A 71,885-nucleotide genomic window follows, 5' to 3' on the forward strand; every position below is an offset into this window, starting at 1 on the left:
AATTGTGATCAGATCTTATAAGTGTAAACGGAGAAAATGAGGATGAAGGATGCATGTTAACTGCAGATATAAACAGGGCTTCTGTGGAGCCTAGAGACGGTATGTGAAGTGAAGGTTGGTGGTTGTCGGAAGGCCTGTGAAACTACAGTGTGTACGCCACGTTGTTGAATGTTAACTTCAGTCGCACTAGACATGGTGCGCCGGTATAGATGGACACTGAAATCCAGATTATATATATATCTCACTCTCACTCACAGTGGTACAGTGGGGAAAAAAGTATTTAGTCAGCCACCAATTGTGCAAGTTCTCCCACTTAAAAAGATGAGAGAGGCCTGTAATTTTCATCATAGGTACACGTCAACTATGACAGACAAAATGAGAAAAAAAAATCCTGAAAATCACATTGTAGGATTTTTAATGAATTTATTTGCAAATTATGGTGGAAAATAAGTATTTGGTCAATAACAAAAGTTTCTCAATACTTTGTTATATACCCTTTGTTGGCAATGACACAGGTCAAATGTTTTCTGTAAGTCTTCACAAGGTTTTCACACACTGTTGCTGGTATTTTGGCCCATTCCTCCATGTAAATCTCCTCTAGAGCAGTGATGTTTTGGGGCTGTCGCTGGGCAACACGGACTTTCAACTCCCTCCAAAGATTTTCTATGGGGTTGAGATCTGGAGACTGGCTAGGCCACTCCAGGACCTTGAAATTCTTCTTACGAAGCCACTCCTTCGTTGCCCGGGCGGTGTGTTTGGGATCATTGTCATGCTGAAAGACCCAGCCACGTTTCATCTTCAATGCCCTTGCTGATGGAAGGAGGTTTTCACTCAAAATCTCACGATACATGGCCCCATTCATTCTTTCCTTTACACGGATCAGTCGTCCTGGTCCCTTTGCAGAAAAACAGCCCCAAAGCATGATGTTTCCACCCCCATGCTTCACAGTAGGTATGGTGTTCTTTGGATGCAACTCAGCATTCTTTGTCCTCCAAACACGACGAGTTGAGTTTTTACCAAAAAGTAATATTTTGGTTTCATCTGACCATATGACATTCTCCCAATCCTCTTCTGGATCATCTAAATGCACTCTAGCAAACTTCAGACGGGCCTGGACATGTACTGGCTTAAGCAGGGGGACACGTCTGGCACTGCAGGATTTGAGTCCCTGGCGGCGTAGTGTGTTACTGATGGTAGGCTTTGTTACTTTGGTCCCAGCTCTCTGCAGGTCATTCACTAGGTCCCCCCGTGTGGTTCTGGGATTTTTGCTCACCGTTCTTGTGATCATTTTGACCCCACGGGGTGTGATCTTGCGTAGAGCCCCAGATCGAGGGAGATTATCAGTGGTCTTGTATGTCTTCCATTTCCTAATAATTGCTCCCACAGTTGATTTCTTCAAACCAAGCTGCTTACCTATTGCAGATTCAGTCTTCCCAGCCTGGTGAAGGTCTACAATTTTGTTTCTGGTGTCCTTTGACAGCTCTTTGGTCTTGGCCATAGTGGAGTTTGGAGTGTGACTGTTTGAGGTTGTGAACAGGTGCCTTTTATACTGATAACAAGTTCAAACAGGTGCCATTAATACAGGTAACGAGTGGAGGACAGAGGAGCCTCTTAAAGAAGAAGTTACAGGTCTGTGAGAGCCAGAAATCTTGCTTGTTTGTAGGTGACCAAATACTTATTTTCCACCATAATTTGCAAATAAATTCATAAAAAATCCTACAATGTGATTTTTCTCATTTTGTCTGTCATAGTTGACGTGTACCTATGATGAAAATTACAGGCCTCTCTCATCTTTTTAAGTGGGAGAACTTGCACAATTGGTGGCTGACTAAATACATTTTTCCCCACTGTATATGACCTGAACAGAGCTCCTTATGGGTGAAAATAACCACTTATAATACGTCTCAATAAGTGACATATAACTACAATAGTTAAATGTCACTATTTTCACATATTGAAATGAGACCATGTTGGACAGAAATAGGCTGATGGATTAGGGACCAAGAGAGCATGCCCTTCCTTCTCTTAGACCCCCTTCGTCCCAGAGGAAGTGGCCAATAGAACGGCCCTGAAGCTCAGGGCCAGGAAGCCGGTCCCCAACAGATCCCCCAGAGCCGTGAGGTACGGGATGGAGTAGTTGTCCGGGTCCAGCCCCTGCCGCCACATCCAGCACACCATCAGGTCAGCCACGTACAGCAGAATCACAACCTGTGAATCAGTCGACAGCACGATAAGTAACCCACTAGTGCAGGTAACTGAGGGAAGTTGGACAGTGCAGAAGCTGTAATAAAATGTCCTTTCACCCTGTGTAAGATGTATACGTCATGTTCAATAACTCCTCCTTTATACTGTCTAGTAACATTCCATTAGTGTGTAGATTACTACCACATTGTAAAAATAAGTTGAGGTAATGTGAACAATAAACATTAAGGGCAAAAATGTATACATGGTTCACACTGCTAGTATACATTTATTTTTCATTTTCAAGTATCTACAAAGTTGCTAATGACACCACAGGTCATATCAACTCTACTGAAAAATATTGTTTCATCTGATAAGTAGCAGGACTAAAACACTGGGCTGGTGTTCTACAGACGTATCAGTCTATTGGTCTGCATTTTTCAGCGATGTGTGGTTTGAATTACAGCGCTGGAGTTTGACAAGAGGGCTGAAAACAGTCGATATTTTATTAACATTTCTACTAAGGCCGTTGTTTATATCGGCAACGTGATAAGGTCGTCCAAATGGCTCTCGTAGTGTAAAACTATGATTTACTCGACCCAAACCCTCAATGTGTGAGATCCAAACAAAAGAGAGGCATAGTGAAAAGGAACATCCATCCATGAAATTTACATGAACTTTCACTTCATTTTTCACAAGGTTCACAGGTTTATGGCAATACAGACTTCCTACTTTCTTTTTGCAGTGTGCCACTATGGAATAACTAGGTTAAATGAAATTCTATAGAATAAAATACTATAGCATAGAAGTGTCAAACTCATTTTTCCCCAGGAGCCACATTCGGTCTTCACCGAGGTCAATAATTTTTTACAAATTAATGTTTCACTATTTGTCACCTTTTACAGTAGTAGCGGTACAGAGTGACATGTCTGTGGTACATATACATTTGACCTCTGACCTGTAGCAGGGCGGCACACAGGTAAAGGCAGACAAAGGCAGGCGTGAGGGCGCCATGGCCGCCATTCAGTAAGTGGATGGTGTAGAGGAAGAACAGGTGACCCGGAACCACCAGGAAGACCAGAACCCTCGCTGACTTGGAGTTGACCCCTGTTGATGTAAACAGGAGACTTAGAGGACATCTTAACACTAAGTAAGTCGAAAATAAGCTTCCAAAAGTGAACCACCCTTTTAATGTCTAGGAGGAAAAGTACAAGAGAGGGCAGGGTAATGTCGACTGGCGACTCCAAGGGTTAGTAATATTATGTGTAGATGTGTGCAGTGTTCATTTGACCCCTCTGCTTGTTTTTGTTTCTTTTAAGTTTGTTTGACTGGTTAGCTGAGGAGCTGAAGGTCAGGCAGGGGTCAGGGCAGTGTTGTGAAGAACAGGCAAGGGTCAGGGCAGTGTTGTGAAAGTCAGGCAAAGACAGTGTTGTGAGCTGAAGGTCAGGCAAGGGTCAGGGCAGTGTTGTGAGCTGAAGGTCAGGCAAGGGTCAGGGCAGTGTTGTGAGTTGAAGGTCAGGCAAGGGTCAGGGCAGTGTTGTGAGCTGAAGGTCAGGCAAGGGTCAGGGCAGTGTTGTAAGCTGAAGGTCAGGCAAGGGTCAGGGCAGTGTTGTGAAGAACAGGCAAGGGTCAGGGCAGTGTTGTGAAGGTCAGGCAAAGACAGTGTTGTGAGCTGAAGGTCAGGCAAGGGTCAGGGCAGTGTTGTGAAGTTCAGGCAAAGACAGTGTTGTGAGCTGAAGGTCAGGCAGGGGTCAGGGCAGTGTTGTGAGCTGAAGTTCAGGCAGGGGTCAGGGCAGTGTTGTGAGCTGAAGTTCAGGCAAGGGCAGTGTTGTGTCATCTTGTGTGTTTGTGTGCGTTTGAAGTTTAAGTGTGTTTTGACTGCTGACCTGAGGAGCAGAAGGTCAGGCAGGGGCCATGCCAGTGTTGTGTCATCTGGAAGGGCAGGGTCCCCGGCATACTCCAGTAGTGTAGGTAGGTGGAGATGCGGCTGGCCTGGATGGCTACCAGGTTACCTCCCACACCTGGTTGAAGGGAAGGAGCCGAACAATTGTTGAAATACCAGTAGGCATTTTTATAATCTTATTTTGTTGAAATTGTCTGTTGGTCCTCTGTAGCTCAGTTGGTAGAGCATGGTGCTTATAACACCAGGATAGTGGCTTTCTTTCCCGGGACCACCCATATGTAAAATGTATGCACACGACTGTAAGTCACTTTGGATAAAAGCGTCTGCTATATGGAATATTATATTTATTTATATATTTAGGCTTGAGCTTTGGGTTTTGTAAATTATAGGTATTTTCAAGGTTATGATGAAGCATCTTCAAGGTAATTTTAGTTAATTCTGTTTTTCTGCAACTCTTTATAGTTGATTATGTAGGGATTATTCTGCTGTGAATGTAAGGGCATATCTTTAAAGTGAGTTTGTGCACAGAGATAGCATGATCTTGTGTCCATTATTGGATGGAGGGAGAGCGAGAGGTAGAGAGGGACAGAAAGATTGATAGGCAGAAGGAAAGAGGGAAGAAGAGAGAACAACATTGAAAGGGAAGCAGAGGGAGAAAGTTAGGAGAAGAATAAACAAGGAGGGAGGGAAAAGAGAGCGTGCGTAAGAGAGAGAAAGAGAGAGAGAAAAACACAAATGAATGGCAATGCAAATGTACTTCCTGTCTTGAAATGCCGATTAAATGCGAAAAGCTTTGCTAGCGCTAGCTGAGGCTGGCAAAGATATAGAGGAAATCCTCCAAAGCAGACAGTACATAGTTGTCATTCTAAAGAGGTTTATGTAAACCTTATTGTTAGTCTTCTCCAGCGATGGTGGCTAGCAGTGGGTAACAAACATCCCTATACTAGTCTTAGGCTGCGTTTACACAGCCAGCCCAATTCTGATCTTTTTTTCACTAATTGGTCTTTTGACCAATCAGATCAGCTCTGAAAACGATCTGATGTGAAAATATCTGATGTGATTGGTCAAAAGACCAATTAGTGGAAAAAAAAGAACTGAATTGGGATACTTAGTCAGTTGCACAACTGAATGCATTCAACTGAAATGTGTCTTCCACATTTAACCCAACCCCTCTGAATCAGACATGTGCGGGGGGGCAGCCTTAATTGATGTCATCAGCGGCCAGTTGTTGTTGGGGGTTAACTGCCTTACTCAAGGGCAGAATGGCAGATTTCTTTCACCTTGGCAGCTCAGGGATTCAAACCAGCAATCTTTCAGTTACTGGCCCAACGCTCTTAACCGCTAGGCTACCTGCCGCCCTTGGGCTGCCTGTGTAAACGCAGCCATATTTACTGGAGATGTGGGAACTTCATTACATTCCTCTTTCCCCTCTGATGTTCTGACAAGGCTGCTGAGTGGTTTGAATTAGTGTCCCTTTATTTCTTAAGTTATAAACATCTCAGGAGGCTTCATCATCCTGGCTTTCAAGACTCTTGATGCATTTATAAGTGATGTTCTTCAACAATCAATGGGTATACATTTCAGTAGGCTGCTGAGGGGAGTACAGCTCATAAGAATGTCTGGAACGGAGCAAATGGAATGGCATTAAATAAATGGAAACCATGTGTTAGATGTATTTTATACCATCCCACTATTCCGCTCCAGCCATTACCACGAGCCCATCTTCCCCAATTAAGGTGCCACCAACCTCCCGGGGTATATATATCACTCATTTAAATTATTTAAAAATGGCTGGAAATCACAGACTAGTCCCCTCAAACTCAACTCTGGACCTTTTTTCATTGTTCCCCTCTAATCAGGGACTGATTTAGACCTGGGACACCAGGTGGGTGCAATTAATGATCAGGTAGAACAGAAACCCAACAGGCTCCTCTTAGGGTAAAAGTTCAATACCCCTGGACTAGGCCTTTAGTAACGTGTCACTGATGCAACATGTTTGGAGTCGACTTATGAAATTAATTTTGATGCCATTTAAAAACTTTCAAATGACATTAATTACATGAAGCCACTGTGCTATTGTAAACAGTCACACAAGTTATTGTAATTTACTGTCATACTTCAAAGACTGTTTAAATGTAACAGGACAAGATAACCACGCCTGTCTATTATTTTGTCAAACATGCCATCTATCTTTCCACCAAGACAACCAGATGTTGTCTTCTACAGAAAGGAGTACCAGATTTTACATTTAAGCTGACATCATGTTACAGTAGTGGACAGGCTAGGGATGAGAGGAACTTAATGCTCTTTTCATAACCACTTGAGACTAATAAAGCTATGGCTTCTCGACTCGTACCCATGTCCAAATGAGATTTCATGGTGGTTTTACAAGAGATATATTTAGCAATGGTAAGCAGCATTGGGGTACCCCTGTTTGTAGTTTTGTCCATTCAGCTGTTTCTCAGGTGGCTTCTTGAGGATATTTGTTAGTAAGGAGGAAGTAAGAACTCTTCAACATTTAAATAATATTGAGACAAAACTGAAATCTGAGCATTGAACTACACTCTTTGATCTGAGGAGTTAGGTTCGGTCCACTCACCGTTGATTACGGGGGTGAACACCGCCATGCCCTCAAAGTTCGGGTCGCTCACGGTCCTATCCAGTATCAGGCCCCCGATACTGTGGTTTACAAGGATACAATGGGACACAAACGTCACATAACATGTTCAAAGCTGTAGATTGTCTAAGGGGCATGTGATAAGTTCCACTATTTGTGTCCTCTCCATCTGCATTGATCTGAAAGGAGGATAGGTGAAAGTGATATGGTGCATGGAAGCCTGCTGAGCAGTAGCTGGCACCAGTCCAGTTCTGTCAAATCAGTTTGGATAAAGGTGACAAAAGGCCTTCAAGTTGCACTCTTAACTGTAAGTCAATATACTGCATATTTGTTTCTTCGAAATCTAGTTGGAAGCTCATGGATTGAACATTGATAGAATGTTGATAGCCCCAGGCCTTTACCTGCTGATGGACATGGCCACGATGACGGGCTGCCACCCAGACCTCAGCACCTCTCTGATTGGAGGAGAGCGCCGGGCGATGACCACCCACAGCGGAATGAGAACCAGGAAGAAGCCACACACCAGAGCAGGCAGGTACCACATCTCTGGAAGTCAGGAAAGGTAGGGAGTGTGTGTGAGAAAGTGGACACATTCCACATACACGTTTTCTATGCAGGTAGAAAAAATGTGTTACAACTGCAAGACATACTGTATATCACTGTGTTGTACTGTGTTGGACATTTATTAAGCAGACCTGAAATAACTGGTAGTGAAAGAGACTGTGCTTCCCTCTACCTATGACACAATTGAATTTTCTATGAATGTTCTTTCGAGATTTGAGGATATTTCATTTGGAAACTAATTAGATTTTTTGACTACAAAGGTCAATAAGATTTTTTAATGCCTGGAAAGAAAATGTAATGTAAAATGAAATGAAATAACGGTGAAGTTATGTAATCTATCTTGTTGGTGCTCATATTCTAGTCCAGTTGGAAATAATGAGAGATTAGTTTCAAACCAACCCCTTCTACAGATTCTCTACCCTTCTCGTCAAAGAGTGCTTCATGGATTTAAATGGAACAGATTGGTGTAAGCCCATACACACACCAATCCAAAACTTTTAAATCCATGAGGGGAGTGAACAAGTGGCCATTTTGGGGAGAAGTGTAGGGAATCAGAACCTAGGCATAATGAAAATAGCTCCACCAAGGCTTTACTCAATATTGCATCCAGTCCTAGGAATCATCAAGATGTGCCTAGACAGTGGTAGGGGTTAAGGTTCAGATAACATTTGGACCTATTAGACTTCAAACATCCTTTCGTACTTGTACAGTTTTTTCGACAGGACAGGAAGTCAAGGGGACAGACAATGACGGGGACAGACAATGACGGGTAGGAAGGGGACAGACAATGACGGGTAGGAAGGGGACAGACAGTGACGGGTAGGAAGGGGACAGACAGCGGCTGTGTGGTCTAGGAGTCGAGTGTTACCGCTCGACCAGACTCCGGCACATTCCATTTATTCTGCGGTGAGTGTTCTGACCTTTAAACCGGAAGAGGAAGCTGCTGACCCCAGCCAGCAGAGAGAGGGTGATGAGGTCACCCAGGCTGGCAGCGATGGGCGTAGCCACGTTGTCAGGATTGATTCCCACCTTCCTGGAGCCAATGATCACTCCCACCATCACCAGGCCTACAGACACAGAGTGGACACACATACGATAGTCGACTTTAAATCTAGAATCATCTCATTGTAGATACATTTGTTGGATAAAAACCATATTGTCAAAAACAAAACTCAGGAATCCATAATAAATGGCAAAAATGCCCCAATTTAAAACATTCTTTGACATGCCCACTGATATTGCCATTTTAGTTTTGTACTCTTGGGCCATTTCAATAGATCTCTTTCAATATCTGATTTAGTTATGCTAAGAAACACTAACTTAATTAACATCTTAACGATGGAAGTGACACTACCTAACACTATTTACATTTGAGTCATTTAGCCGACACTCTTATCCAGAGCGACTTACAGTAGTGAGTGCATACATTTCACACTTTTCCCCCCTCCTCCATACTGGTCCCCCGTGGGAATCGAACCCACAACCCTGGCATTGCATGCGCCATGCTCTACAAATGAGCCACATGGGACTATCACTGGCTAGTGGCATGACAGCTATTATGGTTTTGTCTGGTTGACTTACCCAAGGACAGGGCAGCTACAAAGGCTGTGGTGACGCTGCTGGCACATAAAACAGCAGCCTGCAGCAGGTCTACATGACCCCTGGTCAATGCGCCCAACCCCACTGCAGCTACTGCAGCCAGGAAACCCACCACTGTGGCCTGGACCTATAGAGGGAGGGAGAGGGAGTAGGGGGAGGGAGAGGGAGCAGGGGGAGAGAGGGAGCAGGAGGAGAGAGGGAGCAGAGCCAGAGGGAGCAGGTAGAGAGATGTAGAGGGAGGGAGATGTAGGGGGAGGGAGATGTAGGGGGAGGGAGATGTAGGGGGAGGGAGATGTAGAGAGAGGGAGATGTAGGGGGGAGGGAGATGTAGAGGGAGGGAGATGTAGAGGGAGGGAGATGTAGGGGGAGGGAGATGTAGAGGGAGGGAGATGTAGAGGGAGGGAGATGTAGGGGGAGGGAGATGTAGGGGGGAGGGAGATGTAGGGGGAGGGAGATGTAGAGGGAGGGAGATGTAGGGGGAGGGAGATGTAGAGGGAGGGAGATGTAGAGGGAGGGAGATGTAGGGGGAGGGAGATGTAGGGGGGAGGGAGATGTAGGGGGAGGGAGATGTAGAGGGAGGGAGATGTAGGGGGAGGGAGATGTAGAGGGAGGGAGATGTAGAGGGAGGGAGATGTAGGGGGAGGGAGATGTAGAGGGAGGGAGATGTAGAGGGAGGGAGATGTAGGGGGAGGGATATGTAGGGGGAGGGAGTGTAGGGGGAGGGAGTGTAGGGGGAGGGAGATGTAGAGGGAGGGAGATGTAGAGGGAGGGAGATGTAGAGGGAGGGAGATGTAGGGGGAGGAGATGTAGGGGGAGGGAGATGTAGAGGGAGGGAGATGTAGGGGGGAGGGAGATGTAGAGGGAGGGAGATGTAGAGGGAGGGAGGTGTAGAGGGAGGGAGATGTAGAGGGAGGGAGATGTAGAGGGAGGGAGATGTAGGGGGAGGGATATGTAGGGGGAGGGAGTGTAGGGGGAGGGAGTGTAGGGGGAGGGAGATGTAGGGGGAGGGAGATGTAGAGGGAGGGAGATGTAGAGGGAGGGAGATGTAGAGGGAGGAGATGTAGGGGGGAGGGAGATGTAGAGGGAGGGAGATGTAGAGGGAGGGAGATGTAGGGGGAGGGAGATGTAGAGGGAGGGAGATGTAGAGGGAGGGAGATGTAGAGGAGGGAGATGTAGGGGGAGGGAGATGTAGAGGAGGGAGATGTAGAGGGAGGGAGATGTAGGGGGAGGGATATGTAGGGGGAGGGAGTGTAGGGGGAGGGAGTGTAGGGGGAGGGAGATGTAGAGGGAGGGAGATGTAGAGGGAGGGAGATGTAGAGGGAGGGAGATGTAGAGGGAGGGAGATGTAGAGGGGAGGGAGATGTAGAGGGAGGGAGATGTAGGGGGAGGAGATGTAGGGGGGAGGGAGATGTAGAGGGAGGGATGTAGGGGGAGGGAGATGTAGGGGGGAGGGAGATGTAGAGGGAGGGAGATGTAGAGGGAGGGAGATGTAGAGGGAGGGAGATGTAGAGGGAGGGAGATGTAGGGGAGGGAGATGTAGAGGGAGGGAGATGTAGGGGGAGGGAGGGAGGGAGGGAGGGAGGGAGGGAGGGAGGGGCATAGCACTGAGACATGTCATTGCCTTGATACAGTGAAACCCTCTTGTGCCCTCTGTTGGATTCACAGATAAACATACTTTATAATAAAGTGTGGTTGACATTACAGGCTAGCCAAAGTGACAGTATTGGTTTGATAAAATGCCATTGGCTGTGTTTGCTGAAGGAGAGGTCAGTGTCACCTGAATGAGAGCCAGGTTGCTACACACCATCCTCCACTGCTGCTTTGGATCATCCAGCTGCCCAGTGTTCGCCTGATAGGAGCATAGACCATATATAAAGGAACGGGAGAAATATTTAACATTTAAATGGTGAGTGCATGTGCATGTGCGTGTGTGTGCGTGTGAGTTTGTATGTAAAATCACGTTTTAGTTTTAAATGTAAACATGTTGTGGCAGCGTTGTGTGTGTGTGTGTGTGTGTGTGTGTGTGCATGCATGCGTGTGTGTGTGTGTGTGTACACTTACTGCTGTAGACAGTCTGGATGCCAGTGTCATCTCCAGGTTGCCTTTCAGTCCCACCAGGGCTGGCACCAAGATAAACACCTCTGTGATCTCCTTAAACACCTCCCAATGCTGAAACATACGCAATGACCTCTTTAAACATGTCCCAGTTCTAAAACACTAATAATGATCTCCCTAAAAAGTTCCCAGGGCTGAAACGTACACAATCCCTCCCAACACTGCCAGCCTGGTTGCCAGATATAAAGTACTCATACTTTAGCCAACTGCTTGGTCGTTGTCATGCCAAAACTGAAAGGAGTTGTCTCAAGCACAAACAGATCTGTCAACCAGAATAATTCACTGTACACTGTTATTCTGTCTCTCACTGTTCAAATAAACCTACCATTAAAATTATAGACTGATCATTTCTTTGTCAGTGGGCAAACATACAAAATCAGCAGGGGATCAAATACTTTTTTCCCTCACTGTAACAGGACATGACTATTACCAGTATTACATAATTTCTTTATTCAGATTAAAACCATAATCTGTTGCTGTTGTCATCCCATTATAATCTAATAACAATCATCTGAATATTGAAATTATAGTGACACTAAAATAAGTCTTACTGTAACTTAGTGGCATACAGTAACTCTTGTTGGTTACAGGTGAATGTTTTGAATCCAACCAGTGTTCAAGGTTGATGTATTTCTTTTTTTCTGCACATGTTTTCATTTCCAATTCAAAAGGAACAATATCCCTGAGCTTTCAAGGCTGACTTCAGTCAAAGTGACTACCCAACCCACCGACCTATTCCATTATTCAGGGGTCAGTCACGCCATGCGACTGCTGGGATCTTTCCAAAAGGTGAACCAGGGAAAGAGCTATTTTGCTGCTCCATTCTTATTTTCCTATATGTCATTTGTGCTCCTCTACTATCTATACACTATGCCTATCTGCATGTCTTATAGAATACACTTTGAAGGGCAAGCTACTGTCCTTATCAGTCAAGTGGGTCATCCATCTACAAAATGTTCCACAGAGTATAGCCACAAGTTAGCCTGAGTCCCAGTTCTATTTGTGCTGTCTTGCCAACTCCTATCGAAAATGACATAGGAGTTTGCAAGACAGCACAAGCAGATCTGGGACTCGGGCTAAGCCTCAAGTGCATGATCTATTAGATATTGACACACATTTCAATTGGCTGCAGCACTCTCGTGTCGTGGATGCTCTTTCTAGCTGTCATTTACAGCCACTGTCAAGGGTATTCTGACTGCCCTTTGAAACGGCTTTGAAGTCCCCAGATAGATCCTGTCGTCTGTTTATCAGTCTCTCCTATAATTTTCCATACGATGCATCTCAAAGCACCTCCTACATTTAAATAGGCCTCTGTATCATTTCATGCTACATTTCCCACAGTTCTCAATGCTTTCTTGATAGTTTCTTCTTACATTTTCCATAGCAAACAGCTCGGCTCCTCTCGTGACACAAGCGTCATGTTGCCAGAGATGACTAATCAGCGATCACATCCCAAATGGCACCCTAGTCCCTATATAGTACACTACTTTTGACCAGAGTCCCTGGTCAAAAGTAGTGCACTATAAAGGGAATAGGGTGCCATTTTGGACGCATCCAACGTGCCCTTTGCTAACCCTCCCAGTCCCACCACTGGTTAGTTATCTACCAGGGAATGTGGGCAATCGCTGATACAAAGCAATCTGCCAATGTAGACACCTAAACCTCTGTGGCGCCACATCTCTCTCACCTGGTTTTTGCTTAGATTGAAGGGGATTTACTCAACACATCACAACATGCCCTGATAAATACAACACACACACACACAAATGCTATATGTACTTTACAATACACACAAACAAACACACACTCAAAGTTAGCCCATACTTGAACCACATCCATGACTATGCCCGCTGCCACCATGCCCAGGCCGGCCACCAGGTAGGGCAGTAGGATCTGAACCGCGATGAGCCAGGCACTCTCAGGCAGGTAGCCATGGTGGGAGCGGGTCAGTTTACAGGTGAAGCCCCTCAGCTTCTTCCCCTGGTAGCACAGCTCCAGCTCCAAATGGGTGACCACCATGGTCTCCGCAGGTCCCAGTTACCCCATCCCCACCTGGAAAGTCACGAGTGGGGGGTTAAGGGAGTGACAGCTGCCCCGTTTCACACCAACCTCCACCACTAATGTCTCATCTATGGTATGGTCTCCTCTTTGATAGTTTAGTTTAGCGAATGGAAGTTTATTCCGAGGAGGGAAGCCTGGTTTTGACGAAAAGGGGAGAGATTCCTTCGAGTCGACAGCAGCATGTCCCCAAACGTTCTTCAACCAATCCACTGAGCTCGACGTATTTCAGAGCCTTTACAATGACAGTTTGTTTGTCCTTCTGAATGAGAATGACATTAGAATGACAGCTTGTCCTTCTGTCTTTAGCCAACGTTGCTAAGATAACACAACAAAGAAATTATGCCACTGGTTGAGGAGGCTGAAGAACGGCATGGACTGCCTTTGTCCTCTCTCGCGTGGAGGTCTCACACACTCACTCACACACACACACACACACACACACACACACACACACACACACACACACAGACAGAGACACAGAGAGAGAGATACGGGTCCTCCAGATAGGGGTGTCTGCCAGGACTCTTCTGACACTCACCCGCCGCTGACAGACAGGCACACACACTCCTCACGCTTCGCTCTTCAGTAGGCGAGCTGCCGATGGCCTCCGCTGGAAGCAGCCGGTGCGTTTGCCGCCGCCGAGCCTGAAAAACGCCCACGTCCTCTGGGACAAGGACAACCAGAAGGCTGCTAACTTTTTCTCTGCCTTCCCCAGCCGCTGCTCGTGATGCCTCTCTTCCTTCCTCTGCTCGTCCCACTGCCCTGTGTGAACGGCCTGGCTGGCCTGGAGTCCCTTCCTCATGTTGGGCCGTAGTCGTGATGTGGGGCGTTTGTTGGTGTGTCGCAGATGAGAAACGAGGTGATAATAGATGGTGACGGTCCGTGGTTCTAAGGCTCGTAAGGCGAAGGACTGCAGGGTGACATTGAGTGAGGATGATGTGTCCCGAGGCAAAGCGTTAAGAGTACCTGTCCCGCCGCTGGTAGGGGTTTCCTCTCCTGTGTGACGCAAACAGATTGGGTCGTGTTGGTGTTTCTGTGCGAGAGGGAGAGAAGGAGAGGATGCTGCTGCCGTCTGTGCGAGCAGGGCTATCAGACTGAAACGGGTCTCTCTTTTTTTTATATCTCTCTTTTTGCTCTCTTTCTATTTTCTTTCTTTCTACCTTTCTCTCTGTCTCATGATAACTATCTTGTTCCTCTATCTCCTCATCCTCAATGCCAGCACGTGTTGTACCTGACACACACACGTGGGACTAGCCTGGTCCCCTCTAATGGACATCTGTTCACCTTTCTGATTGGTGGGTCGACTGTCTCCCTCCATTTGCGTAGCATCTCCTGGATGTATGGGGTTTGGGCTCTTTCTACCTGTTAGTATTATTAGCCAGTCCCCCAAAATATTTGCCAAACACTGGAAGTGAAGTAAAAATCTATTGGTTCTTAATAATTCATGACCATGACATACATTTGAGACCTGCATGCTGTTAAGGAAAGGAGAGAGGGAACCAAACTCAGCTCTTTAATGCTCCTTGTCCAATAGCCCCCACCCCTCCACACACACTATTTTTATCTATCCCTTCCAAGGGATTAGGTATGCACAATAACACACTGACCATGACTCAGCTGAAAGGCGTCCCTGAGACGTGATGTGAACAGTCTGTTCCTCCCTGCTCCCCCCACTGACACCATGTTGGAATTCAGAAGCCCCATTTATACCTGCTTCTAACTTGCGTCCTTTGTCCTGATCTTGTCAACATTCTGATTGTCTACACCCGTCTAAAAATGTGGACACAATCAAAATACACATTGTGATCAGATCATCCCTGCCCACCTCCAGAGGTAGTCAGACACGCATTGTGTCTGGATATCTTACAAGTGTAGACAGATCTGGACAGAGAAACCATTTAAATCATCATCATTCCACTCTCTAAAATCATTGACATGTGGCATTATTGAATAGTTACATCAATAAGTGTCTTACAATAAATAAATATTACTTTCCAAGAATAGTTGTGAAATAATTTGCATAAAGGAAGGAAGGAGGAAATCTGGTCACAATGCAGACACAATGGATGGATAACAGACACATTTTAATACCATTAGTAGCAGTGGAGGCTGCTGAGGGGAGGACGGCTCATAATAACGGCTGGAAAGGAGCTAATGGAATGGCATCAAACGCATGGAACCCTTGTGTTTGATGTATTTGATACCATTCCATCTATTCCACTCCAGCCATTACCACGAGACTGTCCTCCCCAATTAAGGTGCCACCAACCTCCTGTGATGAGTAGACATTTCTGGGAATGTGGGCACAATCAGAATGTAGACAAGATCAGGACATAGGACCCATGTTAGCACCAGGTATAAACGAAGCTAGACTGTAAATTCAGGGTTTAGAGGACTATGGGACACAGTTATAATTGAGGGATTATTTGTTGCTTATACCCACAAGATAATGGCAATAAAAATACATTACTTAATTAATAATTATATTTATATGATAATGCCTGCTCTGATTAGCCTGGAAAATTTAAAAAGTTTTCCAATTGTTGACCTGAAATGCCAGAATTCCTTCCTCTATGGCCCTGTACACACACAGGTTGTACAATTAATGTACAGCGCATTTGACACAATGATTGTGGTACAACTGCTATTTTTGTGATACATGGAAAGCTTGTCGGCACATAAATGTATACACACAACCATTGTGCAGTCTCCACTATGCTTGTGTAATTATTTTTGTGAAAATAAACTATCAAAACCACTGTCAAATGTGCTCTACAACAGTTGTACAACTTGAGTGTGAACCCAGCCTATATGAGCCATATAATCCTCAGTGTGTGTGCAGTGAAAACAAAGTTTAGTCAAACTTACAAGCTATAAATGTAGAAGTCCACACTGACGTATTTATAGGAATGGCCTTTCGGGGTTTGTTGTTAGATGGCAAGTCTATGGGACTGTATATCACAGGCAAGACACCCCATTACAAACACCTTGAGTTGGATCCAGGATTGCATAACGAAATCCAAGGAAAGACTGTCTGGAACTTGCTATGCAGAGCTTGCCTTTGGACTGAGGTTGTTGTTATGAACTGTACAGACAGACGAATGTGATGCATTTGTGTATGTTATACTGTACTACCTTCTGTCGGACTGTGGTCTGTCAAAAGTTTAATGCTTTGACATATGCAAACTCTTCATTAAGATGGACAACAATGCTGAGTAAAAACACGGATAGCCGGTTTGTCATCTCCAACCTGAAACGGACTGGCCAAAGGGTAGTTCGGGCAAATACCCGAAGGGGGGAAGTGAGAGAGAAATGTAGCTGTCCACACTAACAGACCTCTGTCATCCTGTTGTGACAAGACTGACATGTTCCTTGTGAAGGCGTGCCATTGAGGTCACTATGACCCCCTCAATGTCCCAACATCTCTCTTTTGCTGTTCAGTCACAGCTCGATCACAGCTCAGTAAACGCTGCATGTCAGCTCAATCCGAAATTACCTTTTAGTTTTAACGTGGATCTTCCGCGATACAGATTGAATCCAGCCCTTAGAATCCCTTCACCCACCTGTACACCATCCAGAACCATGCCTGCAGTTATCATCCTCAGCCCAACCACAAGGTAAGGCGCCACCTCCTGTAGACAGATCCTCCTGGAGCTCTCTGTTGGACTTGTCTTTCTCCTCACTCATCTTATTATTAGTCCAGGACAGGGCAGGAGACCTCCACTGAAGATCATTCTTGGTGTGTGAGACAAACTGTCTAACACACGCAAGTATGCACAAACAAACACCCACACATTTGCTGCCAACCAGGATTCCTCCATGACCGTTTAAAAAAATGTTCTTTAAACAGCCTGCCCTCTCCCTTGGATACAGTCCACCAAATACATTTGCATTAGCAATTTAACAATTGGAATATGTAAGAGGCAAAGACCGTAGACCAGACAAGTCATATTATAAACCTTTGTGATTTTAATACTTCTGGAAAACAAGTCAAACGGTATATTTACTAACTTGTTCCAGCTGTGATATGGAAATCATTCATAAAGTTCCATTGAATTGTCATCGAGTATTGTCCATGAAACCAACCTATTGTGTAGACCATTTCAAACAGTGTTGGTAGATTTACCAGTGTCGACCAACTGCTATAACGTAACGTGAATATTTGTTATTTCTAAGAGGGGATATAATTGTATTTCTCATCCATAAAAAAAAAGAAGAAATATTAGCGGGTTAATGAAATTTCAGAAGAACAATTCTACTTCTAATTCAGTCTAGTAGGGCATGTGCATTTCTGCCTCGTCTATCATTCACATTTAGTTGAGGAATTGGCTTAATCAGAAAGTAATCTCTCTCTCTCTCTCTCTCGTTCTCTCGTGTGTGTTTAGTACTCTATAGTGACAGCCTTGGTCTTCAGGTATTCGTTAAGAGCCTCTTGTCCTGTTGGAGAAAGCCAATGACGTTGAGACCGATATAAATTTAATTTACATTCCTACAAAATACATTGCTGTGGTCTTTGGGCTTTTCACATTCTAGTAATTCTACTCCCACATGAAAAACTACTATAGTATAAATACTATATAGTATTTACTGTAGTGTTTTTGCAGACCAAAGTTAACTATAGTATAAATACTGTAGTAAAATAAGACTGTAGTATATACTATAGTAATTACTGTAGTGTTTTTGCACACTGTAGTAAACTATAATATTTTTGCAGATATTACTGTAGTATTTACTATAGTGTTTTAGTTTTATTATCTTTAACATAGAAGTGGAGGCTTTCTCCTTGAGGAAACCTACTGGAGAAATACTAAGAGTACATTTTCCATAACCTGTAGGTAGGTAAAACTGGGGTCTGAACGGCGAATTCAGAGCTTCTGCTCTTTTCTATAATGTGTAGGGAACACAATATGGTCTATACTTAGCATGTAGGTTTCTCACTTATGGGTGGCACAAATTGGGATATGGGGAGGGGAATCAGCAGGGTATATGCAAATTAAATACTGTAGTATTTACTATAGTTTAAAAAAGTGTAGTGTTTTTGCGGACTGTAGTGTTTTGCCGACATTACTGTAGTATTTACTACAGTTTTTTGGGGGGGGATAATACTGCAGTATTTACTTTAGTATTCTACAGTTTACTACAGAATTCTATAGTAAGTACTGTTGTATTCTATAGTAAACTGTAGTATTTTTCCATGTGGGCTTCTATGATTAATGTAATGTAACCTGCTTGGAAACAATATGTCACAGAATCAGCAGGTCTTACCCAGGTCTTTGCCGAAGCCGGACTGCTTGAAGCCGCCGAAGGGAGCAGCTACGTCCGTCTTGTTGTAGGTGTTGACAAAGACGGTGCCGGCGTTGAGCTTCTCGCTGACGTACAGCGCCTTGCTGATGTCACGGGTGAACACGCCTGATGCCAGGCCATACTCAGTAGCATTGGCCCTCCGCAGAACCTCGTCCACATCCCTAAGAGAGAGAGAGAGGGATGAACAGAGAGGTTGAGAATGGTCGGAGGAGAGCTAGTCATAGGAGAAATGCGCGAGATGCCGACTCTGGTATGTACACTACCGGTCAAAAGTTTTAGAACACCTACTCATTCAAGGGTTTTTCTTTATTTTTACTATTTTCTACATTGTAGGATAATAGTGAAGACACCAAAACTATGAAATAACACATATGGAATCATGTAGTAACCAAAAAAGTGTTAAACAAATCAAAATATATTTTATATTTGAGATTCTTCAAATAGCCACCCTTTGCCTTGATGACAGCTTTGCACACTTGGCATTCTCTCAACCAGCTTCACCTGGAATGCTTTTCCAACAGTCTTGAAGGAGTTCCCACATATGCTGAGCACTTGTTGGCTGCTTTTCCTTCACTCTGCCATTCGACTCATCCCAAACCATCTCAATTTGGTTGAGGTTTGTGGAAGCCAGGTCATCTGATGCAGCACTCCATCACTCTCCTTCTTGGTCAAATAGACCTTACACAGCCTGGAGGTGTGTTGGGTCATTGACCTGTTGAACAACAAATTATAGTCCCACTAAGCCCAAACCAGATGGGATGGCGTATCGCTGCAGAATGCTGTGGTAGCCATGCTGGTTAAGTGTGCCTTGAATTCTAAATAAATCACAGACAGTGTCACCAGCAAAGCAACACAACTGATTGGCTCAAACACATTAAGAAGGAAATAAATTCCACAAATTAACTTTTAAGAAGGCACACCTGTTAATTTAAATGCACTCCAGGTGACTACCTCATGAAGCTGGTTGAGAGAATGCCAAGAGTCTGTAAAGCTGTCATCAAGGCAAAGGGCGGCTATTTGAAGAATCTCAAATATAAAATATATTTTCATTTGTTTAACACTTTTTTGGTTACTACATGATTCCATATGTGTTATTTCATAGTTCTGATTTCTTCACTATTATTCTACAATGTAGAAAATAGTAAAAATAAAGAAAAACCCTTGAATAATTAGGTGTTCTAAAACTTTTGACCGGTAGTGTATGTGTGCTGGGATCAGCTGAACCACACAGGCCACCCATCTGGCCATGCCATACACTGACCCGCTCTTGAACTTGGAGAGGATCATGACGGGGCCAAACGACTCCTCTATAGCGATGAACATGTGGTCCTGGACGTCGGTGAAGATGGTGGGCTCAAAGAAGAAACCTGGAGAGAGGTACCGCAGGGAAAGATATAGTAAACAACATCATTTTGTAGCTGATAGTCATCCCTTGAACTGAGAAATATTAACAACACAAATGGTCACTGTATGACATCCAATTCCATTTCTGAATGGACTGGAATTGGAGTGACATTTGCCCCTAACTCTGCCTCACAGCTAATATTAGTAAAATCTACAGAGCTATGAACTGAAAAAAGGTTAATGAGTCTAACCTGGGCGGGCGACCTGTTTGCCCCCACACACCAGAGTGGCGCCTTCCCTCACGCCTGTCTGGCAGTACTCCACCAGCTTGTCCAGGTGGGCCTTGTGGTTCTGGGGTCCGTGGTCTGTGGAGCGGTCCAGAGGATCTCCGATCTTCATCTTCTTAACCTCCTCCACCTGAGATAAGGTAGTTAGCGGATGGCTATGTTAGCACAACACTGTGAGATAAGGAAGTGGATGGCCAAGTTAGCATAGCACTGTGAGATAAGGAAGAGGATGGCTAAGTTAGCAGAGCACTGTAAGATAAGGTAGCGAGCGGTGGCTAAGTTAGCATAGCACTGTGAGATAAGGTAGCGAGCGGTGGCTAAGTTAGTATAGCGCTGTGAGATAAGGTAGCGACCGGGTGGCTAAGTTAGCATAGCGCTGTGAGATAAGGTAGCAAGCGGGTGGCTAAGTTAGCATTGAGACACGTACCACTCTCTTGACATACTGGTCATGGATGTTCTCTTCCACAAAGAGTCTGCCTGCTGCAATGCAGTTCTCTCCCTTGTTGAAGAATACAGAGCTCATGCCCTAAAATACACAAATAAATACAGTGAAATTGACACCGTACAATATTCTGAAAAATGTATATCAAATATTAACATTTTGGTATTAGTGTTATGTAGTGACCAGCATTGAATTGAAGGCCCACTGACCATGCGCACGGCCTTGTCCATGTCACAGTCACTGAAGATGATGAGTGGAGATTTACCCCCCAGTTCTAGGGACACCTTCTTCACATTACTGACCGCACAGCTGGGATAGGGGCACACACAAACAGACACATACTGTACTACAGTGGTCACCAACCAGTCGATCGCAATAGACTGGTCCATCTCCAAGCCATTCCTAGTCGATCACAAAACATTTCTGTTAAAGCCTTGCATTCCTATTTTTTTTATTTGTTGACGGTAGGTGCACTTGAGTCAGCAGCCCTAACGCCGGGAAGGCAAAGTGTTCCCATTTAGGGATTTTTTTATTATGCTAATTAGATTTCCACGGGGGCGCGGACATCGACCTTAGGTGGTTTTAAGTTACGTTAAAAAACAACATCTGAGCGGCTTAGAAAAGGTTGGTGACCACTGTTGTACTACATACACATAAAAACAGTATGCTATTATCGGCCAAAGTCATGGCCAACTACCCAGAGCCTAAAGTCATTACCTCTCTGGACTGAGGTTACCACATTTTTTACATTTTAGTCATTTAGCAGACGCTCTTATCCAGAGCGACTTACAGTTAGTGAGTGCATACATTTTTTTAATTAAAAAATTAAAAATAATAATACTGGCCCCCCGTGGGAATCGAACCCACAACCCTGGCGTTGCAAGCGCCATGCTCTACCAACTGAGCTACACGGGACACAACAGTGACCGCTCACCTCTTCATGATGTGTTTCCCTATCTCAGTGGAGCCGGTAAAGCCAAGCTTCCGGACGTCCGGGTGGTCGGACAGACGCTGGCCCACCAGAGCACCTGACAGACAGCAGAAGAGGAACCAGCACACCGTCAGCGTCACAACAAAACCTTGCATCTCCTATAAGTCAACTTTTCAGGCATCCGGGAAAAAATGGTGCGCCTTCCCAGGTTCTCTATTGCAGGCAGTGAGAGGACAACCGAGATGCAGACAAAAACCAGGTGTGTTAATAAAAGATTGGCGCAACTCTTTCAATATGAATGTTTGTATGAAACAACGATCAAAAACAGAAAAGCATGTTTACCTGATCCAGGGAGGATGTTGATCACTCCCTTGGGGAATCCTGCCCTCGCTGCCAATTCAGCAAACTTCACCGCTGTCAATGGAGTCACCTAGGGACCATAGGAATATACACGCAACCAAAATGATTGAACATGCTAGCCTTTACGCAATTCATATACCTTGACAAATACAGGTATCTCATCCATACTGTATCAAATGGATTGAGATCAGTTGTACCCCTGTAAAAGACTGCTTCTGTAACGTTATTGAAAGACACGCTAACAATCGTCAGAGAAGTTGGCTAAATCCCATAGGCCAATCAATCAAATGTATTATATGAAGCCCATTTTACATTAGCAGTTGTCACAAAGTGCTTTACAGATACCCAGCCTAAAACCCCAAAGAGCAAGCACCGCAGAGGGAAACGCAAGGTGACTAGGAAAAACTCCCTAGAAGGCTGGAATCTATGAAGAACCCTAGAGAGGAACTAGGCTCTGAGGGGTGGCCAGTCCTCTTCTGGCTGTACCGAGAACAGATTTAATAGTACATGTGGCCAGATCGCTTTTCAAGACATTCAAGTGGACCATGCTACCTAAATGCCCCATTGGAGAAGGGGTTGAAACCAGTGGAGGCTGCTGAGGGGAAGACGGCTCATAATAATGGCTGGAACGGAGCAAATGGAAAGACATCATACACATGGAAACCATGTGTTTGATGTATTTGATCCCATTCCACGAGTCAGTCCTCCCCAATTAAGGTGCCACCAACCTCCTCTGGTTGAAACATTTTCTGTACAGTACTAGTGTCTGGACACCAGTGCACTGCCCCCTTGTGCACAGCACAGTACAGTATAGCACAGTACAGTACATTTTACAATATCACTTTGTGCCCTTCTTTAGTGAAAACAGATGAATGGGAGTGTGATGGTTAGCGGTACTGGGGTGCTCCTTACCTGGGCAGGTTTGAGGACCACAGTGTTACCAGCAGCCAGACAGGCAGCTGTTTTCCAGGCCAACATCATGAGAGGGTAGTTCCAGGGAATCACGATAGCACACACTCTGAGAGTTAAAATGACGAACATACTTATTCTCAAAATCTTGTTTTGACAAAAACATTTATTGGCTGTGTATTTGCATGTGGCTGGTGTATCTCACCCGATTGGTTCTTTCTTGGTGAAAGTAAGGTTGCGATTGGGCCGGGCCTGGTTGATGGGGATGGTGCAGCCCTGTAGAAGGAGATAGTCTCTGATCATAAACAAACTTAATCATCAAACAAATCAAATCTAAGTTTATTGTTTGCATACAAAGTTAAGCGGCTGTTATAGCGAGTGCAGCGAAATGCTTGAGTTGCCAGTTCCTCAACAATGCAGTAGCATGTCAAACAAATCATTCAAAAGTCAAGAAAAATCTAGAAATATCAGAACGAATCCAAATGACAATCCAAATAACCCAGAAGAATAATTAGAAGCACCTTATAAAGTGAGTGTTATATTGCCTTATGAACATCTACACTGACTGTACAAAACATTAGGAATACCTGCTCTTTCCATGACATAGACTGACCAGGTGAATCCAGGTGAAAGCTATGATCCCTTATTGATGTCACTTGTTAAATCCACTTCAAATCAGTGTAGATGAAGGGAAGGAGACAGGTTAAAGAAGGATTTTTCAGCCTTGAGACATGGATTGTGTATGTGTGCCATTCAGAGGGTGAATGGGCAAGACAAAGGATTTAAGTGCCTTTGAACGGGGTATGGTAGTAGGTGCCAGGCGCACCGGTTTGTGTCAAGAACTGCAACGCTGCTGGGTTTTTCACGCTCAACAGTTTCCCCGTGTGTAGCAAGAATGGTCCACCACCCAAAGGACATCCAGCCGACTTAACACAACTGTAGGAAGCATTGGAGTCAACATGGGCCAGCATCCCTGTGGAACGCTTTCGACTCTTTGTAGAGTCCATGCCCTGACGAATTGAGGGGGGGGTGCAACTCAGTATTAGGAAGGTGCCCTTCATTTTTTTGTACACTCAGTGTATATAGCACCTTATAGATGCAGTCAGAGCATTATGAAACTATAATAAAGCAATTAGGAATGACTGGCCCCTTACCTGTGATATTCAGAGTAGGTAATACAAGTCTTTACTTAAAGGCCCAATGCAGTCAAAAACATGATTTTCCTGTGTTTTATATATATTTCCACAGTATGAGGTTGTTGGAATAATACTGTGAAATTGTGAAAATTATGATAATGCCATTTTAGTGTAAGAGCTGATTCAAAAGACCGCCTGAAATGTCAGCCTGTTTTGGTGGGATGGCATTTTGGCCTTCCATGGTGACATCACCATGTGGTAAATTAGTTAATAGACCAATAAGAAAGAGTTTCAAACTTCTCTGCCAATAACAGCACATTTTCAGTTTCCCCCTCCCCACTCACACCACTCCCAGACAGTCCTAGCAAAATTCTTGCTTGAAAAATTGCCCCTTTGTTAAGAAGCTATTTTTGTTTCTTTTTGACCATTTAACAATTAAGGTACTATATTGTTACCCAGAAATGATGTGATATTCAGATAAAAACAGCTGCATTGGATCTTTAAAGCAATTGCTTCTTTGTTGCACAAAATGAAAAACAGTGGGCAATATGGGCAATATTGTTATATCCCTCACTCTCTCACCTGGATCTTGTCACACCAGCCAGCGAAGTAGCGGAAGGTCTGGATGGACATGCCCACATGGGTCTTCAGGGCCAGGGTGTATACGGCCCCGGAGTCCATGGACTCTATGGTGGCTAACTCCTCTTGGTGCTCCTCCATCAGGTCAGCCAGCCTGGAGGGGGCAGTGAAGGATTCAATCGTTTCCTTTAAACAGCTCAATACAGCAACGGGTTATTAATTTAACACTGAAAATGCACCTTAACGGAAAATATTACACAAATCAAAAAGTGCACAACGGTGAAGTGTGACCTCATGTATGTGTGACCTCACGTATGTCTTCAAAAAACATCCCCCTATATATGATCCTGTATCTTATAGACCCAGCGGTACATGGTTGAATGCCTTGTATAGTTGCCTGCATATGGGTGTTTCAAAGACCACCTGTATTATTATATGTGCCTGGGTCTTAGTCTTGTGTTGCATCCAAAATGCCCTATTCCCTATGGACCAAATGGGCTCAGGTCAAAAGTAATGCGCTATAATAGGATGCTATTTTACATGCAGCTTAGTTTGTTTCTAATAGACTGACTTATATAGGAGTCTGCCTCTGTCTCTGGGGTTTATCTTTCCCCACTCTCCCTCCTCGAACGCCTCCTTGGCGGCCGCTACAGCTCGGTCCACGTCACTGGCTTGAGCGAAAGACACATCACAGATCGCCTAAAGAGACAGCGAGAGAGATGGGAAACTCACAAACTGGAAGAGTGATAAAGTCTCTTCATTTGTCATCGTCTGAGACAAACCAAATTGGTGCGAGCAGATCAAGTTATTAATAACTTTATGAAAACCATGGGTCAGACATGAATGGACGGGTGAAAGCTAGCTAGCTCCCTACCGTTCCGTCTGTGGGGTTGATGGTCTTGTAGGTCTTCCCACCCTCTGCGTCCACAAACTCCCCGTTGATGAAGAGCTGGTGGGGCATCCGGATGGTCATGTTGTTGATGTTCTTCTCCACCTGGTTACAGGACATTTACGTTACGCTACCTAATCAAAGGCCTTTCAAAGCTTGTTGTGATCTTCCTTAGTGATCATGTTACTAACGCAGGAGACCGAAATACGAACTCGAACGCCCTCCAAAGTTTCACTCCTGTTACTAACGGCCTACATTAGATTAGAGCATTGAGGATAATGCTGATTCTGGTGGTAATGATGATGATGATGGTTAAGATAATGTTGAAGATATTGAGGATCATGGTAATAATGACGATGACGATGACTCTTACGTAGTCGACGACCAGCTCCTCCTCGCCGTCCTCCCCTCGGAGCTTCCTCACACACATCTGGATGAAGTCCTGGAAGGTGGTGTTCATGTACACGTCCTCGTTCTGCAGCTGACACCCACTGGCCCTCAGCTTCACCTCCTCCACCAACCTGACAACATAAGATAGGATAGGATTAACTGGATTGTACCAGAGGGAAAATATCATACTTTTTCATTAACGTCTAATATTATGTATGCTTTGGAGTTATTTACTTCCTGCAGAGAGAGGGGGAGATGGAGGGGGAGTGGGGGATGTGGCTAGGGTGAGGTGGGGGGATAATGATACGGTGTGGAGAGGGAGAGGGAGGGAGTGAAGCAAAGGAGGTGGTAGGGATGAAAGAGGTGGTAGGGGTGAGGTAGGGGTGAAGTAGGGATGAAGGAGGTTGTAGGGGTGAGGTAAGGATGAAGGAGGTGGTAGGGGTGAGGTAGGGATGTAGGGGTGATGTAGGGATGTAGGAGGTGGTAGGGGTGAGGTAGGGATGAAGGAGGTGATAGGGGTGAGGTAGGGATGTAGGGGTGAGGTTAGGGATGAAGGAGGTTGTAGGGGTGAGGTAGGGATGAAGGAGGGATAAAGGAGGTGGTAGGGGTGCGGTAGGGATGTAGGGGTGAGGTAGGGATGAAGGAGGGATAAAGGAGGTGGTAGGGGTGCGGTAGGGATGTAGGGGTGAGGTAGGGATAAAGGAGGTGGTGGATGGGGAAGAAGCGGTGTTCAACTCACTTCAAGTCAGTGTTCAACTAGAAAAAACATGTCCTACTTGGTTTACTGTCTAAAACCCATTGACTTGCACCCTTTTATCTTTTAGATGTTCATGCTGGTGTGTTGCTTACCTGACCACGTCCATAGAACCAGCCCCAGACTTGAAGAAGTCAGTGGATTCCTCGATGGCAGCCACGTTAGTCAGGATGCTCTTCCAAACACCCTGTCAATGGGACAAGACAACACTGTAAACACTGGTCTGGAGTCAGTTTATCGAGGGTTAAGGTGAGAGATCGACATTTACAGTTGAAGTCGGATGTTTACATACACCTTAGCCAAATACATTTAAACTCAGTTTTTCACAATTCCTGACATTTAACCCTAGTAGAAAATCCCTGTCTTAGGTCAGTTAGGATCACCACTTTATTTTAAGAATGTGAAATGTCAGAATAATAGTAGAGATTTATTTTAGCTTTTATTTCTTTCATCACATTCCCAGTGGGTCAGAAGTTTACATACACTCAATTAGTATTTGGTAGCATTGCCTTTAAATTGTTTAACTTGGGTCAAACGTTTCTGGTAGCCCATTCCTCCTGACAGAGCTGGTGTAACTGAGTCAGGTTTGTAGGCCTCCTTGCTCACACACGCTTTTTCAGTTCTGCCCACAAATGTTCTATAGGATTGAGGTCAGGGCTTTGTGATGGCCACTCCAATACCTTGACTTTGTTGTCCTTAAGCCATTTTGCCACAACTTTGGAAGTATGCTTGGGGTCATTGTCCATTTGGAAGACCCATTTGTGACCAAGCTTTAACTTCCTGACTGATGTCTTGAGATGTTGCTTCAATATATCCACATCATTTTCCTTCCTCATGATGCCATCTATTTTGTGAAGTGCACCTGTCCCTCCTGCAGCAAAGCACCCCCACAGCATGATGCTGCCACCCCCGTGCTTCACGGTTGGGATGGTGTTCTTCGGCTTGCAAGCTACCCCCTTTTTCCTCCAAACATAACGATGGTCATTATGGCCAAACAGTTCTATTTTTGTTTCATCAGACCGGAGGATATTTCTCCTAAAAGTACGATCTTTGTCCCCGTAGTCTGGCTTTTTTATGGCGGTTTTGTAGCAGCGGCTTCTTCCTTGCTGAGCGGCCTTTCGGGTTACGTCGATATAGGACTCGGTTTACTGTGGATATAGATACTTTTGTATCTGTTTCCTCCAGCATCTTCGCAAGGTCCTTTGCTGTTGTTCTGGGATTGATTTGCACTTTTCGCACCAAAGTACGTTCATCTCTAGGAGACAAAATGCATCTCCTTCCTGAGCGGTATGACGGCTGCGTGGTCCCATGGTGTTTATACTTGCGTACAATTGTTTGTACAGATGAACGTGGTACCTTCAGGCGTTTGGAAATTGCTCCCAAGGATGAACCAGACTTGTGGAGGTCTACAATTTTTTTTCTGAGGTCTTGGCTGATTTCTTTTGAGTTTCCCATGATGTCAAGCAAAGAGTCACTAAGTTTGAAGGTAGGCCTTGAAATACATCCACAGGTACACCTCCAATTGACTCAAATGATGTAAATTAGCCTATCAGAAGCTTCTAAAGCCATGACATCATTTTCTGGAATTTTCTAAGCTGTTTAAAGGCACAGTCAACTTAGTGTATGTAAACTTCTGACCCACTGGAATTGTGATACAGTGAATTATAATGAAATAATCTGTCTGTAAACAATTGTTGGAAAAATTACTTGTGTCATGCACAAAGTAGATGTCCTAACCGACTTTCCAAAACTATAGTTCGTTAACAAGACATTTGTGGAGTGGTTGAAAAACAAGTTTTAATGACTCCAACCTAAGTGGATGTAAACTTCCGACTTCAACTGTACATTTAAAACCTCGTTTAAATTAGCCGCAAAATCAGTGTAAGAAAGACAGGTACAATAGTAAAGTGTTAGTCCTTTTTTATTTTATTTTTTCTTACCCTCATTTGCTCAGCGAAGGCTTTCTCCTCCTCAGTGAGCTCCACAGAAGCGCTGCTCCCCGAGCTGAAGTACCTTGCCGCCGCAATCATCTTCCCATCCTCAAACTGCAGGTTCTTCACTAGCAACTGGACAGACAGACAGACATCATGCTGTTCAACATTTCTGCATGCACTGGTTTAGTTTGTTCCAAACAGTCCAAAGTCATGCCATTATAATACACTGAATCAGGATTCAACTGTCTATTCAAAAGTCTTCATATTATGCAGTACTAGGACAGCGACCAGAGAGGTTCTTACTGTCTTTGGAGCTACCAAAATCTTAACCAATAGCCAGCGTGCAGCACAAGTTCCTGTCTGGGTAGTGGGTTTGGAAGAAATAGCCATTTGAGAGTATGTCTGTGCTGAACAGTTGAACCAAAAATAAAATATATGGGTGGGGGGGGAGGGGTACGGATTTTGTTTCCAAGTTTGAACTGAAAGGAGGGCTGGAGCGAGTGGGGAATGGCGTCCCTTAAGAGGGCCAGAATGAGATGTACTGTATGTCAGGAGATGTGCAGTATTATCACAAGGAGGCGTATAGTTGGATTACGAAGGAGGAATGGAGGGAAAAAGAGAGGCAGAGGGGGTCGAAGAGAGAGAGGGAGGAAGAGGGTGAGCTTGAATTGGTTAAAAATTGAGGGAAAAAGCGAGATGGTTTAGTTGAAGAAGAATGGTAGAAAGTGTAAGCAGAGTGAGCTGTACGCAGGATCTAAGACAGGAGGAGAAATGGAAGTGAATGAGGGCGAAGTATCGGAGGTGGTGGGTGTGGTGAAGTTCTCGGAGCCCGAGGCTTGCACTGAGGGTCAGGATAAAGATGAGTCTGTGACAATAGGAGTGACATTTTTTGAAAAAGTGGACCCTTGCCTTTTGGTTGATCCATTTGTGTTTTCAGGGTGGGTGAAAACTGAGTTAGGTGCTGTGGAATCGGTGAAGGTAACCTGAAGTGGTCTTGTGATAATTGTTTGTGTTTCTGCTGGTCAGCGGGAGCAGGCGCTCCGCGTCAAACAACTGGGGACAAGAGGTTTGAATTGTTTTGCTCTCAAGAAAAGGGCGCCATTGAAAGGAGTGATTACTGGGGTAGTGGTAAATGTGAAAGTGGACCAACTGAAGGGGAAGATTCCCGGTGTTTGTGATGCTCGTCGTTTGGTGCGACGCAGACAGGGTGGCGTGAGTGGAGAAACAGAGGAGTCGGTCTGTTCTTTTCACTTCTGATTTGGAGTCTTTGTCCGACAAATTGATGTTAGGATGTATTAGTTATCCCGTACACGCTTTTGTACCGAATACGTTACGTTGTTACAGGTGTTAAGCTTATGGGCATGTGGCAGCAGTGTGTAGGAGGGAGGTTCCTAGGTGTGAGAAGTGTGAAGAAGGGCATGAGACAATGGTATGTGTAGCATTGGGGAAAGAAGCGGTATATTTTAATTGTAGGGGTGCACATGCAGCTGCGGATCAGAAATATCGGATGTGAGAGAGGCTGGTTGAGGTTACCAGGGTTAGAGTAGTGCAGAAGTTGTCGTATGTTGAGGCAGTGAAGAAAGTAGATGAAGATGGGTCAAGGGGGAGGGATCCTAAGAGGAGTGGTGTGAGTAGTAGATCGGTACCAGTACAGAGGGGTTGGCCAACAAGTGATATATGCTTCAGTAAGATTGGATTATTAGCGTTTATAGCAATAGTTATCAACTGTACTAGAGGGATGGAACGTATGTCGCAGAAAATTGAGGTTGTGGTGGCAGCTGCTGAGAAGTATTTGGGTGTACGAAATTTGACATCAGAAGAGTTACAGGGTGTGTTGAGTTGTGGTGTTCTGTCCTTTCAGGCTGTTGGCCTGAGGTACGACTAGATAGATTTAGTGGTGTAGGGTGTTTTTTTTTATATTTGTATATATATTTTTTTTATTCACCTTTATTTAACCAGGTAAGCTAGTTGAGAACAAGTTCTGCGACCTGGCCAAGATAAAGCAAAGCAGTGCGATAAAAACAACAACACAGAGTTACATATGGGGTAAACAAAACATGAAGTCAAAAATACAACAGAAAATATATATACAGCGTGTGCGAATGTAGTAAGTTATGGAGGTAAGGCAATAAATAGGCCATAGTGCAAAATAGTTACAATTTCGTATTAACACTGGAATGATAGATGTGCAAAAGATGATGTGCAAATAGAGATACTGGGGTGCAAATTAGCAAAATAAATAACAATATGGGGATGAGGTAGTTGGGTGGGCTAATTTCAGAATGGCTGTGTACAGGTGCAGTGATCGGTAAGCTGCTCTGACAACTGAAGCTTAAAGTTAGTGAGGGAGATAAGTCTCCAGCTTCAGAGATTTTTGCAGTTCGTTCCAGTCATTGGCAGCAGAGAACTGGAAGGAATGGCGGCCAAAGGAGGTGTTGGCTTTGGGGATGACCAGTGAGATATACCTGCTGGAGCGCAGACTACGGGTGGGTGTTGCTATGGTGACCAGTGAGCTAAGATAAGACGGGGATTTGCCTAGCAGTGATTTATAGATGACCTGGAGCCAGTGGGTTTGGCGACGAATATGTTGGTGTATGGTGGGTTTTTAATGAGTGTAGGGTTAGATGGTAGAGTATTTGTTGATAAAAAAAAAAAAAAAAATCTAGCAAAGTATAACGGAGTCATACTCCAGTCTAGTTGGCGGCGATAATGCAACATTTATTGGATGCAAACCGCCGTTAAACCTCGTCGAAGAAGAAGAAGACTGTTTCCACTCTGGACAACAGGTGGCGATATAGTGCGGAATTGGGTTGCCGTGCACGCACTGTAAAAGGGTAGAGTTAGCAGTGTTTACTTCCGGGGTTTCTGGCAGGCACATTTCACAAAAAAAAAAAGAAAAAAAAAGCTTTCAATTGATCTACCTTGCTAATAAAATACAAGCAACAGTGCATCCACAATATGTCAAAAATGCAATTGCTCAATATGTTTCTGCGCGAGCGATTGACAGCGGCTGCTGTAGAGATTTTTGGAGTAGTGGAAAAGACGATAGTGGAGTATCAAGAAGAAATCACCCGTTCGAAAGAGGAGAACGAACGTTTACATAAAATGTTGGATATGGTCATTAAACCTCAAGTCAAGTTACATAGAGCAGGTTTGTAACGGCGACTACTTCAATTTAATGTTTGACTGGCTTGCACTACTAGCTATTATTAAAAATATCATCAACTGATTTCAGCCGCGGGCCGATTTTGTCTTGAGCGGATGGTCAGGGGGCCGGAACATAATAAAAAATAATTTGTAGACCGCAAATTGACCGCAATTAGCCCAAACAGATAATACTTGACTAAAACATAATAATTTCAAACTTTGCTTACATTTGTATACGGTCACATATACACTACATGACCATAAGTATGTGGACACCTGCTCCTCAAACATCTCATTCCAAAATCATGGGCATTAATATGGAGTTAGTCCCCCCTTTGCTGCTATAATAGCCTCCATTCTTCTGGGAAGGCGTTCCACTAGATGTTGGAACATTTTAGCGGGGACTTGCTTCCTTTCAGCCACAAGCGCATTAGTGAGGTTGGGCACTGATGTTGGGCAATTAGGCCTGGCTCGCAGTCAGCATTCCAATTCATCCCAAAGGTGTAAAATGGGGTTGAGGTCAGGGCTCTGTGCAGGCCAGTCAAGTTCATCCATACCGATCTCGACAAACAATTTCTGTGTAGACCTTGCTTTGTGAATGGGGGCATTGTCATGCTGAAACAGGAAAGGGCCTTCCCCATACTGTTGCCATAAAGTTGGAAGCACAGAATCGTCTAGAATGCCATTGTATGCTGTAGCGTTAAGATTTCCCTTCACTGGAACTAAGGGGCCTAGCCCAAACCATGAAAAACAGCCCCAGACCATTATTCCTCCTCCACCAAACTTTACAGTTGGCACTATGCATTGGGGCAGGTAGCGTTCTCCTGGCATCCGCCAGAACCAGATTAGTCTGTCGGACTGCCAGATGGTGGAGCGCGATTCATTACTCCAGAGAACGTGTTTCCACTGCTCCAGAGTCCAGTGGTGGTGAGCTTTTCACCACCGCAGCCGACACTTGGCATTGCGCATGGTGATCTTAGGCTTGTGTGCGGCTGCTCGGCCAAGGAAACCGATTTCATGAAGCTCCCGACAAACAGTTATTTTGCTGACGTTGCTTCCAGAGGCAGTTTGGAACTCGATAGTGAGTGTTGCAACTGAGGACAGACGATTTTTACACGCTTCAGCACTCAGCGATCACATTCTGTGAGCTTGTGTGGCCTACCACATCGCGGCTGAGCCGTTGTTGCTCCTAGACGTTTCCACTTCACAATAACAGCACTTACAGTTGACCAGGGCAGCTCTAGCAGGGCAGAAATTTGACACACTGACTTGTTGGAAAGGTGGCATCATATGACGGTGCCACGTTGAAAGTCACTGTGCTCTTCACCAAGGCCATTCTACTGCAAATGTCTATGGAGATTGCATGGCTGTGTGCTCGATTTTATACACCTGTCAGAAACGGGTGGGGCTGAAATAGCTGAACCCACTCATTTGGAGGGGTGTCCACATACTTTTGGCCATGTAGTGTATGTATTATGTGGGGGAATACTTTGGAACATATTTACAGTCTTATGTCCAACAATTTAAAAAAAATTAACTTTTTTTGCGCGGAGGGGGAATAAGATCACCTGCGGGCCAAATTCATCACACGGGGTGGCAGTTGGGGAACCCTGGCCAAGTCAGATGTTATTACTGTACCAGCTGGCTGATAGGCGTTATTACAGTGCCTTCAGAAAGTATTCACACCCCTTGACTTTTTCCACATTTTGTTGTGTTACAGCGTGAATTTAAAATGGATTAAGTTGAGATTTTGTGTTACTGGCCTACACACAATACCCCATAATGTCAAAGTGGAATAATATTTGTACACATTTCTACAAATTAAAAATTAAAAGCTGAAATGTCTTGAGTCAATAAGTATTCAACCACTTTGTTATGGCAAGCCTAAATAAGTTCACCGGCAAAAATGTGCTTAACAAGTCACATAAGTTGCATGGACTCACTCATGATGTTTGACTGACTACCTCATCTCTGTACCCCACACATACAATTATCTGTAAGGTCCCTCAGTTGAGCAGTGGATTTCAAACACAGATTCAACCACAAAGACCAGGGAGGTTTTCCAATGCCTCGCAAAGAAGCCTGAGTCCGTAGGGAAGTTGCAGCTATGGGACAAGACTGTAACTACCAATTGGATATCACGAAATTGGGGAGAAAAAGGTGTAAAAATAAATAAAAAACAGACATTGAATATCCTTTTGAGCATGGTGAAGTTATTCATTACACTTAGGATGGTGTACAAACACCCAGTCACTACAAAGATACAGGTTTCCTTCCTAACTCAGTTGCCGGAGAGGAAGGAAACCGCTCAGGGATTTCACCATGAGGACAATGGTGACATTAAAATACACTGAACAAAAATATAAACGCAACATGTGAAGTGTTGGTCCCATGTTTCCTGAACTGAAATAAAAGATCCCAGAAATCTTCCATATGCACAAAAAGCTTATTTATCTCTAATTTTGTGCACACATTTGTTTACATCCCTGGTAATGAGCATTTCTCCTTTGCCAAGGAGTGACATATCAAGAAGCTGATTAAACGGCATAATCATTACACATGTGCACCTTGTGCTGGGGACAATAAAAGGCCACTCTAAAATGTGCAGTTTTGTCACACAACACAATGCCACAGAGGTCTCAAGTTTTGCAGGAATGACCACCAGAGCTGTTGCCAGATAATTTAATGTTCTGTTCTCTACCATAAGCCGCCTCTAATGTTGTTTTACAGAATTTGTCTGTACGTCCAACTGGCCTCACAACTGCAGACCACGTGTAACCACGCCAGCCCAAAACCTCCACATTCGTCTGAGACCAGCCACCCGGACAGCTGATGAAACTGTGGGTTTGAACAACCGAATAATTTCTGCACAAACTGTCAGAAACCGTCTCAGGGAAGCTCATCTGCGTACTCGTCGTCCTCACCAGGGTCTTGACTTGACTGCAGTTCAGCGTCGTAACCGACTTCAGTGGGCAAATGCTCACCTTCGATGGCCAATGGCACGCTGGAGAAGTGTGCTCTTCACGGATGAGTCCCAGTGTCAACTGTACCGTGTAGATGGCAGACAGCGTGTATGGCGTTGTGTGGGCGAGTGGTTTGCTGCTGTCAATGTTGTAAACAAAGTGCCCCATGGTGGCGGTGGGGTTATGGTATGGGCAGGCATAAGCTACAGACAACGAACACAATAGCATTTTATCTATAGCATTTTGAATGCACAGAGATACCGTGACGATATCCTGAGGCCCATTGTCGTGCCATTCATCCGCCGCCATCACCTCGTTTCAACATGATAATGCACGGCCCCATGTCACAAGGATCTGTACACAATTCCAGAAAGCTGAAAATGGCCCAGTTCTTCCATGGCCTGCATACGCACCAGACATGTCACCCACTGAGTATGTTTGGGATGCTCTGGATCGACGTGTACGACAGCGTGTTCCAGTTCCCGCCAATATCCAGCAAATTCGCACAGCCATTGAAGAGGAGTGGGACAACATTCAACAGGCCACAATCAACAGCCTGATCAACTCTATGCAAAGGAAATGTGTCGCGCTGCATGAGGAAAATGGTGGTCACACCAGATACTGACTGGTTTTCTGATCCACACCCATACTTTTTTATTTTTTATGTATCTGTGACCAACAGATTAATATCTCGATTCCCAGTCATGTGAAATCCATAGATTAGGGCCTAATGAATTTATTTCAATTGACTGATTTACTTATATGAACTGTAACTCACTAACTGTAAGTTGCTCTGGATAAGAGCGTCTGCTAAATGACTAAAATGTAAATGTAACTCAGTAAAATCTTTGAAATTGTTGCATGTTGCGTTTATATTTTTGTTCAGTGTAGTTAGAGTTTAATGGCTGTGATGGGAGAAAACTGAGGATGGATCAACAACATTGTAGTTACTCCACAATACTAACCTAAATGACAGATAGAAAAGAAGGAAGCCTGTACAGAATAAAAATATTGCAAAACATGCATCTTGTTTGCAATAAGGCACTAAAGTAAAACTGCAAAACATGTGGCAAAGAAATGTACTGTATGTCCTAAATACAAAACGTGATGTTTGGGGCAAATCCAACACAACACATGACTGAGTACCACTCTTCATATTTTCAAGCATGGTGGTGGCTGCATCATGTTATGGGTATGCTTGTCATCGGCAAGGACTATCCAGATGTGCAAAGCTCTAGAGACTCACCCAGAAAGACTCAAAGCTGTAATCGCTGCCAAAGTTGATTCTAGCATGTATTGAGTCAGGGGTGTGAATACTTATGTAAATTAGATATTTCTGTATTTCATTAGCAAACATTTCTAAATACATATTTTCACTTTGTCATTATGGGGTATTGTGTGTAGATGGGTGGGAGAAAAAAATATATTTAATCCATTTTGAATTCAGGCTGTAACATAACAAAATGTGAAATAAGTCAAGGGTATGAATACTTTCAGAAGGTACTGTAAGTAGGTAATGTTAAACTTAGCTAAGAGAATTCTCGACCAACCTTTACTTGTTGATACTTTCTCAATTCCTGACTTGGAAGACACCTGTCTTCTAAATTTCCATGTCTAGTCGTTTGAATTTAGAAAATGCTCAGTTATTAAATACATTTACAAAAAATGTACTAACAATGTGTACGCTGCCATCTTGTCTATTTCAAATTTTCTCTCATTGATTGGGTGTCCACCCCAAAGTGCTTTATGTCATGATGACACGCCTCTATGAGTGACAGGATTCGATTATCTGGTCCGGGTTACCCCGGTTGGAGGAGTTTGCGCCGGGTGAAAAGTGATTGCATTCGTTTTGGAACCGGCTACAAGGTGCCCCGTTCAAAGCCCATGGCAAAGTCGGCTCAAAACAAAAGTGATGTAGCCTAGGCTAGATTAAGCCTGCGGAATAATGAGTAGCATTCTGTTTTCACATGCAAAGGTTATTCCTTTTGATAAAAATGCTTTCTCAGCATTCCCAATGAAAACTAGTTTGAAAATTCCAACATACAGTACTGGTCAAAAGTTTTATAACACCTACTCATCAAGGTTTTTTCTTTATTTTTACTATTTTCTACATTGTAGAATAATAGTGAAGACATCAAAACAATGAAATAACCCATGGAATCATGTACTAACCAAAAAAGTGTTAAACAAATCAAAATATATTTTATATTTGAGATTCTTCAAATAGCCACCCTTTGCCTTGATGACAGCTTTGCACACTATTGGCATTCTCTCAACCAGCTTCATGAGGTAGTCACCTGGAATGCATTTCAATTAATAGGTGTGCCTTAAGTTAATTTGTGGAATTTCTTTCCTTCTTAATGTTTGAGCCAATCAGTTGTGTTGTGACAAGGTAGGAGGGGTATACAGAAGATATCCCTATTTGGTAAAAGACCAAGTCCATATTATGGCAAGAACAGCTCAAATAAGCAAAGAGAAATGACAGTCCATCATTACTTTAAGACATGAAGGTCAGTCAATCTGGAAAATGTCAAGAACTTAAAGTTTCTTCAAGTGCAGTCGCAAAAACCATCAAGCGCTATGATGAAACTGGCTCTCATGAGGACCACCACAGGAATGGAAGACCCAGAGCATTCTACAGCGATACGCCATCCCATCTGGTCTGGGCTTAGTGGGACTATCATTTGTTTTTCAACAGGACAATGACCCAACACACCTCCAGGCTGTGTAAGGGCTATTTGACCAAGAAGGAGAGTGATGGAGTGCTGCATCAGATGACCTGGCCTCCACAATCCCCTGACCTCAACCAAATAGAGATGGTTTGGGATGAGTCGGATGGCAGAGTGAAGGAAAAGCAGCCAACAAGTGCTCAGCATATGTGGGAACTCCTTCAAGACTGTTGGAAAAGCATTCCAGGTGAAGCTGGTTGAGAGAATGCCAAGACTGTGCAAAGCTGTCATCAAGGCAAAGGGTGGCTTTTTGAAGATATATTTTAATTTGTTTACCACATTTTTTTGTTTACTACATGATTCCATATGTGTTATTTCATAGTTTTGATGTCTTCACTATTATTCTACAATGTAAAAGTAAAGAAAAACCCTTGAATGAGTAGGTGTGTCCAAACGTTTGGCTGGTAGTGTATATTTTATGGAAAATAGATGTATGTTCCTGGACGATGCACCATAGTGCCTTGTTGAAAACATGACCGAGCGGCACAGATTACTGTTCGATTTGAGAAGGGCGCTCCTCCCTCACCGCTTTTGCCAGTTCACGTCACAGGTCATAGACCGATGACAGGGTCCCCATTGTTGGATTACTTCATGGAGCAAATTTGATTTAATTTAATAACGGAGCATTTTCTAAGTTCAAACGAACCCCCTGCAACTAGACATGGAGGTTTAGAACACATGTTGTCTTCCAAGTAGGGAATTGAGGAAGTATCACCAAGTAAAGGTTGGTCGAAAATTCTCTGTGCTACACTTAATATGACCTACTTAAAAACACAGATCAGCCAGCTGGAACAGTAATAATGGCGATATTTGTAATCGCTAGCTTGCAGCAAGCCTACAATGTCTGTCACTTTACTTGTCAGTTGTCCCCAGTTACCGGTCAATCAAATTGCTAGAACCCAATATCATTGGAAGATTCGTTTTTCATAATTAAGCATGCATTGTTCCATAAAAGGTCCAATGTAGCCATTTTTATCTCAATATCAAATCATTTCTGGGTAACAGTTAAGTACCTTTCTGTGATTTTTTTCAATTGAAATGGTCAAAAAGAAACAAAAGTAGCTTCTTAGCAAAGAGCAATTTCTCAAACAAGAATTTAGCTAGGACTGACTAGGAGTGGTCTGAGTGGGGAGGGGAAAACTAGCTGTTATTGGCAGAGAGGTTTGGAACTCTCTTTTTTATTGGTCTCTTAACTAATTTACTGCCTGGTGATGTCACCAGGCAGGCTAAAACTCCCCACCAAAACAGGCAGAAATTTCTGACAGCCTTTTCAAATGGCTCTTACACTAAAAGCGCATTATCATAATTTCACAGTATTATTCCAACGTCATAGTGTAGAAATATACACTGAGTATACCAAACATTAGGAACACCTTCCTAATATTGAGTTGCACAACCCCTCTCCCTCCCTCCCTCCCTCCTCAGAACAGCCTCAATTCGTCGGGTCAACTACAGGGTGTCGAAAGCGTTCCACAAGGATGCTGGCCCATGTTGACTCCAATGCTTCCTAGAGTTGTTTCAAATTGTCTGGATGTCCTTTGGGGTGGTGGACCATTCTTGATACACACGGGAAGCTGTTGAGCGTGAAAAACCCAGCAGCGTTGCAGTTCTTGACACAAATCGGTGCGCCTGGCACCTACTACCATACCCCGTTCAAAGGCACTTAAATATTTTGTCTTGCCCATTCACCCTCTGAAAGGCACACATACACAATCCATATACAGTGAGGGGAAAAAAGTATTTGATCCCCTGCTGATTTTGTACGTTTGCCCACTGACAAAGACATAATGGTAGGTTTATTTGAACAGTGAGAGACAGAATAACAACAAAAAATCCAGAAAAACGCATGTCAAAAATGTTATAAATTGATTTGCATTTTAATGAGGGAATTAAGTATTTGACCCCCTCTCAATCAGAAAGATTTCTGGCTCCCATGTGTCTTTTATACAGGTAACGAGCTGAGATTAGGAGCACACTCTTAAAGGGAGTGCTCCTAATCTCAGTTTGTTACCTGTATAAAAAGACACCTGTCCACAGAAGCAATCAATCAATCAGATTCCAAACGCTCCACCATGGCCAAGACCAAAGAGCTCTCCAAGGATGTCAGGGACAAGATTGTAGACCTACACAAGGCTGGAATGGGCTAAAAGACCATCGCCAAGCAGCTTGGTGAGAAGGTGACAACAGTTGGTGCGATTATTCGCAAATGGAAGAAACACAAAATAACTGTCAATCTCCCTCTGCCTGGGGCTCCATGCAAAATCTCACCTCGTGGAGTTGCAATGATCATGAGAACGGTGAGGAATCAGCCCAGAACTACACGGGAGGATCATGTCAATGATCTCAAGGCAGCTGGGACCATAGTCACCAAGAAAACAATTGGTAACACACTATGCCGTGAAGGACCGAAATCCTGCAGCGCCCGCAAGGTCCCCCTGCTCAAGAAAGCACTTATACAGGCCCGTCTGAAGTTTGCCAATGAACATCTGAATGATTCAGAGGAGAACTGGGTGAAAGTGTTGTGGTCAGATGAGACCAAAATGGAGCTCTTTGGCATCAACTCAACTCGCCGTGTTTGGAGGAGGAGGAATGCTGCTTATGACCCCAAGAACACCATCTCCACCGTCAAACATGGAGGTGGAAACATTATGCTTTGGTGGTGTTTGTCTGCTAAGGGGACAGGACAACTTCACCGCATCAAAGGGACGATGGACGGCGCCATGTACCGTCAAATCTTGGGTGAGAACCTCCTTCCCTCAGCCAGGGCATTGAAAATGGGTCGTTGATGGTTATTCCAGCATGACAATGACCCAAAACACACGGCCAAGGCAACAAAGGAGTGGCTCAAGAAGAAGCACATTAAGGTCCTGGAGTGGCCTAGCCAGTCTCCAGACCTTAATCCCATAGAAAATCTGTGAAGGGAGCTGAAGGTTTGAGTTGCCAAACGTCAGGCTCGAAACCTTAATGACTTAATTGTTGTTATTCTGTCTCTCACTGTTCAAATAAACCTACCATTAAAATTATAGACTGATCATGTCTTTGTCAGTGGGCAAACGTACAAAATCAGCAGGGGATCAAATATTTTTTTCCCCTCACTGTATGTGTCTCCTCCCCTTCATCTACACTAACTGAACTTAATGACTTAATGTTTTGTATACTCAGTGTATATACACACACACAACACAGGAAAATCACGTTTTGACTGCACTGGGCCTTTAAACATTGAAAGCATACACTGATTGTACAAAATATTAGGAACACCTGCTCTTTCAATGACATAGACGGACCAGGTGAATCCAGGTGAAAGCTATGATCCCTTATTGATGTCACTTGTTAAATCAACGTCAAACAGTGTAGATGAAGGGGAGGAGACAGGTTAAAGAAGGATTTCTAAGCCTTGAGACAATTGAGACGTATTGTGTATGTGCCATTCAGAGGGTGAATGGGCAAGACAAAATATTTAAGTGCCTTTGAACGGGGTATTTTAGTAGGTGCCAGGCGCACCGGTTTGTGTCAAGAACTGCAACACTGCTGGGTTTTTCATGCTCAACAGTTTCCCGTGTGTATCAAGGATGGGCCACCACCCAAAGTACATCCAGCCAACGTGACAACTGTGGGAAGCATTGGAGTCAACATGGGCCAGCATCCCTGTGGAATGCTTTCAACACCTTGTAGAGTCCATGACCTGATGAATTGAGGCTGTTCTGAGGGCAAAAGGGGGAGTGCAACTCAATATTAGGAAGGTGTTCCTAATGTTTTGTATACTCAGTGTATATAAAATAAAGGAAAATTACATTTTTGACCGCACTGGGCCTTTAAACATTGAAAACATATATTAATATGTCTCTCTATTGAATAACATTTCTTTGCCTGTCCTTCCCTCCAGACCCTAGGCAGCTCCATGTCTCTGAAGAAGAGGTTCCCCTTGAGCAGGAGTGGAGCAGCCCCATTCTGCGGCAAGAAAGTTCAGAGCCCACACAAAGTACAGAGGAACAGGACCTCAGGACCAATCTGGGAGAAGAGCAACTGCAAGGGCCTGAGACTCATGGTCATAACATAGAGTTTGTGTTCACACCTCCTTGTGTGAAAAGTGATTTTGTTCAGGACCCTTGGCCCTCACACCTTTTCCAAACCCAAATTGTGGAGGACAATGAGACTAATAATCTATCGAGCACCCTAGTGGAACACATTAAAACAGAACCCGATGGAGGAGAGGGCTATGGAGTAGTAACGAGTGACCCACAGCTCATGTTTGCAGTAAACGCACACTGTTCTGCAGCTCCAAGTGAAAACATGCATGGGACAGAGATTGAAGGCCCTCTGCAACGGAAAACAAAGACAGGAAGACCATTCAGACATATAGGAACGCTGTCTGAACTTAAGAAGAGACGCGCTTTGTATGAGCGATTTCGATGCCATGTCTGTGGAAAAGGGTTCCCAGCAAGGAATGGTCTGGGAGACCACATGACGACTCACACAGGGGAGAGACCACACAGCTGTCACCTCTGTGGGAAAGGTTTCAAAGTGAAGAGTCATCTGAAAGAGCATATCAGGGTTCACACAGGAGAGAAACCCTTTGTCTGCCCAGTCTGTGGGAAAGCGTTCAGGCAGGATGCCCATATGAAAGGACATTTGAGGGGGACTCACAAGGAGAAACCATACAGATGCCATGACTGTGGCGAAAGCTTCAGTCAGATGGGAGAACTGCAAATGCATAGGACAGTGTGCTGTCGTCCATTTGCCCTGGGCCCAAATTTGATGTAACTTTCACTCCCTTAATGCCTACGGTGACCAGGACGCTTTAGACTTGCATCCATGATAAGGACCATTCAAATGTGTTATTGAACAAACAAAGGAAGAATGTTCTGTTCACAGAGTTAGAAAAGTTTGAGAGAGCATCTCCTATATTTCTCAAAATCTATAAACGGGAGGGTGTTTCCAGAAAGCATGTAGCATATGTGGTTGTCTGTATGTGGTTCTTGGCAAGTTTCAGTGAGTCCCATGAGAAATAGTTGTCAATTTAACTAGTTCTGTGGTACCTCATATTGTGTAAATATATTTCAAAAAATATTTGAGTCCCTGATTGAGAGGTCTGTGACCCATTTTGTGGGCTGTGTCTAATATCAAGAATATTCTGTATATCTTGGATATAATTTTTCCCCTCCTGTTAACTTTCTATGTGTTTTTGTGAGAGTGGAAGGCATTCTCAACTTTGGAGAATCTCTCATAAGATGGGTAAAAGTAATGTACAACAATCCTTTATGTAAAATAATAAATAAATGGTTACTTCCCTGAGAACTTTGAATTGTCAAGAGGCGTAAAACAAGGTTGCCCTCTGTCACCATACCTATTTATTATGGCCATTGAACTGTTAGCTTTAAAAGATAATATTAAGGGGCTAAGAATTAAGGGATTAGAGACAAAAGTATCAATCTTCAACCTTGAAGGGCCTCGTTGAGGACCTGGATAACTTCTCCAATTTCTCTGGACTAAAACCCAACTATGATAAGTGTATTAAATTACGGATTGGGTCTCTAAAAGATAAACTTTAAATTGCCATGTGGTCTCCCAATTAAATGGGCTTGGTGTATATGTCCCGGAAAAGTTTAGCGATCTTAAAGTTGAGCAACTATTAATTTTGATCAAAAACGTAGAATCTTGAAACCGTGGAGAGGGAAAAATGTATCCATTTACGGGAAGATTACCCTGATGAATTATCTAGTGATATCGCAGTTTACATATTTATTCTTGGCTCTACCGATTCCAGGAGAATCCTTTTTCAAATAATGCGTGAAAAAAATATTTCACTTTCACAAATATCATACCCCCCCAAAAATTATAACCTCCCGTTCTTGTAATGTCTTGGTGGTATATTTGTGTGTCTAACTTTGGTCAACACTGAGTTCAACTTGGGATAATCAGTACCACGAATGTGGCTCACCTTTTAGCCAGGTACATTTCTATGGTAATGAATCCTTCAGATCTAACCTGCGGGGCAGGCTAACTACATTTCTCCTGAATGAAGTGTCTGAGCCGTGAATTGAGGACCAATGAAATCAGATTCATTCCGTCTCGCAAAGATTGTGTCATCATCCACTTCATTTGAGGAAGACAACTGATTAAATATTGTATTAATGAAACATTTTTGTTAGTAAAGTTTTTATTTTATTTCAACACTAATTAAAATGTGGCACTGACGTGCACATGGATTGATGTTTCTGCATTGTCTCAATGAAGGGTTCGGCGTTCGACTAGCCACATGCGACATGCACGCGCAGTTACAAGCCGGCTAGAGTTAGCGGCAGGCGGACGAGCAATATCCACCGTAGTAGTACGGATGAAGCCTGAGCTAGAATGGGACGCTAACTGCAGCTGGCTATCTTTAGAAAACCCTGAGTAGATCTAGCTTGCTTCGTAGTATACTCCTTCTGTTCAAAGAATGTCAGTTCTCAATTTGAGAACTATGTTAGGAAAATATTGACTATTATTGAAGGGAATTAACTTTGTGTCTACCTATTAATTATTATTATTAAAACCAATTTGTTCACTGAAAGTGTGCTTTGTTTCTCAAACAAACTTCAAATTTGACTTTACTGTCCAAACACGCATGCATGTTAACTGTATAAATACACTTTTATAAAGTCCTATCTAATTGCAAAGTCAAAGTTATTGCAGTCTGAGCACTGTTAAAACTCCAGGGGCGTGTTCATAAGTGCACGGGATGGAAAACCTTTAAAAACATTTTGCAATGTAAAACAGAAATTAGCTTTTTTATTGTTGTTGATTTTCTTCAATTTGTTGTGCCTAATGAACACAACCCAGGTAGACTCTCCCCGTCTTCACAGTGAGACACATGGAGTTTGTATGTGGGCAGGAGGTCACCAAAATCATTTTATTTAGCTCCACTTGTATTACAATTTATGACCAGTAGAGGCCAGAAAAGCCTGTCTTTCTTTCAAAGAGTATTAGAGAAGAGTATGTAGCCCCTATCTACACCGAGACCATGTGCAGTAGACTTAGGTCAAAACCTATACTCTATGGTCAACTCCTCTCAGCCCAGATTGGTCAAATAAAACACTTTATTGCAGGACTCATTCTGGGCTTGGATACATTATGTCTGCATACATACCCTGTATGCCTATTTACAACCCAATAGCATAACATGATAAGACAAATATGGGCTTAAATATATTCAGAATTGATATGTATAAACATGCACAGTATGTCCTTATACTATTTCCCCCAAAGTTATGTGAGATCGTGGGGAACAAACAGATTTAGAGCAGATTGAGGAGAACTCCCCGGAACTAATTCATCTTCCTGGAAATGACATGGCATTCAGCCTGCCAACACAGAGCTGACTGAAAAGAGGAAAGACAATGGAGCTACTAAACACATTAGTCACCCTACGATTCAGTATCACTGGGCCGTCTCTCTTTCAACGCTTTCTCTCAGTCAGACTCTAACACACTCTTTCACTCAAAACCTCTCTCGCTTAACCTCAATCTCTGAAACACTCTCTATCCCCCAAACCTCTGTCTATCCACTCTCTCTGTCTCTCTGTCTACCCTCTCTCTCTCTCACTGCTGCTCCTATAGATTATATAACACCACACAGAGCTTTTCAGCACAGGCCCAAGGTCATTGGCCCAGCTCAAAAAATAAATAACATACAGTACTAACAGCCCAGTTATTTCTCCTGCCAATGATGGGGAAAGCCAGTCACCATGAGATGGCAGGGTATGATCACCACTACAAACTGCGCCATAAAAGCCCTGACCTAAAGGCCAGGTAGTACAGCATGTCTGCATGCAGGGATGCTACATAGGCCTATGTTTATAGCCAAAAAGTTAGAAACAAATGTTTATTCTTCCAAAGCATACAACCAAATTGTGATACTATGAAATTAGGCTTAAAAACAAGCATCCCTGGTAGTGGTAGTAATATAATAATAATAATAATACATCTCTAAATGACATTTGTGTAACATTAGGCGACCTACCGTTTTGCCATCGTTGCCAAACAGCACCAGGCCCGCCTTGGTGACCAGACCAGGTCGACTGGTACCAGGGATCTCCAGGGGCTGACCAATAGCAGTCACACCGCTGTCTACCAGAGAGGAGCCGTAGAACGTCACTTTCTAGAGGACAGACCACAGTGGAATCAGCCTTTGGGTGGAGCTCAATAGTCTAGACTCCTTTAATTTTATCTCATCTGCACCGATGTGACTGAACTGGAGAACATGATTTACATTGTATTATTAACAGGAAGGGTGGACACAGGGATTTGAACCCCGGTCTCAGGTGGGGAGCAGTATATGTGACTGGCCGGGATCGTTACAGCTAGGCCACTGGCTCTGCATGTACTTTACTGACTTTATTGTCCCCTTGGGGAAAATGTGTTGCCGTATCACGTACACGCTTTAAAATGCTGTTTAAGAAAAGGACAATACACATTAATGACATTTATACACAGTAGACACTGTAAGAAGCCCAGCCTGCTGGTCTCAGTGAATGGATAGTGGTCTCAGTGAATGGATAGTGGTCTCAGTGAATGGATAGTGGTCTCAGTGAATGGATAGTGGTCTCAGTGAATGGATAGTGGTCTCAGTGAATGGATAGTGGTCTCAGTGAATGGATAGTGGTCTCAGTGAATGGATAGTGGTCTCAGTGAATGGATAGTGGTCTCAGTGAATGGATAGGGACATTAGCCCAAGCTATTTAGGAGGGATATCACATTTGGTTATTATTGTTTAGTCCTGTTTTTTCTGCAGGGAGGTGCCATACCTGCACCCAGAGGGGATTAGTTCAAAGTCCAGGTACAGGGGGTGGCTTGGGTCTAAAATTATTTTGTGAGCCTTGCTGAGGGCCCTGACCTTGAAGATCTCATCAAGCCTGTCTGTTTGACTCCAAGTACCTTGCTTGCTGTGGTGATAATCCTTCTCAGCATGTTATTTTGGCTGGCTGGCTGACCGTGGCATTACCGAGCCAACAAACAATACTCTCAGTAAACTACTATATTCTTACCTGTCCATCAACCTCCGCCCAGGCACCAGGCACTTTGTCATTTCCTCTGATCCAGTTGTGTAGGGCCTGTGCAGACTGGTTCCAGTCAATCTACAGAAAAACACAAATCATAATAACTGATTACCTGAAATAAACATAGACATGCATATCTGAATAAAACGATAGGAAATATGTGGTCCTATGTAATCTCAAACATAGTGTTACAGGAGTGCTTGAGCAGTCCACTGATCTTGTGGTTAGAAGCAAGATGGCTGGAGCAGTGTGTTTACAGAATTTAGTCTGGGTCTTGACCTACCTTGGCATTGTCTTTCTTCTGAATTCCCTCATAGGTGGCTCCCTCCTCTGGCTGGACAATCTTTGGGGCGTTCCCTGCTGCGATCAGCCTCACTGCATCCACCTGTGAACCAGGTCAACTTGACAAACATGCTCAAAGATTCCCAACAGTATGGAATGGGTCTCACCCTCCACTTGTGTTTTTGTACTATGCTGCATTTTCTTTTTGCATTCATGAGACTGTTTCAAACAATATTTGTTGATATGGCTGGCCATATGTGACAGACAGAGAAAACTGCATTCCTCAGAGTACTGAAGTGTGGCCTTGTTGTATCTCTTTGACTTACTGTGCCTTTCACTCCCTCAGGGAAGAGGAACCTCTTGTAGATGGTGTTGACAGTGTCATCAGGCTCCACGTCACACTCCCTCTGCAGCAGGATTGGTCCAGTGTCCAGTCCGTCATCCGCCCAGAACACTGTGAACCCGCCTTTCTTGTCCCCGTGGATCAAGGTCCTGTTGTCAAACCCATGGAGGGTAAAGTAAGCCTAACACACGCATCCTACTCAGAACTTTGACGCTTTGTTTGACCATGCAAGCCTCTCACCTCTTTTGTCCAATCAGCAGGTTTATGTTTTAACCATGTGTAAATCAACCAACCAAACAAACAGTCAACCAACAAACCCATCAATCAGATAAACAAAAAAACATTTTACCTGCTGTGGAGACAAAATCAATAAATCAACTAATGAAAACACCAACCAACCGACCAACTAGTGACTGTCGCACCAACCAACCAATCATCCGTTTGTCCATCCATTTGTCCAAGCAGCCATCCACTCACCAGTTGATGGCGGAGGCCCCCCTGTGTCGGGGAAGCAGGGAGGGGTGGTAGATGATGGAACCGTGGGCCGGGTGGTCGATGACCTCCATGGGGATGAACTGGGAGCAGAAGGGCATGACGTTGAGCTCGGCCCCCGTGGCCTTGTAGGCCTCCACCACCTCCGGGATGCCTTTCCCCTTCAGGCGCCAGCGTGGGAACTTGAAGACGGTCACGCCATCCTTCTCAGCCTCCATGCCTGTAGGTGTAGAGGGGCAAAGATAGGAGTGATGTTTCTCCCATAGCGTATGTAATTCAAGTCAAATTGCCATGGTCTAAGGGGCTTTCCCAACCGTTCTAGTAATTCTATGGTTTCAAGTTTTAATGTCAAATGTGAAATGCCTTTCTTGCAAGCTCTAAAACCAACACTGAAGTGATAAATATCAATGTAGTACAAAGAAATAACATAAGGTAGAACAAAAACTCACAGGAAAGTAAGAAGCTATATACAGGGTCAGTTCCAGTACCATATTTACAATGTGCAGGGATAATGGAGTGATAGAGGTAGATATGTATAGGGGTAAGGTGACTAGGCATAAGTCTGTATGATAAACAGAGTAGCAGCAGCGTAAATTAAGATTGCATGTGAGTGTGTGCATGTGTGTAGAGTCAGTATAAATGTGTGTGCATGTTATGTGTGTTGGAGTGTCAGTGTGTGTGAGTGTGTAGAGTCCTGTGAGTGTGCAGAGAGACAGTGAAAAAATATAAATAAAATACAAGGGTCAACTCAGATAGTCTGTGTAGCCATTCTGTTAGCTATTTAGCAGTCTTATGTCTTGGGGGATAGAAGCTGTTCAGGATCCTGTTGGTGTCAGACTTGATGCACCGGTACCACTTGCCGAGCGGAAGCAGAGAGAACAGTCTATGGCTTGGGTGGCTGGAGTCTTTAATGATTTTCCGGGCCTTCTTTTCCAACCGCCTGATATAGAGGTCCTGGATGGCAGGGAGCTTGGGCCCAGTGATGTACTGGGCTGTTTGTTTGGGGCAATTTCATGGAAACGGAATTACGCTGAGACATATATTTTTCACTTTAAAATGTATACCAAACAAAAAAAACATTGATTTCAACATTTACTAAACCATACAACTCTATGCACAAGTACTACTTTTAACAATTTCCACAGAACATTTTACAAGAACACATTTACAGGAAGAACTGTGCAGATACAAAGTTTGGTAACAGAACAAAACTGAAGGAGATTTTATCTTAATGATCTTTTTTTTTTTGTGCAAATTGTTCAAAGTAGCCATTTTGCATAGAGTTGTATGGTTTGTTAAACTTTGAAATAAATGGTCTTTGTTTGGCATACATTTGAAAGTGAAAAATCGGAGTCGCAGCATAATTCCGTTACCATGGAATTACCCTTTGTCCTTGGCCCTTTGTATGTTATTTGTAAGCAACTTTCGTCCTTGCTACCGTTACGCACAGTATGTACTTCCAAAAAAAGTCTAAATAGAAATGATATATTATTTTTAACCAAGTGCGCATGTGCCAAATCCACCTTCGGCACCTCCAATAAAATCACTCATTACTGCCACGCACAGGTTGGCTGATCCAATAAAATCACTCATTACTGCCACGCACAGGTTGGCTGATCCAGCAGCATTACAGTATCCCCAAATATCATTGATTTTATTTTTATTTAGACCTTTTTTGGAAGTACATACCGTGCGTAATGGCAGTAATGACGATAGTTACTCTACAAAACTCCATATTTGGACATTATAACGTTTGCAGAGCTGGTTAATAGGACTTTGAATTGATGGATCCTGCGTATCAGAGGATATCTCGTCATAGTCAATCTCTTCAAGCCCAGGTTCTGGTTCAGGTTGGTTAGGTAAAAGTAAGGGTGCCACTGAATAGAACTCCCAGATTCAGTCATGTCAGATCAGGCTACATCAAGGGAGGAAGAAGGGGTGTATTTAATGTATTCAAACAGGGCCCTTGACTCCTTTTAGGTAGAGGGAATTTCACAGTCTGGCTGTAGGCATCAACATTTTCAATAGAGCCAATGTAAATGGTAATTACCATGGGCAGACTGTATATTGATACTTGTTTTGTTGATTAAGAAAATGCATTGAGGACGGAGCACATGGGGGAAAGGACTGGTGTGATCCCACTGGGCACAGACGTCAATTCAAAGTCTATTCCACGTTGGTTCAACCAGTGTGTGCCCAGTGAAATGTGTCTAATGTCTACTTTAGTCAGTGGTGAACAACAGGCACAACATTTATCAGTGTTCAGTTGACAAGATCAACTACAAGGCCCCTGTTTCCTTTCAAAAATGTTACAAGAATCCATTGAGTTTGGGACAGGACTGTTCTTTGACTGATAATGTGAGAGTTCAAACTTCACTTGACATTAAAAATATTATATTATGTTTGCCCTCAGAGTATGTGTTCTCTGTGTAGTCTTTGGTTTACTTTATGTACTCTGGTGTGAGGACAAAACCATATAGAAAATACAATATGAATACAGTATATCCAAAGGCTTTGAGCATGTGCTTGATAGCCAAGTAAAATGTCCCTCAGCAAAAAGGAAGACTCCCACCTCTGTGAGATTTGCTCTCTTGTGTGTTTCATATGCAAATGGTTTTGCATTATAGCAGTGTGGAGACTGAGAGTCTTGTCATTGCTGAAGAAAAAAGGTGCAGTCATGCCTGCTCACCTAGAGGGTCGGCTTTGCCATCCTTGTTAGGTATAGTGAACACTCCAACGATGGTGTGGCCCTCCTTCCTCAGCTCCTTGTACACCTCCAGGCCAAAAACACTCTGACCAATCACAGCTATCCTCATCATGAGCGATCACAAACTACTGGCACAAAAAGGCAACACAGAAAAACAGCGAAAGAGCCTTTTACTTTATTCAATACTTCTCGAGACATAGGCTATTTATAAAAGAAGCATTTGAATATTATTAATTTCAAAATAACCAAATGACTACCTCAACTAGCCGGTGCCCCCGCACCGGTACCCCTGTGTATATAGCCTCCCTACTGTTATTTTATTTTACTTCTGCTCTTTTTTTCTCAACACTTTTTTGTTGTTGTTTTATTTTACTTTTTATTAAAAATAAATGCATTGTTGGTTAAGGGCTGTAAGTAAGCATTTCACGGTAATGTATTCGGCGCATGTGGCAAATAAAATTTGATTTGATATTTATGTTATCCAGAAGTTTTCCATTCTCATTTGTGTAACATCAGGCAAATAGAGGGGCAAATATCAGATCCATTGTTTAGTAAGGTCATGAAAAGTAGTTGACAGTGGGCGCATTTGAGTGGACAGGCTCAAGCAACCGACTGTAGACGAAAGTCAAGGAGTAAATTCGGTAGAGGTGCAACTGCAACAGCCGAAAGTCAGACACTAATTGGTTTTCCAACAGCAAGGCTCAGATCAACATGGCAGTGTTGCCATTATTTATACACGTTTTTATTTTTTTCTACGTCTCCAACCCCCATATCACCCACTCACAAACGGAAATAATATGTGTGTACATTGTACAATCAATTAGTGACAGATTCAAATATCACATTAATTTGTATATATCCACTGTATACACAAATCGCGACAAAGTTCGTTCTTGTTTCAGTCATGTCTATGATCACGTTTGCATGGGTCAAACAAAAACCCATAATGATTAGTAGACAATAGAACCTCCCACAATGCAGGCCATGGTTGCAGGAGGAAGTTGGTGAACAGCAACTGCAGAAACTTGTAGTCGACTGCAATTAAAACTTCATGACCTTTGATCACATGATTTTTGTAAAGTTCATGCAGTCGACATGTAGATGTAAATCTGAATGTTTTTATCCCAATAATGCAACACACTTTAAAAGGTGTCCTTTTTTCTCCATATTTTATAACTGGGGTCGCACTTGTTTCAACCAATCACGTTGCAGAGCAGATCCCTGCCTATGGAGGATTGACCAATATAATCGACCGAGCTCTAGTACACTAGACTTCTACCTACAGGATGCCTCAATATACCTTTCATACAATGAAAAATGTGCAGAAACAAATCTTTGAACTTATTTTTAATGATGCACAGTGAAGATTCACTTTTGCAATACGCTCTCCGATAGAAAACAACTAAAAGTTGCTACACCACGAAGGGAGACAACTTTTATGACAGCGCGATATTAGTTTATTACAGTGTGAGCGAGCTACCTTGCAGGTTGGCTTCGTTGCAAACCTTTATAAAGATATTTGAGAAATATAGAAAGTAATGTATTAACACGACGATATGAACAATTCAAGTATGTGATGATAGGCGCGCGACCCAGAACCAAACAACGTCCAATTCTAGAACATTGTGCACTGTGCAATCTCGAGATAGCAAATCTCAACACATATAGAAATATGCAGATGAATATAAAACATTAACGTTACCCTTGCTTTAATGCTGGGTAAAGTCTCCCCTACTGGCGTGCTGTTAGGGATCGTGTGGAAACCGTTGCTCTTTATTTCGGCTGACAATGTCAAAAGGCAGGCAGGCTGCTTTGAGCCACTGTAACAGCCATTAGTGATTACACAACAGTTAAAAGCGTGTGATGTGATAGGGCGGTCTAGCCGCAAGGGGTGGTCGTAAACTTTGGACTTCCAAAACTATTTCTGTAGTAACGTTTCAAGACTCTATTATTCATTGTATGGTATTTTTTTCAGTAGAACTTTATATTGAATCCAGACCAGTTGAGAAGTGTGTGTGTGGTGTGTGTGGTATAGTTTATTACAGTAGTTTATGACGGATGGATAATTTCCTCATTGGTTCATATCTATACCATAAAACAGGTTGTTATGGAGACAGAAACATAGGAGAGCAATGGTCAGTAGGTTATAGCCTTGTTGACCACTCCCATTTACCATCAACTCCTGCAAAGGTCAATAAAGTTAAAGCTACAATATGAAACTTTTTGGCGCTCCAACCAAATTCACATAGAAATGTGAGTTATAGATCTTTCATGTGCATTGAAAGCAAGTCTAATAAGGGGTAGATCTGTTCTATGTGTGCTATTTCTATGCTTCCCGTTCTTGTCTTTTACTTTCGGTTTTATACACCAGCTTCAAACCTTTGACATTTACATTTAAGTCATTTAGCAAATGCTCTTATCCAGAGCGACTTACAGTTAGTGAGTGTGTTATGTGGGCAGCTTGTCTCTCCCTTTTCTGTTTCCCTTCCTCCTTGTTTTGTCCCCTCTGTGTCTGTTGTATCTGTATGTGTGTTTGTCCCCTTTATGTGGGTGTGTCTGGAGTGGATCAGGGGGCGTGCTCAGGATCTGCCTCTCCTGTGCAGCTGCGGGTTGTTTCCAGTGATTCCTGCCTACGCAGCTGCATCCTATTCTCTAATCAACCTGCACTACTTATTCCGGGGCATGGCTCTCCACCGGCGCCAGATCGTTGTTCTTACCAGAGCGGTAACTTGGCTCACCAGTAAAGTTATTTTGTCTTTGTCTTCAGCCTGGCTCTCCACTCTCCTTAACCTGTCGTTTGTTTTGTCTTTAGTTTCGGACATACCTCCCAACCTGCCTGCCTTCCTGCCTGTCGGTCTGCCTGCCTGCCTGCCTGCCTGCCTGCCTCAGCCTCTCCTTCCTCCGGAGCCGACTAGCCCACTCTGTTCCTTTACTTCAGTTGTTTTTGGACTAAGACAATTTTAACTTTTATTAAATATTTTTGTTTCTTCCACTCCCTTTGTCGTGTTTGTTTCTCTGAGTGCTGGGTTGAACCATAGCCTAACAGAACGATCTGGCCATGGACCCAACAGAGAAACAGCACGGGGCAAACGAAGACAGCTTCCAACAAGCTATCCTGGCTCAAGGAACGTTGCTAGGACAGCATGACCAATTGATTCGGACTCTTGTGGAAGATAATCATCAATTGCTGAACCAGGTGACTCAGTTAACTACACAAGTCTCTAAATTGTCTGTTATCAGTTCTCCATCTCTCTCTGACCCCCAGTTTGATGCACCCCAAGTTGTTTCCTCTGACATTATGCAGGCGTCGTTCCGTCGGGAACCCCCTGTCACGTCGCCTGAACCGTTCAATGGAGAATTGGAAAAGTGCCGGGGATTTTTGCTTCAGTGTGACTTGATTTTTCGGCAGAGACCACTGTCGTTTTCTACTGATTCCTCTAAGGTACATTATGTTCTGGGGCTGTTAAGAGGGAGAGCTCTGGTTTGGGCTGAGGCTGTGTGCTCAGATCAAACTTTGACTGGATTGACTTTTGCTGATTTTTCTGCTAAATTGAAGACTGTTTTTGACCATCCTGACCATGTGGGTAATTCCTCCAAGATACTTTTTAATTTGAGGCAGGGTTCTAACAGTGTGGCTGAGTACTCTATTGAGTTCTGGACTTTGGCAGCGGACTCCAAGTGGAACAATGTGGCACTTCAAGGAGCATTTCTAAACGGTTTGAATGAAGCCATTAAGGATGAACTGGCTGCTCGTGACGAGCCACATGATTTACATTCTCTCGTTTCCCTGTCCATTAAGCTAGACAACCGGTTGCGGGAGAGGCGTCGGGAGAGAGGCGGTCGGCCGCATCTAGGAGGACGAGTTCCCCAGCCGTCAACCACTCGAGTCTCGCCTCCCGGAGCCGGCAGCTTCTTGTTCCTGATTCCATCCCGAGCACAGAGGAGGAACCTATGCAAGTGGGTCGAGCTCGACTACCTCCAGCAGAGCGGCAACGGCGCCTCCAGGCGGGTGAGTGCCTGTACTGTGGAGACGCCACACACATTCTGGCTACATGCCCTAAGCGGCCAAAAGACAAGGCTCGCTCGTAACGGTGGGTCTACTTGCGAGCCCAGAGTTAGATCCTGAACCCATCATTCCCCGATTACAAGTACCTGTAACCTTACGTTTCCAGAGTCATTCCCTGCCACTCTCAGCTCTCATAGACTCAGGTGCAGAAGATAACTTTATTAGCCACCAGTTCGTTACACAAGCTCGTATCCCCATGGAGCCACTACCTACCCCCATTCGGGTCACAGCCCTTGATGGGCGCCTCCTCGCGGAGATAACTCATCAAACCACCCCCCGTTTCCCTAGTGATTTCTGGCAATCATTGTGAAAGCATTCAGCTAAGAGTTATGTCTGGCTCAGCTACCTCACTAATCCTTGGCTTCCCCTGGTTGGCTCTTCACAACCCACAAATTGATTGGACACGTCACACCATTCTCAGTTGGAGCACTAACTGCCATTCAGAGTGCCTTAGGTCAGCGGTACCCCCCCACTAAGTGTAACCCTACTCATCCCTCAGCTCCTCTTGATCTGTCATCTGTCCCCAAAGAATACCATGACTTAGCGGAGGTTTTCAGTAAGGACAAGGCTCTGTCTCTACCACCACATAGGCCTTATGATTGCCCTATTGAACTGCTTCCTGGTGCTCCCTTGCCCTCTAGTCGCTTATACAATCTGTCCCGACCGGAAAGAGAGGCAATGGAGCAGTACATTGGTGATTCTCTGGTCTCGGGCATAATCCGTCCCTCGTCGTCTCCTTTGGGTGCAGGTTTCTTTTTCGTGGAAAAGAAGGACAAGTCGTTACGCCCCTGTATCGATTTCAGGGGTTTAAACAACATAACTGTTAAAAACAAGTATCCCCTTCCACTCATCAACTCTGCTTTTGAACCTCTGCATGGCGCCACGGTTTTCTCCAAGCTCGACCTCAGGAACGCTTATCACCTTGTCCGGATCCGTAAGGGAGATGAGTGGAAAACCGCTTTCAACACTCCACTGGGACATTTTGAGTATTTGGTCATGCCCTTTGGGCTCTCAAACGCCCCTGCTGTTTTCCAAGCCATGGTGAACGATGTTCTTAGGGATTTTTTGAACCGTTTTGTCTTTGTATACCTGGATGATATTCTTGTTTTTTCCAAGTCACCCGAGGAGCATGAGTCACACGTCCGTCAAGTCCTTCAACGGCTCTTGGAAAACAAGCTGTACGTCAAAGCAGAGAAGTGTGAGTTCCACAAGCAGTCTACATCGTTCCTGGGGTTCATCATTGAGAGCGGGCAGGTGAAGGCGGACCCCGAGAAGATCCGGGCAGTGACGGAATGGCCCATACCCACCACCCGTAAGCAACTTCAACGATTTTTGGGCTTTGCTAACTTCTACCGTAGGTTCATTAAGGGTTTTCGTAAAGTGGTGGCACCCCTTACTAGACTCACATCCCCAAAGGTCCCTTTTCTGTGGTCCCCTGAGGCGGAGCAGGCGGTAGGGGTTTTGAAGGAACTGTTTTCCACCTCCCCTGTGTTGATACACCCCAATACCTCTCTGCAGTTTGTTGTGGAGGTGGACGCGTCGGACTCAGGTGTGGGAGCCGTCCTCTCCCAGCGCTCCCCCACTGACCAAAAGCTTCACCCCTGTGCTTTTTTCTCCAAAAAATTGTCACCCACAGAACGGAATTACGACGTTGGAAACCGAGAGCTGCTGGCGGTCAAGCTAGCACTGGAAGAATGGCGGCACTGGCTGGATGGAGCTGAACTGCCGTTTGTGGTCTGGACTGACCACAAGAACTTGGCTTACATCCAAGCCACTAAGAGACTCAACTCACGCCAAGCCAGATGGGCCCTGTTTTTTAGTAGGTTTAACTTTATTCTTACATACAGACCGGGGTCAAGAAATGTTAAACCAGATGCTTTGTCCCGCCAGTTTGCTGACCCTTCGGAGACCAGCGAGCCTGAGGCAGTCCTGCCTTCCTCATGCGTCGTGGCGGCTGTTCAGTGGGAGATCGAGTCTCTTGTGAAGACTGCACTTGCCACGGACCCGGGACCGGGTGATGGACCTCCCAACCTACTCTTTGTTCCCGAGACGGTCCGGTCTCAGGTGTTGCAGTGGATTCACACCTCCCGTTTTGCTGGTCACCCTGGGATGAGACGCACGTTGACGCTGCTTAGGAGACATTTTTGGTGGCCTTCAATGGAAACTGACGTTCAGGCTTTTGTGGCAGCCTGTTCAACCTGTGCTCGGGGCAAAGCCTCCCATCAGTCCCCTTCGGGGCTGCTGCTACCCCTCCCAGCCGTCCCTGGTCCCACATAGCCTTGGATTTTGTCACCGGCCTACCCAAGTCTGAAGGTAATGATACTATACTTACCATTGTGGACAGATTCTCTAAATCTGTTCACTATATAGCATTACCAAAATTACCGTCTGCCAGTGAGACAGCGGACCTCCTAGTCCAACATGTATTCCGTCCCCATGGAATACCTGTGGACATCGTATCTGATAGAGGCCCACAGTTTACTTCCCGTGTTTGGAAGGTTTTCTGTTCTGCTTTGGGTGCTTCCGTTAGTCTGTCCTCAGGGTTTCATCCCCAGACCAACGGTCAAACAGAAAGAGCCAATCAAGACCTCGAAGCAACCCTTCGTTGTGTGGCTGCTCAACATCCATCATCCTGGGCCAAACATCTGCCTTGGATAGAGTACGCCCACAACTCCCTCACCACCTCTGCCACTGGTCTTTCACCCTTCGAGGTTACCATGGGTTATCAACCCCCTCTGTTTCCTGCTCAGGAGAAGGAATTGGCTGTTCCTTCGGTTCAGGAGAACCTCCGCCGCTGCCAGAGAGTGTGGCGCGACGCTCGGAAAGCGTTGCTTCGGACCACTGACAGGAACAAGATGACAGCGGATAGGAGCAGGACTCCCGCACCTGTGTTTCATCCTGGTCAAGAGGTTTGGCTGTCGTCTAAGAACGTACCTCTTCGTACCAAATCACGCAAGCTGTCTCCTCGGTACCTGGGTCCGTTTGTGGTGGAGTCCATCATTAACCCCGCTGCGGTTCGTTTGAAGTTGCCTTCAGCCATGAAGATACACCCTACTTTCCACGTCTCCCAACTGAAACCTGTGTCCTCCAGCCTTTTGTGTCCGCCGGCTGTTCCACCTCCACCTGTTCGTCTCATTGACGACCATCCGGCCTACACCGTCAGTAGGCTACTGGACTCTCGGAGGCGGGGTAGGGGTCTCCAATACCTAGTCGATTGGGAAGGTTATGGACCAGAGGAGAGGTCTTGGGTCCCGAAGCGTTTTGTGTTGGATCCTCAGTTGATCACGGACTTCCATCACGACAACCCTGACAGGCCTGGTGGGTCGCCAGGTGGCGACCATTGAGGGGGTACTGTTATGTGGGCAGCTTGTCTCTCCCTTTTCTGTTTCCCTTCCTCCTTGTTTTGTCCCCTCTGTGTCTGTTGTATCTGTATGTGTGTTTGTCCCCTTTATGTGGGTGTGTCTGGAGTGGATCAGGGGCGTGCTCAGGATCTGCCTCTCCTGTGCAGCTGCGGGTTGTTTCCAGTGATTCCTGCCTACGCAGCTGCATCCTATTCTCTAATCAACCTGCACTACTTATTCCGGGGCATGGCTCTCCACCGGCGCCAGATCGTTGTTCTTACCAGAGCGGTAACTTGGCTCACCAGTAAAGTTATTTTGTCTTTGTCTTCAGCCTGGCTCTCCACTCTCCTTAACCTGTCGTTTGTTTTGTCTTTAGTTTCGGACATACCTCCCAACCTGCCTGCCTTCCTGCCTGTCGGTCTGCCTGCCTGCCTGCCTGCCTGCCTGCCTCAGCCTCTCCTTCCTCCGGAGCCGACTAGCCCACTCTGTTCCTTTACTTCAGTTGTTTTTTGGACTAAGACAATTTTAACTTTTATTAAATATTTTTGTTTCTTCCACTCCCTTTGTCGTGTTTGTTTCTCTGAGTGCTGGGTTGAACCATAGCCTAACAGAGTGCATATATATTTTTTCATTTTTTCATACTGGTCCGCCGTGGGAAACGAACCCACAACCCTGGCGTTGCAAACGCCATGCTCTACCAACTGAGCTACAAGGGACTTTCAAACAGCTGAAAATACAATATGTTTGGTTATAGAAAATATATTTCACAGTGGTTTAGATGTTACAATGATTATCTACACAATGACTGCTTGTTTTGTCACATAAACTGAAATTAGGCGAACTAGTAGAATTTTTTCAAACAGGAAATAGCGTAGCGATTTCTGCATAGTGTATCTTTAATAATTTACATCATATTTGTCAATTTACTGTATTGACCTTCGCAGGAAGTTATTCAACGTGCACAGACATTGCAGGTTTGTGCTATGGCCATTAATTAATGACAAATTATGATAATAGCTCAGTTGATTGGGACATAGTTGTACCAATGTTAGTATTGTTGCAACCGCACAGGTTAAGTTAGGACATTACAACTCTACTGATATTGGCATTTCCCACAGTTCGTTGTGTGCTAGCCATCAGAGCAGGGTCACTAAAATACTAGGGACTGTCACTGTGACTCAAATGTGGAAAACCTCAGGCCATAGTGCTTGCGTCACACACAGCGTCTGAATGCAACCCAGTTTAGTTAGAGCCAGTTTACACTAGTAACCAGTTATCATTGGGGTTAATGAGTGATAGGACTGGAGTCACCTGACTGCATCAGACCAGCACAGCAGACAGTGGAGGTGATATACAGTGCCTTCAGAAAGTATTCATACCCCATGAGTTATTCCACATTTTGTTGTGTTACAGCCTAAATTCAAAATTGATTAAATACAATTTTTAAAAATAGGTGAAAATATGTTTTTAGAAAATGTTGCAAATGTATAGAAAATGAAACACAGAAATATCTAATTGAAATAACTATTCACACCCCTGAGTCAATACTTTGTAGAAGCACCTTTGGCGGCGATTACAGCTTTGAGTTGTCTTGGGTATGTCTGTATCAGCTTTGCACATCTGGATTTTGGGATTTTGTTCCATTCTTCCTCGCAGATTTTGTCAAGCTCTGTTAAATTAGATGGGGAGTGGCGGTGAACAGCAATCTTCAAGTTTTTCCACAGATTTTCAATGGAATTCAAGTCTGGGCTTTGGCTGCGCCACTCAAGGACTTTCACATTCTTGTTCTGAAGCCATTCCAGCATTGCTTTGGCTGCATGCTTGGGGTCATTGTCCTGTTGGAATGTAAATCTTCACCCCAGTCTAAGGTCATTTGCACTCTGAAGCAGGTTCTCATCAAGGATCTGCCTGTATTTGGCTCAATTCATTGTCCCCTCTCTCCTTACCAGTCTCCCAGTCCCTGCCTCTGAAAAGCATCCCCATAGCATGATGCTGCCAACACCATGCTTCACGGTAGGGATGGTTTTAGATGGGTGATGAGCTGTGCCTGGTTTTCTCCAGACATAGCGCTTTGCATTCAGGCCAAATACTTACATTTTTGTCTCATCAGACCACAGAATATTTTGCCTTATGCTTTCAGAGTCTTTCATGTACCTTTTTGCAAATACTAGGCGTGCTGTCATGTGCCTTCTTCTCAGGATTGGCTTCTGTCTGGCCACTCTCCCATAAAGCCCAGATTGGTGAAGTGCTGTAGAGCCCTTCTGGCAGGTTCTTCCATCTCAGTCAAAAAACAGTGGTCATTGGGTTCTTGGTCACCTCCCTGACCAAGGTACTTCTTGCCCAGTTGCTCAGTTTGGTCGGGTGGCCAGCTCTAGGCAGAGTCTGGGTAGTTACATATTTTTTCAATTTCCCAATGATGGAGACCACTGTGCTCTTGGAAACGTTCAACACTCTAGAAATGGTTTTATACCTTTCCCCAGATATATGCCTCATCACAATTATTTCTCGAAGATCTACAGACAGTTCCTTGGACTTCATGGTATAGTTCCTGCTCTGACATGCACTGTCAACTGTGGGACCTTGTATAGACATTTGGGTTTCTTTCTAAATCATATGTCCAAATAATTGAATTGGCAACAGGTGTATTCCAATCAAGTTGTAGTGACATCACAAGGATGATCAAAGGAAATTGGATGCAGCTGAGCTCAATTTGGAGCGTCATAGCAAAAGGGTGGTCCTCTGTAGCTCAACTGGTAGAGCACGGCGCTTGTAACGCCAAGGTAGTGGGTTCGATCCCCGGGACCACCCATACACAAAAATGTATGCACGCATGACTGTAAGTCGCTTTGGATAAAAGCGTCTGCTAAATGGCTTATTATTATTATTAGGGTGTGAATAATTATGTAAATTAGATATCTGTATTTAATTTTCAATAAATTAGAAAAAACTTCTAAAAACATGTTTTCACTTTGTCATTATGGGGTATTGTGTGTAGATGGATGAGATAAAAAAATACATATTTTATCAATTTTGAATTCAGGCTGTAACACAACCAAATGTGGAATAAATCAAGGGGTATGAATACTTTCTGAAGGCACTATGTCTGTGTGTGTGTGTGTGTGTGAGCACGGGGATGGGTGTTTGTGGGTTCTATTGATTCTTGATCAACAATGTCCAGTGACATTGAAATCAGATTTAAGTTACTGACTAGTTGGTAGAAATGTCTGCTTGGGACCTCCAACAGATGTCTCTATGTAGGGCCCCAAAACATTATTCCACAATTATTGTATTATTTTTAACAGTATTTTAAATGAACCAGATGAAATTAAATGTAGATGATTCAATTTGTGTTAGAACACCTTACCTCAACACCATACAACAGATATTACACCGATGATGCTGTTCCTGTATGAAATGTTTCGTGCCACAGCTGTGGTGTCTATTGCATTGATCTATACTGCCTTGTTCTTGCAATGCCATTCATTTTATTGGCATTGTTCCCATGTTCATTAGTCACGAAACAGAAGAAAACGGACTGAAACGTTAACTTGTTCAATAAGAAATGCTAGTTTTTGTTTTCCGTTGCAAAATATTTTGCTTCTGTGTGGCCTAATGAAGTTGTTATACAACCCAGTTACCATGATCTGACAGGCTGGATGTTATATATATTTCAGCCACAGAGGGGCAACACTGGTCTGGCAAGTTTTTGTTACATCTATTCCAGCCAGAGAGGGGCAACACTGGTCTGACAGGCTGGATGTTATATCTATTTCAGCCACAGAGGGACAACATTGGCCTGACAGGATGTTACATCTATTTCAGCCACAGAGGGACAACACTGGTCTCCCAGGCTGGATGTTACATCTATTTCAGCCACAGAGGGACAACATTGGTCTGACAGGATGTTACATCTATTTCAGCCACAGAGGGACAACACTGGTCTGACAGGATGTTATATCTATTTCAGCCACAGAGGGACAACACTGGTCTCCCAGGCTGGATGTTATATCTATTTCAGCCACAGAGGGGCAACACTGGTCTGACAACTGGATGTTACATCTATTTCAGCCACAGAGGGACAACACTGGTCTGACAACTGGATGTTACATCTATTTCAGCCACAGAGGGACAACACTGGTCTGACAGGATGTTATATCTATTCCAGTCAGAGAGGGGCAACACTGGTCTGACAGGCTGGATGTTATATCTATTTCAGCCACAGAGGGGCAACACTGGTCTGACAACTGGATGTTACATCTATTTCAGCCACAGAGGGACAACACTGGTCTGACAACTGGATGTTACATCTATTTCTGCCACAGAGGGACAACACTGGTCTGACAGGCTGGATGTTGTATCTATTTCAGCCACAGAGGGACAACACTGGTCTCCCAGGCTGGATGTTACATCTATTTCAGCCACAGAGGGACAACATTGGTCTGACAGGATGTTACATCTATTTCAGCCACAGAGGGACAACACTGGTCTGACAGGATGTTACATCTATTCCAGCCAGAGAGGGACAACACTGGTCTGACAGGCTGGATGTTATACACTGCTCAAAAAAATAAAGGGAACACTTAAACAACACAATGTAACTCCAAGTCAATCACACTTCTGTGAAATCAAACTGTCCACTTAGGAAGCAACACTGATTGACAATACATTTCACATGCTGTTGTGCAAATGGAATAGACAACAGGTGGAAATTATAGGCAATTAGCAAGACACCCCCAATAAAGGAATAGTTCTGCAGGTGGTGGCCACAGACCACTTCTCAGTTCCTTTTTTCCTGGCTGATGTTTTGGTCACTTTTGAATGCTGGCGGTGCTTTCACTCTAGTGGTAGCATGAGACGGAATCTACAACCCACACAAGTGGCTCAGGTAGTGCAGCTCATCCAGGATGGCACATCAATGCGAGCTGTGGTAAGAAGGTTTGCTGTGTCTGTCAGCGTAGTGTCCAGAGCATGGAGGCGCTACCAGGAGACAGGCCAGTACATCAGGAGACGTGGAGGAGGCCGTAGGAGGGCAACAACCCAGCAGCAGGACCGCTACCTCTGCCTTTGTGCAAGGAGGAGCAGGAGGAGCACTGCCAGAGCCCTGCAAAATGACCTCCAGCAGGCCACAAATGTGCATGTGTCTGCTCAAACGGTCAGAAACAGACTCCATGAGGGTGGTATGAGGGCCCGACATCCACAGGTGGGGGTTGTGCTTACAGCCCAACACCGTGCAGGACGTTTGGCATTTGCCAGAGAACACCAAGATTGGCAAATTCGCCACTGGCACCCTGTGCTCTTCACAGATAAAAGCAGGTTCACACTGAGCACATGTGACAGACGTGACAGAGTCTGGAAACGCCGTGGAGAACATTCTGCTGCCTGCAACATCCTCCAGCATGACCGGTTTGGCGGTGGGTCAGTCATGGTGTGGGGTGGCATTTCTTTGGGGGTCTGCACAGCCCTCCATGGGCTCACCAGAGGTAGCCTGACTGCCATTAGGTACCGAGATGAGATCCTCAGACCCCTTGTGAGACCATATGCTGGTGCGGTTGGCCCTGGGTGCCTCCTAATGCAAGACAATGCTAGACCTCATGTGGCTGGAGTGTGTCAGCAGTTCCTGCAAGAGGAAGGCATTGATGCTATGGACTGGCCTGCCCGTTCCCCAGACCTGAATCCAATTGAGCACATCTGGGACATCATGTCTCGCTCCATCCACCAACGCCACGTTGCACCACAGACTGTCCAGGAGTTGGCAGATGCTTTAGTCCAGGTCTGGGAGGAGATCCCTCAGGAGACCATCTGCCACCTCATCAGGAGCATGCCCAGGCGTTGTAGAGAGGTCATACAGGCACGTGGAGGCCACACACACTACTGAGCCTCATTTTGACTTGTTTTAAGGACATTACATCAAAGTTGGATCAACCTGTAGTGTGGTTTTCCACTTTAATTTTGAGTGTGACTCCAAATCCAGACCTCCATGGGTTGATACATTTGATTTACATTGATCATTTTTGTGTGATTTTGTTGTCAGCACATTCAACTATGTAAAGAAAAAAGTATTTAATAAGATTATTTCATTCATTCAGATCTAGGATGTGTTATTTTAGTGTTCCCTTAATTTTTTTGAGCAGTGTATCTATTTCAGCCACAGAGGGGCAACACTGGTCTGACAACTGGATGTTACATCTATTTCAGCCACAGAGGGACAACACTGGTCTGACAGGATGTTATATCTATTCCAGCCAGAGAGAGGCAACACTGGTCTGACAGGCTGGATGTTATATCTATTTCAGCCACAGAGGGGCAACACTGGTCTGACAACTGGATGTTACATCTATTTCAGCCACAGAGGGACAACACTGGTCTGACAACTGGATGTTACATCTATTTCTGCCACAGAGGGACAACACTGGTCTGACAACTGGATGTTACATCTATTTCAGCCACAGAGGGACAACACTGGTCTGACAGGCTGTTACATCTATTTCAGCCACAGAGGGACAACACTGGTCTGACAGGCTGGATGTTACATCTATTTCAGCCACAGAGGGACAACACTGGTCTGACAGGATGTTACATCTATTTCAGCCACAGAGGGACAACACTGGCCTGACAGGATAGTATATCTATTTCAGCCACAGAGGGACAACACTGGTCTCCCAGGCTGGATGTTACAGGGCCTTCAGAAAGTAACAGCCTGAATTTAAAATTGATTAAATAGAGATTTTTTGTCACTGGACTACACACAGTACACCATAATGTCAAAGTGGAATTATGTTTTTAGAAATGTTTACAAATTAATAAAAGATGGAAAGCTGAAATGTCTTGAGTCAATAAGTATTCAACCCCCTTCATTATGGCAAGCCTAAATAAGTTCAGGAGTAAAAATGTGCTTAACAAGTCACATAATAAGTTGCATGGACTCACTCTTTGTGCAATAATAGTGTTTAACATGATTTTTGTTAAACACAACCTCATCTCTGTACCTCACACATGTAATTATCTGTAAAGTCCCTGTTACGAACCCCGTGGCTTTAAAAGTCTAGGGTGGATGGAAAAGAGACCCGTAACATAAATCATGCAAATTAGAATCGTGACATGGAACAGTGAGAACAAAAACTACACGACAACCATAAACTACCGTCAAACATAAAATGCTTATTTGTGAACACACGGTAAAGGTTTGGGAAAAAGGGCTGAGCAGGACCCAAGAAATTAAACAATAGTGTAAAAAAAAACTAAACTGATCTTGCCTGCCTCAAGAACCGCTAAGCTACTGCTAAGCATACAAAAATTACAGTGGGTGGTCCGCTCAGGTCTAACTAGTGTTTTTAGACAGTTTTCTTCCTACGGGTAATGTATGCCCAAGGGCAACTTGCTTAAATCCCCCTTTTCCCAGAAACACACAAAGTTACTTAATCGAGCAGTGAATTTCAAACAAAGATTCAACCACAAAGACCAGGGAGGTTTTCCAATGCCTCGCAAAGAAGGGCACCTATTGGTAGATGGGTAAAAAATAAATAAAAGCAGACATTGAATATCCCTTTGAGAATGGTGAAGTTATTAATTACACTGTGGATGGTGTATCAATACACCCAGTCACTACAAAGATACAGACGTCCTTCCTAACTCCGTTACCGGAGTGGAAGGAAACCACACTTTAAAACAGTTACAGACTAACCTAATTGACAGAGTGAAAGAAGGATGCCTGTAAAGAATGCCAAATATTCCAAAACATGCATCCTGTTTGCAACAAGGCACTAAAGTAATACTGCAAAAAATGTGGCAAAGCAATTAATTTTGTTCTGAATACAAAGTTTTATGTTTGGGGCAAATCCAACACAACACATTACTGAGTACCACTCTCCATATTTTCAAGCATAGTGGTGGCTGCATCATGTTATGGATATGCTTGTAATCGTTAAGAAGTGGGACGTTTTTCAGGATAAAAAAGAAATGTAATGAAGCTAAGCACAGGCATAATCCTCGACGATAACCTGGTTCCACCTGCTTTCCACCAGACACCTTTCAGCAGGACAATAACCTAAAGCACAAGGCCAAATCTACACTGGAGTTGCTTACCAAGAAGACAGTGAATGTTCCTTAGTGGCCGAGTTACAGTTTTGAATTAAATATACTTGAAAATCCATTGCAAGACCTGAAATAGGTTATCTAACAACGATTAGGAACCAATTTGACAGAGCTTGAAGAAGTTTGAAAAGAATAATGGGCAAACGTTGAACAATCCAGGTGTGGAAGGCTCTTAGAGACTTACCCAGAAATACTCACAGCTGTAGTCGCTGCCAAAGAGTTCAAAAGATAAAGACATTTGAAGTGTTATATTATCACCTATGTATTTAAGCAATGTGCAAATAGCTGTTGTACGAATAGTGGGGTAAGATAAATATTGGTTGTATTTACAATGTTTTGCGCTCCACTGGTTGCTCTTTCTCATGGCAATGTGCCACTAATCTTGCTGCTGTGAATGCAAGGCACGATATTTTGCCTAACAGATATGGGAGTTGTCATGACTGTCCTGTAAGGATCTGAATGGGTCAGATCAGCTTGGCAATGGATGACAGTAACCAGACCCTCTCTCACCCACAGAAGAGGGGAGGAGGGAGCTGGTGGGGGGTTGACAGCTCACACCCTGTCGTAAATTAAAGGAGAGGGGATCCAGAGAACATCCCTCTCCAAATGAACACAGGAATGTTCCTTTGTCTACAGAGACGTTTTCCCGCCGAAACTCTAACACGTTCTAAAGTGAATACTGGAACAATATTTCTAACATAATAATATGCCATTAACAGACGCTTTTATCCAAAGCGACTTACAGTCATGCGTGCATACATTTTTGTGTATGGGTGGTCCCGGGGATCGAACCCACTACCTTGGCGTTACAAGCGCCGTGCTCTACCAGCTGAGCTACAGAGGACCACATAGAACGTGGGGAATGGTCAGAGGCGATCTAAAGAATAATAATGTCATATTAATAGAGGAAATACTGTAACTTGAAAAGTATACACACTATATGTATGAAGTTTTCATCCGATGCGTTGTTAATGAAATATGAAAAATGATGAAAGTATTCTTGTTAAGATAGGAAAGTGATTTGAGAAGCTCTAATGAGATAATAGTTTTTCATAATACTTTGCACAGTAAGTAGCCACGCCCCGAGTGGGGTCAGAGAGCGTGTCAGCTGTCGGAACCGTCCCTTTTGACCAGAGTGCATAAAAGCTTGGTAGAGAAATTAACCTTTAGACCAGAAAGACGTGAAGCAGCCGCTACACGTTAAAAATGGTTGGAACATATGAGACCAGAACATTGCCATGCTGCAGCTGCGCGTGTAATACATGGTCATACATGGTCATACATTTGGCAGAAGTTGGTCATACATTTGGCAGAAGGATAAGAAGTGCCACTCAGTTTCCTGTCTTCTCTTGAGAGCCAGGTCTGCCTATGGCGACCTCTCTCAATAGCAATGCTATGCTCACTGAGTCTGTACATACTGTAGCAGTGTTGTGTTCGAGACCACCTAAAGCGAGACCGATTCAAGACCGGAGCAAATCGAGTCAGAGTCAAGACCGAGAGTGGGACAAGGGGTCTGAGACCGAGTCAAGACCAAGACCAGAAAAATACGAGTCCAATTCAAGACCATGATTGTAATTTTGTCAAATCACCACCATAAGAGTTCAAAATGTCCAGTATTTCTGTGTTCATATTTTAGAACAACATATGAATTCTGTAGACATTCAGAATAGTGAAAAAATGCATGCTGAGGGACAATAGCGCCACTCTACAAATGATTACTAACCCAAACACAGTGGGGAACAATGGGCCTCCTACGCCTTCAGAGAAGGGCTAAGGATTTATAACATAATGATTATAATAATCATAATTATATTATTATTTTCAATGATGTTCTGATTTAATCTCTTCAGTTTTGTTGGAAAAGAAAGGGTTAACGCGGAAGAGAAAAAAATATCCAATCAGGATTTTTCTTTGCTGTCTCTGGGGGGATAAATCTAGCTAGCTAAGTCAGCCATTGGCTATGCCATCAGAAGCTAGATAAAGGCATCTGCCATTTAAACTGTATTAGGGCAACATGTTGGAGTGACAGTGGAATCAACCAATCACATTTTGACTTAATGGGGGACCGTTTTTTACAAACATTTATGGAAACTTCTGCCTTCTTGAAGGTCAACAGGTCACTGCGCAAAAGCAAGCAGTAGTTTTCCCAAGGTCTAGCTAGTTAGCTAGCTTTTGTTGTCAGCTAGTTTGCAGTGGCTGCAGCACGTGTTATCAAAGAGGATCTTTTGCTAATTTGTTAGCTTCTGGACTGTGTGTTTACAGGCAGTTGCAACAATGCAACTTAGATCATTAGAACACAGTCAACAAAAGCCACCTGAATGGATTTCTGCAAATATGTAAACACCACAGGAGTCCTCTTACATTTGGGAACTTTACAGTCATATTGATCAAACAACCATGAAAAGGTAGACTCTCTCTCCCTCAGTTATGCACATCAACAACAACAAGATCAACAACTAATGCTAGCCAGAGCAAGATGAGCTAAAATCTAATGAAGGAACATTAGATAAACCCTGTCAAACTTTTTCAGCTAGTTGGCCATCAACATTGCACCGATAAACGATGGGGAATTGTAGCCTCCTCGTCCTTCTGCAGCTTGCCTGCCAATGCATGCTTGTCCCAACCAAGCACCCAAGCTAACTGGCTAAAGTTGGCTAGCTTGCTAGCTAGCTACTTCCAGGCACAAATGAGAGAACACCTCACTTTGAACATTTTACTCGCCATTGCAGAGCTGGTTAGGCTGTTCACATGTTATCTAGAGCATTCTTGACTAACTATTACATTGTTTTCCTACATTTACTGACACCTGTAATATTCAGCTGGTGTTGCAGTTATTAAATTCATCAGATGTTCTGCGCTCTGGCACACTCAGACGAGAGTGCTCTGAAATCGGAGTAGATAGCCAGAGTGAATTTGTGAACGCAAGAGATATGCTAACTGGATAACAGTAATTCAAGTTCTTGCTAGCTAACCAAATGACACCTGCATCTCTAGCTGTGTATAGCCACCGAAAAACGATATGAGGGGAAATGTCAGTCACTCACCCACTCCTCCAATGGAATGGCATGACATGACATCCTCCTAGCCGCTAGCTAACTATCTAGCTAACATTATGCTCCGTCTTTTTAGCTTGCTACATAAATAAATATGCTAGCCTATTAGCCACGTTATGACTGACTTGTGATCATTGCCCTTGCTAGTTTAATTGTATTGACATTCCCAGCCTTAGTTACATTCATCCGTTTTTGTCCAGAATATTGAGTCATTGAAACTGAAACAGTGCATCCTGAATGGAGACAGCAAACAATGTACCAGGCCAGCTGTGATTTACAACCTCATAGCAATATTTTTTTGGACTACCAGGAAATGTATTGGTGAATTATATGAATCATGCATTGAACTGCATTAATCTATTCTGCCAACAATGCCTTAGTGTACATCATGGAACGTTGAGTCAAATTTAACCTATTTTAAAAACTTCTTATAAAGTTGGTTTTGGAGCATAAACTGGGAAATTTATATTTTTGATATGATTGTCTGTTCGTTTCAAATCTGCAAAGTAGTTAAAACGCTGTCCGTTCCACTTTAAACTTTAGGTCACCGGTTACTTTGTGTGCTAAACGTAAAATGTTTTTTGCAATGGGAAGCATTGCCTTAGTTAGCATTCACTGGTAGATATCATCAATTGAAACGTCTTTCCTACCCTACCGTTGTCATTCTTCTGTGAGCTGCTCCATGCCAAAACCAGTTGAGAGCTGCACACTTGCTGCCTGCAGATTATATTCCGCTGAAACTAGGTTTTGTGTGCAGCGCGCAAGTGAATATACATGTATTTCACGTGCTTTGCTATTGTGTAGGCTACTTTGTGCATGATTTCTCTATTGTACTATGTTGTATCTAAATAATGATGCTAATCTTTGATGTGAGACCAAGGAGTCCGCTTACACTGTACTTTGATTATAAAGGTTTATTTATATCACAAGATTTCAGCATAAGTTTACAGACATCTGCAGGCATCTGGAGAATAATCGCCCAATCTCAAATATGATTATTCTGTCCTCCTTTGTCTTAACTGTGGTATTTATATCCTATGCCCTATGTAACATAATATGGGTGTTTTCCCATAAACCAATCCCAGGACTCCACCTAACAGACTTCCTCTGCTTTAGGGTGCCCCTATAGAACTACTCTCCAGATGCTCCCTTAAGCTTAGTCAACATCCTCTAAAACCACTTGAAACCATTAGCAAAGTCATAAAGTGTTTAAACACTACAACTACATAATTGATAAATCGTATACCTCCACCACACTACTTTGATACGCATCGGTGGGGATTAAGAAGTGAGTATATGCAATGCCCACTGAAAAAAAGTGAGTATACGGTTTATACCTGCATATACCCTTCACTACACCACTGGCCCTTTGTGTTTACAGTACTCTCCTACATGAGTGCGCTGGTATTACGGTTGCTGTCCTTTCAGAATCACCAACCTGTCACACACTGAAGGCCTATAGGTTCGCCACTGCGCAAACATGTCTATAGTAGATATAAAGGCTGTTAAGACGTTTATGTTTCAAGAAAGGAGTGTATATATTTGGCCTGGCGAAGCGGTTTTATGCGCTGACTTAATGGAAGCTGATAATTATGAGTTTTTTTACTCAACTGTTCTCGACTGATATCGGGAAGAAATTATGAGTCCTCACTGTCCGAGACCGAGTCAAGACCGATACACACATATGTGGTCTCGAGACGAATACTACAACACTGGTACATAGTCAAGGATTTTCTTAATTTTGGGTCAGTCACAGTGGTCAGGTATTCTGCCACTGTGTACTCTATGTTTAGGGCCAGATAGCATTCCAATTTGCTCTGTTTTTTTGTTGATTCTTTCCTGTGTGTCAAATAGTTATCTTTTTGCTTTCTCATAATTTGGTTGGGTCTAATTGTGTTGTGGTCCTGGGGCTCTGTGGGGTTTGTTTGTGTTTGTGAACAGAGCCCCAGAACCAGCTGGCTGATGAATTCTTCTCTAGATTCATCTCTCTGTAGGTGAGGGCTTTGTGGTGGAATGTGTGGGCATCGCTTCCTTTTAGGTGGTTGTAGAATTTAACAGCTCTTTTCTGTATTTTGAAAACTAGCGGGTATAGTCCTAATTCTGTTCTGCATGCATTGTTTGGGGTTTTGTGTTGTATTTTCGCAGAATTCTACATGCTGAGTCTCAATTGTGTGTTTGTCCCATTTTGTGAATTCTTGGTTGGTGAGTGCAGAGGGCAATGGGTTCTATAACTGATTGAAGAATTTCTAGCCAGATCCTAATTGGGATGTCGAGTTTTATGTTCCTTTTGATGGCATAGAAGGCCCTTCTTGCCTTGTCTCTTAGATTGTTCAGAGCCTTGTGGAAGTTACCTGTGGTGTTGATGTTTAGGCTGAGATCATCTGCACCAGATCAACTGCAAACTGTAGACATTTCAGAGTCCAGTAGGGTGAGGCCGGGTGCTGCAGACTGTTCTAGTGCCCTCGTCATTTAATTGATATACAGTGAGTGTACAAAACATTAAGGACACCAGCTCTTTCCATGACAGACTTACCAGGTGAATCCAGGTGAAAGCTATGATCCCTTGGTCCCCGTGCCCAAGGACTCTAAGATAACCTGCCTAAATGACTACCGACCCGTAGCACTGATGTCTGTAGCCATGAAGTGCTTTGAAAGGCTGGTCATGGCTCACATCAACAGCATTATCCCAGAAACCCTAGACCCACTCCAATTTGCATACCGCCCCAACAGATCCACAGATGATGCAATCTCTATCGCACTCCACACTGCCCTTTCCCACCTGGACAAGAGGAACACCTACGTGAGAATGCTATTCATTGACTACAGCTCAGCATTCAACACCATAGTGCCCTCTAAGCTCATCACTAAGCTAAGGATCCTGGGACTAAACACCTCCCTCTGCAACTGGATCCTGGACTTCCTGACGGGCCGCCCCCAGGTGGTAAGGGTAGGTAACAACACATCTGCCACACTGATCCTCAACACGGGGGCCCCTCAGGGGTGCGTGCTCAGTCCCCTCTTGTACTCTCTGTTCACCCATGACTGCATGGCCAGGCACGACTCCAACACCATCATTAAGTTTGCCGACGACACAACAGTGGTAGGCCTGATCACCGACAACGATGAGACAGCCTATAGGGAGGAGGTCAGAGATCTGGCCGTGTGGTGCCAGGACAACAACCTCTCCCTCAACGTGACCAAGACAAAGGAGATGATTGTGGACTACAGGAAAAAAAATAGGACTGAGCACGCCCCCATTCTCATCGACGGGGCTGTAGTGGAACAGGTTGAGAGCTTCAAGTTCCTTGGTGTCCACATCACCAACGAACTATCAT

The 71,885-nt window shown here is 44.0% G+C and overlaps 3 protein-coding genes across 5 annotated transcripts; 1 reads left to right on the plus strand and 2 right to left on the minus strand.

Annotated features, from left to right (window-relative positions):
- Window positions 1-1,824: 1,824 nt before the first annotated feature.
- Window positions 1,825-13,439, minus strand: LOC121578014 (solute carrier family 41 member 1). Its single transcript, XM_041892052.2, has 10 exons — window positions 12,804-13,439; window positions 10,926-11,033; window positions 10,642-10,713; window positions 8,847-8,991; window positions 8,186-8,332; window positions 7,103-7,247; window positions 6,684-6,763; window positions 4,068-4,202; window positions 3,140-3,288; window positions 1,825-2,208 (listed from the first exon to the last, which is right to left on the minus strand). Exons 1-10 carry the CDS (start codon window positions 12,996-12,998, stop codon window positions 2,026-2,028), a joined length of 1,359 nt encoding a protein of 452 aa, XP_041747986.1. The 5' UTR covers window positions 12,999-13,439; the 3' UTR covers window positions 1,825-2,025.
- A 3,550-nt stretch (window positions 13,440-16,989) lies between these two features.
- LOC121578012 (cytosolic 10-formyltetrahydrofolate dehydrogenase) lies at window positions 16,990-51,836 on the minus strand. Of its 3 annotated transcripts, none has more exons than XM_045223759.1 (23): window positions 51,702-51,836; window positions 49,982-50,124; window positions 47,278-47,512; window positions 46,784-46,949; window positions 46,459-46,560; window positions 46,164-46,253; window positions 45,140-45,277; window positions 28,306-28,431; window positions 26,461-26,552; window positions 25,595-25,742; window positions 25,207-25,326; window positions 24,904-25,031; window positions 24,336-24,486; window positions 22,823-22,893; window positions 22,621-22,726; window positions 21,691-21,778; window positions 21,352-21,445; window positions 20,627-20,726; window positions 20,403-20,501; window positions 19,940-20,105; window positions 19,606-19,711; window positions 18,306-18,505; window positions 16,990-17,477 (listed from the first exon to the last, which is right to left on the minus strand). In XM_045223759.1, the coding sequence occupies exons 2-23, from the start codon at window positions 50,109-50,111 to the stop codon at window positions 17,422-17,424; spliced, it is 2,712 nt and encodes a 903-aa protein (XP_045079694.1). In that variant the 5' UTR covers window positions 50,112-50,124; window positions 51,702-51,836; the 3' UTR covers window positions 16,990-17,421. The 3 variants fall into 3 exon arrangements, with proteins under 3 accessions (XP_045079694.1, XP_045079695.1, XP_045079696.1); XM_045223760.1 differs by having other exon boundaries at window positions 49,982-50,127; XM_045223761.1 differs by lacking the exon at window positions 49,982-50,124.
- Window positions 31,145-43,730, plus strand: LOC121578011 (zinc finger protein 227). Its single transcript, XM_041892049.2, has 2 exons — window positions 31,145-31,450; window positions 41,025-43,730. Exons 1-2 carry the CDS (start codon window positions 31,258-31,260, stop codon window positions 41,900-41,902), a joined length of 1,071 nt encoding a protein of 356 aa, XP_041747983.1. The 5' UTR covers window positions 31,145-31,257; the 3' UTR covers window positions 41,903-43,730.
- Window positions 51,837-71,885: the final 20,049 nt, after the last annotated feature.

This window comes from Coregonus clupeaformis, chromosome 12, assembly GCF_020615455.1.
Source record: "Coregonus clupeaformis isolate EN_2021a chromosome 12, ASM2061545v1, whole genome shotgun sequence".
Lineage (NCBI taxonomy): Eukaryota > Metazoa > Chordata > Actinopteri > Salmoniformes > Salmonidae > Coregonus > Coregonus clupeaformis.

Coding starts and splice junctions, on each gene's coding strand:
- LOC121578011 (XM_041892049.2), top strand. CDS start 31,258: ATGTCAAAAATGCAATTGCTCAATATGTTTCTGCGCGAGCGATTGACA. Junction 31,451..41,024: donor AGTCAAGTTACATAGAGCAG/GTTTGTAACGGC, acceptor CCTTCCCTCCAG/ACCCTAGGCAGCTCCATGTC.
- LOC121578014 (XM_041892052.2), bottom strand. CDS start 12,998: ATGGTGGTCACCCATTTGGAGCTGGAGCTGTGCTACCAGGGGAAGAAG. Junction 11,034..12,803: donor TAGTCATGGATGTGGTTCAA/GTATGGGCTAAC, acceptor CGTATGTTTCAG/CATTGGGAGGTGTTTAAGGA. Junction 3,289..4,067: donor CCTGACCTTCTGCTCCTCAG/GTCAGCAGTCAA, acceptor TTACATCAACAG/GGGTCAACTCCAAGTCAGCG.
- LOC121578012 (XM_045223759.1), bottom strand. CDS start 50,111: ATGATGAGGATAGCTGTGATTGGTCAGAGTGTTTTTGGCCTGGAGGTG. Junction 21,779..22,620: donor TGGTCCTCAAACCTGCCCAG/GTAAGGAGCACC, acceptor TATGGTCCCTAG/GTGACTCCATTGACAGCGGT. Junction 18,506..19,605: donor CTCTCCAAGTTCAAGAGCGG/GTCAGTGTATGG, acceptor TCTCTCTCTTAG/GGATGTGGACGAGGTTCTGC.